Source organism: Balaenoptera musculus, chromosome 9 (assembly GCF_009873245.2).
Source record: "Balaenoptera musculus isolate JJ_BM4_2016_0621 chromosome 9, mBalMus1.pri.v3, whole genome shotgun sequence".
NCBI classification, from domain to species: Eukaryota; Metazoa; Chordata; class Mammalia; order Artiodactyla; family Balaenopteridae; genus Balaenoptera; species Balaenoptera musculus.
In genome coordinates this window covers 97,845,613-97,906,560 of record NC_045793.1, presented here as the reverse complement: position 1 = coordinate 97,906,560, position 60,948 = coordinate 97,845,613, and the positions used below count along the sequence as shown (strand labels likewise).

General features: G+C 43.6%; 1 protein-coding gene and 1 pseudogene across 1 annotated transcript; both read left to right on the top strand.

Moving 5' to 3' along the window:
• The first annotated feature begins 237 nt into the window (after positions 1 to 237).
• POLM (DNA polymerase mu) lies at positions 238 to 22,910 on the top strand. Its single transcript, XM_036862960.1, is given in 16 exon segments — positions 238 to 331; positions 8,866 to 9,058; positions 10,366 to 10,399; positions 10,401 to 10,550; positions 11,281 to 11,382; positions 11,506 to 11,673; positions 12,304 to 12,377; positions 14,153 to 14,271; positions 15,609 to 15,740; positions 15,884 to 15,919; positions 15,922 to 15,986; positions 16,087 to 16,259; positions 16,261 to 16,321; positions 16,390 to 16,473; positions 16,704 to 19,847; positions 22,779 to 22,910. Coding segments are annotated over 15 exon segments (1,581 nt in total). The 3' UTR covers positions 16,800 to 19,847; positions 22,779 to 22,910.
• Positions 19,871 to 23,399, top strand: LOC118900647 (annotated as a pseudogene).
• Positions 23,400 to 60,948: the final 37,549 nt, after the last annotated feature.

Below are 60,948 nucleotides of genomic sequence, written 5' to 3'. Positions count from 1 at the left end.
AGAGTGAGTGGGATGCGCTAGGTGAGTCCCTGCAGGGAGGGGACGGTAACCCAGGACCCTGCTGTAGGGGAACAGCCGGGGGGAGCTCAGGATGGGCACAGTGTGGGCAGGGGGCTGAGGGCAGCGTGAGGCCCGGGTAGGTCAGCAGACCCCTGGAAGCCAACTTGCACTTGGGTTCTGTGCTGTGGGCAGTGGGACTTCGTGCAGCCGAGTGGAGATGGGGAGGGCAGAGGGGCCATGAGGGGCAGGGATGCCAAGCGGGAGAAGATTGTGGGGCAGGACCCGCAAGACCTGGGCCCAGTGGATGACGGAGGAGCCAGCGAGACTGCTGGTTGGGAACTGGTGGGTGGGAATCCAGGAAGGCCCACAGGAAAGTAGGTACAGGGAGAGGAGGGGTAGACCAGCATGGGGCCTGCCCTTCGGACAGCTGGTCACCCAGTCCTGGAACCGGGACCGTGAACCTGGCTGTGTGGATGTGGGAGTGACGGAGGGGTGAAGGGGAAGGGCAGATGCACCCAGGGAGTGCGTGGGGAGTGGGACAGCGACCCCACCCTTTCCAGGTTTGATGAAAGGATCAGATGTTATGTGATGGTGGCCACTTTGCCCTGACCCCTGCCCCTTGAGATGCCACATCCCAAAATGAGTCTGTGCTCCTCACGGGGCTTGCAGGGCTTGCAGGTGGGCCCCGAGTGCCTGTGCCGGGGTGGACACACGGCGGTCCTGCCGACCTTGCTGCTGGGTCTGAAACCCTGCCAGCTGTGAGCCACTGGAAACAGAGGTGGGGCCTGGGAAGTCTCAGGGTGACTCCCACCCCACCCCTGCACCCCTGGGGTCAGGAGCCCTGGGCTAAGCACCCCTACCGGGCCTCATTGCTGCTGGTTCTAGGTCTATCGAAAACTCTTCTTGGGACTTCTCTGGTGGTCCAGTGGTTAGGACTCCGAGCTTCCACTGCAGGGGGCACGGGTTCTGTCCCTGGCTGGGGAACTAAGATCCCATAAGCCACGTGGCACGGTCAAAAGAAAACTCTTCTTATTACAAATCTCTTTATTATGCAGTCGGTGTGTGCTCATTGCAGGAAAATTAGAAAACACAAGTAGGCAAAATAACAAACTGATTATGATAAGTTTTGTTGAATTTCAAACTGTCTGATCCCCCAGAGAGAACAAGTAACAGTTTGTGACATAATCATCCGGGAGTTTTGGAAGCACATAGATCAGGAGTTCTGTGATGGAGCTAGGCTCTTTGGGTCACATCTGTGAAATGATAGAAAAAATATATATTAGTCTCTGCCCTTGGTTCCTGGCACAGAGCTCCTAAATCCCTTGGAATTTCCTAAGTGATAAGAACACTAGGGGCATCTTTTGTTCTAATATTTGGTCTTTGAACCCACTTCCTGGCACAGAGCTCCTAAATCCCTTGGAATTTACTGGGTGGAAGGAGGATCTTTTGTTCTAATTCTGTGACTCTAAGTGGGTTCCTGGATGGCTTCAGGATCAGGGCTGGTCACCAGAAAGATCAAGCCATGATAAGGAGCTTGGAACTTTCAGCCCAGCTGGAGATGGAGTTAATGATCGATCATGCCTGTGTGATGAAGCTGGCTATATAAAAATCCCTAAAGACGGGGTTCAGAGAGCTTCTGGCTGGTGAATACATCCATATGATGGGGGCTCACCCCAACTCCACGGGGACAGAAGGTCCTGTGCTCAGGACCCTTCTGGACCTTGCCCTGTCTATTTCTTCATCTAGCGGTTCACTCATATCCTTCAGTATCCTTTGTAATAAGCTGGTAATCTAGTAGGTAAACTGTTTTCCTGAGTCCCGTGAGCTGTTCTAACAAATTATCAAATTGGAGAAAGGGGTTCATGGGAACCCCAGCTTATGGCCAGTTGGTCAGAAGCACAGGTGACAACCTGGACTCAATGTTGGCATCTGAAGTGGAGGTGGGGCCAGGGGGGTCTGCACTAACTCTGGTCAGTGTCAGAATTGGGTTGAACTTAGGACACCCAGCTGGTGCTGGAGAATTGCTGGGTGTGGAAAACCCACACATCTAGTGTCAGAAGTGTCATGTGAGAATAAAGAAGAACACAGGGGTGTTTTTCCAAGACAGCACCCCAAGGCTGCTGTTCACCAGCTGTGCAAACTCCAGCAAGTCACTTGACCTCTCTGTGCCTCTCTCTCCTTCCCAGCAAGATGGGAACATGTATGTCATCCAGTGACAGGAATGTCCTGGGCCTCAATGAGCTGACACGTGTAAAGTGCTTAGAACTGCTCCTGGCAGAGAGCGCTGATCTCATGTTAAGTGCACATGCTTAAAAAAAACATTTTATTATTGAAATTTCAAACATATCCAGAAGTGGAGAGGTGATATGCCGAACTTTCCACCTCTGTCATCAAAGTTCTCAACTCAAGGCCCATCTTGTTTCATCTGTGTCCCACCCTTTCCTCTGCCTCGACATGATTTTGAAGCAAATCCCAGACATCATATGATTTCACCGGGAAATATTTTACTGTGTACTTTTAAAAGAAAGGACTCCCTCTGCTTGCCTCTCAATCCCTCTCTCTCGCTCCAACATAACCTATGTTATGAATGATAACTCTCAACCATGTTTCTTTTTTCTTTTTAAATTAATTAATTAATTAATTAATTTTTTGCTGCGTTGGCTCTTCGTTGCTGCGTGCGTGCTTTCTCTAGTTGCGGAGAGCTGGGGCTACTCTTCGTTGTGGTGCATGGGCTTCTCACTGCAGTGGCTTCTCTTGTTGTGGAGCATGGGCTCTAGGCGCACGGGCTTCAGTAGTTGTGGCACGTGGGCTCAGTAGTTGTGGCTCGCGGGCTCCAGAGCGCAGGCTCAGTAGTTGTGGTGCACGGGCTTAGTTGCTCCGCGGCATGTGGGATCTTCCCGGACCAGGGCTCGAAGCCACGTCCCCTGCATTGGCAGGTGGATTCTTAACCACGGCGCCACCAGGGAAGTCCCCCCCGCCCTGACTTTAGTTCTCTCCATGGCACTTTGCCCTTCTCCCGTCCTCTCAGTTATCTGTGGCTGTGTGAAAAAATGCCCCAAAGCTGATTTGTCTTAAAGCAGCGGTGCTACATCATTCCTTACCATTCTGTGAGCCATTGCATGGGGGAGGAGTCGGCTGATGTCACGTGCAGGAGTCTGCTCACAGAATCGTGAGGAATGATCTAGCACCGCTGCTTTAAGACGTCAGCGGAAGCTGGTGTCCCGAGGGCTCCTGGTTCTCTATTCACGTGGTTCTCAGCACCCACAGTGCAGCCTGAGCTTCTTTCCGTGGCAGTTGCCTTCCAAGAGGGCAGAAATGGAAGCTGCAAGCCCTCGTCAGGTTGAGCCCACGCATCCCACAATGTTGCTTCTGCTGCCTTCTGTTGGTCCAAGAAAGTCCCAGGGCCGGCCCCCTATTAAGAGGAGGGGATAGACCCCACCTCTTGCCGGGGAGAGCATCAGAGGCACGATTGGAGAAGGGTGTGCACGCCTAAGGGATTGGTTCAGCCATGCCCTCTGTGCCCCATGGCACCACCCGGCACCATGTGCATTCTCCTTATTTGTCTGTCTGTCTTGCCTCTACAAAAATGGAATGAAGGCAGGTCCTTCTGTGCGTCTTATATGCTGTACCCCCTGCACTTAGGGCAGAGCTTGGTGCGCAACACAATTTTGTTGAATCAATGGTTGAGAGGCTGGCTCAGAAGTCAAACAACCACTGTTTAAATCATAATTGTGCCTCTGTGTGCACTGTAAACTTGGAAAGAGTACTTTGGCTCTAGGCCTCAGTTCTTCTATCTGTAAAATGGGGGAAATAATAGCAGTACCAATTCCATACAACTGGGAAGAGAATAAAAATGAAATAGAACAAATAATTAACACAATACGTGGCCTATACCAAGCCCTCCATAAATGTCAGTAGTTGTACTGACTAGGATCCCCCCTGCCCCACTATACCCAGATTCCATCCTTTTCCATCTGCATGTGGCCCTGACCACGGACACCCTCCTGAGCTGCTCCCCCCACCTTTCCTCCAGTGAAGGACAGACTCTGACCTTGACCTGCCCCATATGCTGGGGCAGGCTGCTGCCTCCCTATCTGGCCTCTCAATACCCTCCACCCCGTGGGCCACCATCCATGACAACCTTGGGCGTTCAGCCAAACTTTCCAGCCCAGGGCTCTCCTTGAAGCCGATAAGCTGGAACTCCCCACGGTCATATCTGTGTTTTATTTCAATAACAGTAGTAAATTGGAAAATACCTAAATGACATTGGGTCTGTTCACTCAAGAATGTAATAATGTCATATTCTGCCTTAATATCAATGGAATTACCTGTGGTGGAAAGAGTAGATAATTGTGTCAATTTGTGATGGAGTTTAGTTCAGCAAACATCCCTCTTCTCGTAATTCTTCCAGACCACTTAGCCCTTCCCCCAGGGATTACCAACCATGCTGAGTCAGGGCTGGTTGGAAAAATGAACGCTAAGAGCCTTCATTTTAAGGACACATCTATCTCTTTTCCATCATTCTTAGGCCAAGTCCCCATGGTGGGAGGGAGTCAGGGATTCTTCTCTACTCCTTGGCCCAGTCTTCCCGCTCCAGATCCTGCCCCAGGCCTCCAATGCCCCCACCTCCTTCTTATACAGAGCCCATCTGTTTGTGTCCCCCCTCCCCCAAATCCACATGTTGGAATCCTGATGCCCAAGGTGCTAGTGTTAGGAGGTGGGGCCTTCGGGAGGTGATTAGGTCATGAGGACAGGGCCCTCGTAGGTGGGATTTGTGCCCTTATAAAAGAGGCACCATGTCTCACCCCCTCTGACATATGAGGATACAGTGAAAAGTCTGCAGCTTGGTAGCGGGCCCTCACCAACACTGAATCTGCCAGCACCCTGATTCCACATGTCCAGCCTCCAGAACTGTGAGAAATTAATGTCTGTTTTTTAAAAGTCACCCAGTCTGTGGTATTCATTATAGCTGCCCGACCGGACTTAGACACCATCCAAAAAGCATAGGGACCCACGTCTTCCTTAAAAGACAGTATAGTTTCTCAAAAATAAAGCATCTCCTTTGGTCACATAACCTGGCAGGCCCATGGCAAGCCACAGTCCCTGGCACGAGCACATCTATTCCTATCAGAAACTAAATCCTGCAGCTCTAATGGATTTTTGCAGAGATCCATGATGGGCCATGGAACCTGTCAGCAGAGTCCAGAGCTGAGCCTGGGTCGGAGTTGTGGACTCAGGGTAGTGGATTGAATGGTGCCCCCCCCCACCAAATTCATGTCCATGAGGAACCTCAGACTGTGACCATATTTGGAATAAGGGTCTTTGCAGATGTAATTAAGAATTTCATGATGAGGTCATCCTGAATTAAGGGTGGGCCTTAAATTCAATGACTGGTGCCTTTATTAGAAAAGGTGTTGGGGGGGACATCCCTGGTGGTCCAGTGGTTAAGACTCTGTGCTTCCACTGCAGGTGGCACGGGTTCGAACCTGGCTGGGGAACCAAGATCCCACATGCCATGCAGCGCGGCCAGAAAGTAAAAATAAATTTAAAATTAAAAAATAAAAAATATATATATATAAGAAAAGGGGAAGGGACAGAGGGAAGGCAGCCATTGGGGATGGGGCAGAGATTGGAGGGATGCAGCCGCAAGCCCAGGAATGCCAGGAGCCACTAGGAGCTAGAGGAGGTGGGAAGGATCTTCCCCTAGAGCTTTCAGAGGTAACACGGCCCTGCTAACATCTTAGAATTCCAGGCTTCAGAACTACAAGAATAAATTTCTGTTGTTTTAAGCCCCCAGTTTGTGGTAATTTGTTACAGCAGCACAGGACCAAATACACCAGGTGCTATGAACTGAATTGTGTTCCCTCAGATTCATATGTTGCAGCCCTAACCCCCAATGTGACTGTATTTGGAGAAAGGGCTTTTAGGAGTAATAAGGTTAAATGACGTCACAGGGGTGCGGTCCTAATTTGATACAACTGGTGGCCTTATAAGAAGAGGAAGAGATCTCTTTCTCTCCCTCTCCACGAGCACACAAAGAGATCGTGTGGGCACACAGAGAGACGGTGGCCGCCTACAAGCCAAGAGAGAAGGCCTCAGAATGAAAGCTGCCTGCCAGCACCTTGATCCTGGATTTCCGGCCTCTAGAACAATAAGAAATGTTTCTTTTGTTTAGGCTGCCCTGTCTGTGGTATTTTGTGCTGTCAGCCTGAGCAGACTGAGGCACCAGATAGCCCAAACCCACAGTGATGCAGTGGGTAGCTCAGGAAGGTCCAGGGAGCAGCACTAGAGGCCAGAACTTTGGGCCAGTGGCCCTCAGGAGCTCCAGTCCGACAGCATCAGCAGGCTGACCGCACACCCTCCGGAATGCAGCTGGCAAGTAACCCGCAGGAGACGGGAATCGGTGGGGGGTTGGGCCTCAGAGCCAGGCAGAGTCCCGGCCCCACAGGCCAAGGACAGGCGCCAACAGCACTGAAGCGGACTTCAAAGACGGTGCTCCATGGGGAGGTTTTATGAAGGTCACGAGGACTGAAAAATCACCCCCAGGGGCCTTTTCTGAACTGGAAGTGGGAACAGGAAATAGCTAGATGAGATTCATCTTGGAAAAATGCAAGCTCATACATCTGGGTAAAACTAATCCAAAACACAGCATGAGAAAGCACAGTGCAGAACACAGGGGAGAACTGCCACCCCCAGGGCAGCTGAGAGGGCCCAGCCAGGAGATCATCTGTGCAGACTCTGACTTTTTTTGGGGGGTGGTCTCAGCGTGGGCAGCAGGGGGCTGGGGACCTAGACATCTGGGAACCCCAAGCCAGGTTTATTGGAGATAGAGGGCTGAGGTCTCCGCTTCCCAGCTGGCTGGACAGTGACCTGGTGGTCCAGGGAGGGGAGGAGAGGAGCACGCCAACCATCGATGTTGTGGTTTTGCCCACCTGTGCCCAGGCCTCCACTCAGTGGGCACTGAGGATCACCCCTCACAAAACCTCCCTGGGCCTGTGGAAATCCTCATTTTTGCAAGTTGCCCAGTGTTTTAAGTATTCAGGCACGATGGGTCATTAAAAGCTGCCTCTGCCTCCCCAAGAGAGAACCCAGGTGCCCGGGATGGAGACAGAGACCATCAAGAAGAATGGAGATGCTTTCAGGGGATAGGCTGCTGCTCTCTGAGGAAAGGCAGAACCCACAGATGGGGAACTCCGACTCCTTACAGAGAGCCTGGGAGCTGCCCCTTCCCAGATGGCGGGAGGAGAAACGAGCACAGGAAATGAGAGAGGGGACGCATCCCAGGCCTACCAGCCGGAGTGTGTGTCCTGGGCCCGGGAGGGCAGGTGGGGAGCTGGTGTGGAGGCTGAGAGGAGGCCTGGGCCGAGGCACCAGCCTGCTTCAGCCCTGTGCCGCAGCCAGGGAAGACTGAGGAGATCACATAGCATAACAAAGAGATTCCAAAGCGTAGTGCCTGAAGATATGAGAGACATACAGGAACACTCCATGTTGTCAAGATGTCAGCTTTCCCAACCTGGTCTTGGGATTCAACACAATACCAATCTTGGAAAAGGAATTGCTGGGTGAGATTTTTGTTTTCATTTTGTTGGCTATGGTTGCTAAATTGGCTTCCAAAAAGTCCCTCCTACAATCTGCCAGTTCCCTCATGTGTGATTAATTTTGTAAACGTGTCGGATAATGCGATAAGTGAAGATACTCTCATTTAAGTTTGCCCTTCCCTGATTGGACGAGTCAGGCAATCTGGTATGTTTTTGAGTAGCATTTCTTCTGTAAATTGCCTACTGGTGTTCTTGCTTGTCGTCTTTTCCTTATTAATCTGTGGACAATTTCATAATTACAGGAATTAGATTTAAATTCCAAATGTGTCACACTCTTCCCCTGGTTTGCCTTTTAATGTTTAAATACATTTTAAATTTGTATGTCTTCAAGTTTATCATTCTTTTCCTTTAGTGTCTCCAGCTTTATTGTGATACTTTAGACTATAAAAACATTCATCGACTCCCCATTACATTTTTTTTTTCTTTTTTAGATTTGAATATTTGATCCATCTGGATTTTATTTCGGTGTTAAGCAGTAAGGGAGGGAGCCAACTTCCATTTTTCCAAATGGCCGGCCAGTCGTCCTAACGCCATTCGATTGAGAAAGACTGAAAACCCTTTCCAGGGGTTTGAAGCGGTCGCTCCACCAGCACGCTCAATCGCGCATCTGCCCGGGCCCGCGATCCAGGGGCCCCGCGCCGCCAGGTTTCCGGGGCCCATCGGTCCAGCCCGACCCAGTCGGAGGGAGCGAATAGCAGGGGCGAAGAGCAGGGGCTGGGGCGGATACTCCTCTCCTGCTGAGAACGGATCCCTCTCCTACCCGCCAAGGACCCACCACTAACATCCCCCTCCCCCCCCACGCGCCGAGGACGGATCCCCTGATAGCCCCACCTCGATCTCCCCTCTTAGCCTCCGAGGACGAAGCCCCCAAGCCCGCGCCGAGGTTTCCCTAACCTCCCGCCTCCCCCCTCCCAGCTCCTGCCGCACCCCTTTTACCCCACCCCCCTACCCCCCACCCCAGTCTCTCCTCCCGGGTGGTCCCAAGGATGGGACGGGACTTTCCGCGAGGGTAATTTAAATAAAAGGTGTGTGCTCTGGTTCTATTTGCATAGAGGCGGGGACTCTGGCGCTGAGAGGCCGGAACACCCACTCAGGTGAAACCCCGGGACCTCTACCTCGCTCCAAACGACCCTGGGGGCGAAATCCGCCCAGAGACTTAATTTGCATGGGGCGGGGCCTGCCTCTTTGAGTGGGGCCGGACGCCACTTCCCCTTCCAATCGGCTTCCGCCCGCTGGCTTCCGCCCGCTAGCTTCCGGCTTCCGTGAGGCTTCCGCCCGCCTTCCGCCCGCCTTCCTTCCGGCTTCTGTCCAGTTTCCGTCTGCCTTCGTCGGGCGCCGCCTGCGGCACGCTTCCCTGGGGTCACTGTCTACCTGGCTGAGCCACGCATGGGCCGCAGCCGCCGGGCCTTCCTCACACGCCTGGCTCTCTCCAAGGGCTTCTGCGTCCTGGACGCCTACAGGTGCGCGGTCATGGCGAAGCTCGCCGCCAGGCGAGGCCACCTTCCTAGGGCCGACCTTTCCGAGGGGCGCGGGGCGGGTCCGGCGCCCACGGCCTCGCCTCACCGGGGAACGTGGCACGCCCGTATAGGTATCACCATGCCGTCGCGCCCGGTGGGCCGGGGGACGCTGCTGAGTGGCGTGATGGCCTGAGCACAGATGCCCGTGCTCGGAACTTTGCAGCTGACCAGCCACTTTCACATACGGTGTTTACTTACTGCTGAAGATATTGAGATCTGAAACGACTCCCACGCAGCTGACCCCGGGGCGGAGGGGCACCTGAGGTGTTTGGATTCCAAGTTAGCCCTGGCACTTCATGGTCATATAGCTTTCCTGTCAATTTCCTCTTTTGTAAAAGGGTGCTAGCAGTTAGGGCCAGGAGCGTTTCTGTAGGACAAGGAGAGAATGTATGGCGGAGGCTTTATAAAGGGCCATGTGAGTGTAGCGGTGGTTAACAGTCCTTCCTTAGGTGAATTCGTCTTGCCCTGTTAGCTAAACTGATTTCTCTCCTCAGGGCTGAGAAAGTGACTTTTCTTCTACTTCAAAGAGTAGAAGAAAACCAAACAAAAACAAAGCCACTACAGAAGCAATGCTGTAAGTAAGGGAGGAGGGTTCCCATGGTTTTGAAGTCGAAAGAGCAAGTGAATCAGAAGCCAGTCCCCCTGAAGCTTAGTTAACCATTCCCAGGGGTGCAGCAGACCCACTCAGGAGAGGATGATGACCACGGCCTCGAGTGTACTGGGCACTATCTAAGCCGTTTTGCTTATTAGCTCATTTAATCTTTACAGCAACCCTGCAAAGTAGATATGTTATTATCTCTGCTTTGTGGATGAGGCAATCAAAGTACAGAGATAAGTGATGTGCCCAAGGGCGCACAGCAAGTGTGTGGCAGAGCTGAGGTTCAAACCCAAGTAGTCTGTCTCCAGCACTTCGATGAAGACCCCCCCACCCCGGTCCTGGCCCCTGTGCCCCTGGGCCTCTCCTTCCTCTGGGGTTGAGGGGAGAGGGAGACAGACAAGTTAACACAAAAAAGGGTTGGTCTTATCATAGCTAGAGCCAAGAACCACACACAGCTCTGCAGATGCTGGTGTGGTGGAGATGTTTGTCTGCCAGGAGGAGGGGCTGGGAGGTCTTTCTGCAGAATGAATAGGTGGTCACCAGGCAGAGGGGATAGTAACAGCAAAGGCCTGGAGGCATGGAGTGAAGCAGGAAGAATGGCAGGTCTGGGAAAGGGCTCCGGGCCCCACTTCCTCTTCTTCCCTGCGCCCAGCTCGGAGGTGACACACGTCATGATGGAGGGGACCATCAGCAGAGGAGGCCGTCTGCCGGCAGGAGCGCAGGACGGCGGCTCTTCACCCAGGATGCACCCGCCCAGTGCTCTTAGATGTAAGCTGGTTCACGGAGAGCACGGCGGCCGGGCAGCCTGTCCCTGTGGAATGCCGGCACCGCCTGGAGGTGAGCCGGGTGAAGGATGAGGGTGGGGCCCCAGAGAAGGCCCCAGCGCAGGCCGGAGCTCAGCTGGGACAGGTGACACGGCAGCAGTGCCTCAGTGTCCTTCACGTGAGGTGGGCGGTGAGGGCTCAGCCCAGACCACCAAGGGGCCCTGGGAAGCCAGGCCGTTCCCGCTTCTCCTCTCACCATTGGTGCAGACTCTCTTGAGATCCAGTTATTTTTAGCATCTTTAGGCCTTTCTTGCTTACCAAGTGGATGAGACTGTGACCCCAAGTGAAGCCAGCAGGAGGCCGTCCTCGGGGTGCTGTGAGGTTCATGGCCTCCGCCCACCTAAGTGCTTCCTGGGTGAGCACAGCTGGGGGCTTCAGCTGTGGGCTCAGAGCAGGGCTGCCCGCATTCAAATCCTGACTCTGCCTGTGAGCCACGAGGCCTCGGTGTCCCGGTCTGTGAAGTGGGGATGACAGGCACCCCAGCCCACTTGCTTGAGAGGGTTCCGGGAGGTGGCGCACATACAACACGTGCGGTGGCAGGTGGTGCCACTCCTGCTGCTCTGGCCTCTGCAGGGCGACACCGCCTCTGCCCCGTGCCTCTGGCAGTTCTGCCCTCTGAGAGTCGGCCCCTTCTGTCCCGAGAGCCCTAGGTGACCACCCAGGAGAGGCAGGGCTCCGGGGGGCTTCCTTGGCTCCTGCCCGCCCTGCAGCCTCGAAGCAGCCTGTATATTGCTCCTCCCCAGGTGGCTGTGTGCAGGAAGGGGCTGCCACGCCCAGCATGGGGGCTGCCCTGTGCCTGCCAGCGTCCCACACCCGTCACGCACCACAACGCTGGCCTCTCGTGAGCCCTGGGGCCCCTGCCTCCCTGGGATGGGGCCAGGCGCTCCCCTGTCCCAGCCTTGGAGGGGGGCGTGGGGTGAGGTACCCCGCCATCCCTGCCCCTCACCAAGGGCCCCTCCCTGCAGGAGGCTCTGGAGACGCTGGCAGAGGCCGCGGGCTTCGCCGGCGGTGAGGGCCGCCAACTCTCCTTGTGCAGAGCGGCCTCAGTGCTCAAGGCCCTTCCCAGCCCGGTCACGGCCCTGAGCCAGCTGCGTGGCCTGGCCTGCTTTGGAGAACACTCGCGCAGGGTCGTCCAGGTCGGTGCTCCCCGCACTTAGCAGGGCGGGGTGGGGGGAGGCGAGGGGGCCGCAGGGCCTGGCCAGGGCAGGTGGCCTGGTGGCTCAGAGCCCAGCGGCGGCCAGCCACCCTCTTCACTCAGATTCCTCACGTGTAAACTGGGGCCACAGCACCTGCCCTAGGGGGACTGAGGGGACTCAGCCAAGGGAGCTGCCGGGAGCCTGGCGGGCTGGTAGCTGGCACCACTGGCATCAGCTCAGACTGTCCCGGATGGTGGAAGAGGACCCCTGGGCATGAGCACCTCTTTTTACAATGCGAAGTATTTGAGGACCCAAAATGTGAAGCTGTCCTTTTGTACACTTAACACTGACCGAATACATCGTGATGGAAAAGAGACTTTTGAATTCGCTTATGCTTTTAAATGAAGTCTTGTTGAATTCACCTATGTTTTAAAAGCAGTTGTTTACATATCCCGGGGCTTGTTATTTATCCGGGAGGTGGCCCATGTTCCCCGCCCTAGGGGCTTGGAGGCTCCCTGGGCACAGTCTTCATTTCCAAGTCCCCCGGGATCCTGCTTCCACAAAGCCCCCCTGCTGGGCCTTGGGCCCCCAGCTCTCCTCTTTCCAGTCAGGCTTTGTCTTCTCCCACAGGAGCTGCTGCAACACGGAGTGTGTGAGGAGGTGGAGAGAGTCCGGCTCTCGGAGAGGTACCAGGCCATGAAGGTACGCAGGGCAGCCCCTGGCAGGGGCACGCAGCTCCACGGTCCTCCCCCAGAGCCACAGCTCAGTTCCCGCCATGTCAGGCGGCAAGGGGGGCGGTGGGTCCCCCCCGGCCCGGGGTCAGAGAAGGTCTCACTGAGGAACTGGCAGCTCAGCCGACACCCGATATACACGAGGCAGCCAAACGGAGGTGGACGAGAAGCTTGTTTTGAGCACAGGGAATTTTCTAGATCACTCGGCACCATCTGTTCTTATTTGACTATTGATGGCATGTTCTCAAGTATATCACATGCTCTGGCCTTTTACACAGAGCATACTGAACAAAACAAAACCTTTTTCCGGGTGCCACGGGGACCATTAAATCTGTGGGGCTGCTCACCCTCGCAGTGTCTCCACCTTTGATCTCACGTACTCATTTTCTTGGTGGCGTCCTGCCTGTGTCCACGGTGCACCTTCCTGCTGGTCCCGCCCATTTCCGGTCTGATAACGGAGCCGCCAGAGCTCTTGTGGATGCCTCGGTCGGGCTCCTTAGACACCCCGGTTTTGTGGCTGGAGGTTGTCAGATCAGCGACTGGTCGGGGGTGGGGGGTGGCTTCAAAAAGGGAGAGGAGCCCTGTGTGAAGGATGGGGGGCAGGGGGCTTAGGGGTATGGAGGCAACAAAGGAATTAGTGGCTGGAGAAGCGCTGGGAGAGGGCAGAGCCATCTGCTACCTCCCCCGGGGTAGCCCTGAGTCCCAGAAGGCATCCAGGCCAGGAGAGAAGTACGTGAACAATTAGAAGTTTACTGTTATAAACAACGTGATTAGGTTATTCTCAGCATCTTTCCCATCCAGTTCATGCTCTTGGTTCAGGGGATCTAGGGAAGGATGGCCAGCACAGTCCCAAAAGGGCAGGCTACAGCCGGTCTGCAGGAAGCGGGGCTCAGGGACACGAGTGCCACCCAGCTGTTCTTCCTCCCCTGGGCCTGCTCTTCTGTTTCAGAAGTCCCGGGGGAGGGGCTCTGAGTGGCTGGCCTAGGGCAAGTGCCCACCCCTGTCCAACGAGCTATAGTCAGGGAAGAAACAGGTGAGTTGCTAGCGCCCACCCTGTGTGTGGGGTGCCCGTGTGAGGGCAGCTGGCCACCCCACGAGAGGTCAGCTCCAGCAGCGTAGTTAGTTTCCACTGGCCTGGATGTCTCTGCTGACCCGTGGCCAGGCAGTGGCAATGGTCGTGTTTGAACCTGGAACAGAGCCCCAGCCAGTCCTAACCCGTTCCTTCCAGATCCTGCTAAAACAACCCCCTGGCTGTTAACTGCCCGTTTTTGCTGCCTGTTAAGAGGCAGAGCCACAGTAATAAGTCCCAGCTGCCGTGGGGTGGGAGTGGTACGGTGTTCCCGGTGAATGCACGGACTGTCAGGATGCCTGCTTTGGTGGTGTTGGAATCATAGGCTAGAACTGTACAAGTTCTGGGGAGAGACCCTGCCGAGGAGGGGACCGAGGCCTGGGGAGGGAGCACGTGGGCTCTTTCCCTGCCGTCCCCTGTGAGGGTGGCCTGTGTAGGTCAGGCTCGGGGATGGAGTCCTGCCTGTGCACTCGCTGTGTGGCCTTGAGCAGGTTGCTTAAACTTGAAGGATGAGAGTGGGGATGCCACTTGCCCGGCCAGACGACGACTTAATGAGGCCACTTGTGTGACGCTGCAGTGGTGCTGTCCTGGGGCACGCCTTGCACGGCTCAGTGTCGTCATCCGCATCTCGCTGTGAGAGCTGGCTCCTGACCACGCTGTGCTCATCCTCTGAACGGCACCTCACTCAGATCTTTGGGGTCGGGGTAAGGACCGCTGACCGGCGGTACCGGGAGGGGCTGCGGACGCTGGACGACCTCCGAGAGCAGCCCCAGAGACTGACCCAGCAGCAGAGAGCAGGTGAGCCCTCTGAGAGCGCTGGGCCCTGGGCTTCCCCAAAGCACCTGTGCCTGAAAGCCTCCCACACCATGGAGCCCTTAGCTCTGACGCACGGCATGTGCTCGTGGCTGCCTGTGTGGCAGGGAGCGGGGTGAGTGTGAAGACGGGCATCTTTATTTGGCGGGCTTCCTGACCCGGTGGAGTCAGGACCCAGTGCAGGCCCTTCTCAGTGAACGATAACGGTCAGAGTAGCTGCTGTGACATTCAGGATCTCCCGGTTAGACTTGTACCTGGACCAGCATGCACCCCTTACTCCTGATTCCACAGAGGGGAGGGCCTGTCAGAGCAGCCCGGGCCCCGGGCACGCTTGCTCGTGTGCTGCCTGGCACCTTGGCCCACTGGCTGATGGCGTGGGGACCTGTGCTCAGCGGGGAGAGGCTCAGTGAGGAACCTGCTAGGGGGAGGTGGCGCCGTGCAGTGGGGAGAACGTGAACTTGAGAGTTTGTCAGGCCTGGGTTTGAGTCCCATCTCTGCCGCTTACTAGGTAGGAGACCGTGGCCCTGAGTCTTGACTTCTCTGAGCCTGAATTACGTTCTCTGTAAAGCACGGGATCCCGTGAGCTCCTTGGCGTGAAGCCAGCAGGTCGCAGGTGTTGAGCAGACTTTTCTCCGTGTGGCCTGACTGGGAACCCTGCTGAAGGAGCCCCACAGCCTGGCACTCACTGCCTCATTGAACATCTTCCCAGGGGCTGGGGGAGGGGAGGCCAGCTGGGGGTCCTGGGAGAGTCGCCTGGTCGGTCGGCAGGAAGTGAGACCACAGAGCCTTGTGTCCAGTGGAGCGTTATGGTGACACCCATCGGTTCCGCTCAGTCTTCTCTCCCCGGAGGAGAGGCCTGCAGCGCTGACTGAGCGCGCATCCTGCCCGGGGCCGTTTATTCCCACACGTAAACCTCTCCTAACTGTGTGTGTGCAAGGCCCAGCGATCCCTCTGACAGGGGAGGAGGTGGACGTGGGCTAGAGCAAGGTGTTGTTAAGCGGCAGAGCCCTCTTCTTCGCATCTCTTTATCACCTCCCGGCCCCATTTTATGGATGGGAAAACTGAGGCATTGAAAGGGATAGTCTGTATCTTGATTGTGTCAACATCAGAATTCTGGTGTGACCTACAGTAGTTCTGCAGGATGTTACCGCTGGGGGGAACTGGGCAGAGGGCACAGGGGACCTCTGTTATTTCCTTCAACTGTACGTGAACCTACAATTATTTCAAAATAAGCGTTTGATATTTAAGGGAGAGGAGGGGGTAGTGGGAGACAGCTAGAGAGGGCCGGGCTGGGCAGGTCAGGAGAGCTGTGCTGCCCACAGGACTCCAGCACCACCAGGACCTGAGCACCCCGATCCTGCCGTCAGACGTGGAGACCCTGCAGCAGGCGGTGGAGGCAGCCGTGGGGCAGGCCCTTCCTGGGGCCGCCGTCGCGCTGACCGGCGGCTTCCGGATGTAACCGGGCTCCACGTGCCCTCCGGCTCAGCTCTATGCCCTTCCCAGTGAAGGCGTCTGAGGCGGGACCACCGAGGTGGGCCTTCCCTCACTGAAGGGATTCGGGAGAACACGGAGGCTGAGAGTCAGACTGGCCCCCTCTGGGGGAAGTTGCAGAGCCACGACTTGGACTTCCTCATCACCACCCCCAGGAGGGCCGGGAGGCAGGGCTGCTGCCCAGAGTGCTGTGCTGCCTGAAGAAGCAGGCGAGGGGCTTCCTGCTCCCCCCGCTGACGGTCCTGCCAGGATCCTGGCTCCTGTCCCAGCCCCACACGGCGGTGCCCGGCCATGTCTGCTCTCCCCCAGGGCCTTGTCCTGTACCGCCAGCACCAGCGCAGCCGGCAGGCAGACGACCCCACCCACCTGCCCCGGCAGAGCCACACCATGGATGCCTTCGAGGAGGCTTTCTGCATTCTCCACCTGCCACAACCCCCAGGGGATGCTGTAGGGGCGCCCAGAGGCCCTGCCTCACCCTGACCACCTGGTGGTCACCCCCATCAGCCAGTTCCCCTTTGCGCTACTCGGCTGGACTGGCTCCAAGGTAGGGAGTGTAGGCCACCCTGGGGTCTGGGGTTGGTGGCCCTGCTGATGCAGTCGCTCTTCCCCCAGCGTTTCGAGCGGGAGCTGCGCCGCTTCAGCCGGAAGGAGAGGGGGCTCTGGCTGAATAGCCGTGGTCTGTTTGATCCGGGGCAGGTGTGTTGCTGGGACGGGAGACCTGGGCGGGGAAAACGGCTCTCTGCCCAGCCCACAGTCTGCATCGGCCCCGGGGCCCTCCAGCCTGGGACCCACAGGGCCCTCAAGAGGCACCTCACCGCGGGGCTGGGCCCTGCCTGCCCTTCCAGCCTCCTCGCCACACCTGTCTCCGGGAAGCTGCCGCGGTGGTGGAGTGGCTCCCAGGCGCTCATGCTTGCACTCTGTTGCAGAAGACGTTTTTCCACGTGGCTTCAGAGGAAGACATCTTCAGACTCTTGGGCCTTGAGTACCTTCCCCCCCAGCAGAGAAATGCCTGGTCCTATTAGCTGGCCCCCACTTCCACTCTCTGGAAATGGAGGGTGCCATTTGAGCCAGACGCTATGGGTGTTGTGGTCCCTGAATGTTTCCAGGTGGAACATGCACTGCTGCCCCAAGTCCTCACACCTCCCAAGTGGGAGCCCTGTCTGTGTGGACCAGCAGTCCCCCACAGACACCCAGTTCAAGGTGTCATGAAATGAGCACGTGGAACAAACTAAGCTGTATTTTCTGAATGTGTTGCTGGTGTGGGTGACCAGGGAGCATAGGTATTGGTTCTGCCCAGAGGTCAGCTACAGGGTGCTGGTGAGGGCGGGGGATGTGGACCTAAGACAGATAGACTTCCAGTTATTTCTCCGACAAAAACGGGTTTATTCAGGATCAGCAGAGAATGGGTCTGCAACCATGGCAAGCCATGTGCAAGTCCCCAGCAAAGAAAGGAAAACGCTTTTACAGAGGGGAAAAGGAATTTGGGAGGGCTATAGTAAACAAGAGTCCATGGCTTTTCATTGGCTGAGTCCTCATCAGGAACGAAGAGGAGATCCTTCTTTCTGTTGGGCTCTGCTATCATCACAGGGCATGAGCGCTCCCCCTTCTGGTCTCCCAACTCTTGAGGTTTCTGTTTATTAATCTTTTTACACTTCCCCTTTCGAACAAGATGTTTCTCTGAAAGCATCACTAATCTGAGTCAGGCTTTCCAGTTTCAGGGTCTTTTTGTCCCTCAATACAAGGAAGGACATTTCCTGGGTGTAGTGTCCCACATCAGAGGGAAAGTGCACAGACTGGAGATCTATTGAGGTCATATTTAAGTAACAAGGAGGAGTAGGAGGGACAACTCTTAGGCACTTTTTATCTAAAGTCCCTGTGTTACCAAGATCCTAAACGGTAGAGATTATCTGAAGCCTTATGTAATCAAAGGTTTGGTGACAAAATTCCAACAGGCCTAGTCTGAATATCTTTGGAAAGCTGGCTCATCGGATGTCGTCTGCTTCAGTTCAGGGAAATCTTTACTTTCAGGTCACCAGATGATTTGCAGGTCCAGACAGGGTTTGGTGCTTTCTTTAGGTGTGTCATGTGAATCCAAGAGTTGTATTCCTTGGAGTTTTGCAGCACAAGGGTTGGTTAGCAGTACCTGATAGCAGCCTTTCCAGCAAGGTTGAAGAGAGTCCTTCTGGAGGTGTCTTTTCCAATAGATGAAATCTCCAGGTTGCAAGGTGTGATGTTTAAGGTCTTCATCTCCCAAGAGTGCACTCTGAAAAGGTTGCCTACCAAAACATGGTTATTTTTAATAGAGGCAATTAGGCCTTTGCAGTATTGGAGTATCTCTCTTTTTATTAGTTGTGGGTCAAAAGAGGCAGGAGCCAAGTGCACTGGGCATCCTGTGACTACCTCAAAGGGTGTAAAAGTTCCAAAAGAGGTGGATCTACGATTTAGAATGACCAACAGCAATGCTTTTGACCAAGGTATTTGGAGGGCCTCTACAAGTTTTGCCAGTTGAGTCTTAATAATGCTGTTAGTTTGTTTGACCAAACCAGAGGATTGAGGGTGGTAAGTGCAGTGAAAGTGTTGTAAAACTGGCCAAACAGCACAGACTTTTTGAAGCACCTGGCCAGTGAAATGGGTTCCTCTATCATTATGAAGTTGAAGAGGAGTTCTCCAGGTAGGGATAATCTTTTCCAAGGCACTTCAGTCACAGAAGAGGTAGTAACCTATCTGTAAGGGAAAGCTCCAGTCCAGTGTGAAAACATACATACCATGACTAAAACATACTTATATCCATGAAATGGAGGAAGTTGTATGAAATCCATTTGCCAGATCTCAAAGGATCCATCAGGCAATTTAAAATGTCCAAGAGCAGTACAAACAGACTTCCCTGGGTTGTACTTCAGACAAGGGGAACAATGAGTAGGTACTTTCTGTGGCCTTGTTAGTGTTTCCCCACCAATACTGACTCATGAAGTATATCATTTTGTCAGACCAGTGGTTTAATGCATGTACAGTGGTGAGGAGTGGGAATTTTACAGTCTGTGGTAGGACTGGGTTGTTACTTGGTCTGAACCAGAGCTTTCTCTTTTTTATCAAACCAACAGTCGTTGAATTTCCAATCTTGTTTTTCTTTTCCTGAGGCCAGTTTTTGGGCTTCTCAAGCCAGTTTTTAAAGGAATCACTTGAGGAAATATCCCTTTGGACCATGACAGAAGTTTAGCTGCTGTGGTTCCTTTAAAGGCGGAATTCCTTGCAGAAATTTCGGCAAGGTGATTTACCTTAGCTTCCAGAGAGTCCAGTTTAGAATGCCCTGGAATCTTACTAATAACTCAAGGGTGGATAAAAGTGTTGCATCCGATAATTCCTGAACACGGGGGCCATTTTTAATTTTGTTTCTGCTGGAAATAAGGAAGCCACATTGCTTCCACAACATTCCAAAATCACGAGCTACTCCGAGAACGTATCTACTATCGATATAAATATTGGCAGTTCTGTCCTTGGCTAAAGTACAAGCCTGTGTGAGAGCATATCATTCAGCCTGTTGGGCCAAAGTAGCCGTAGGTAAAGATGCTGCCTCAACAACATCAAAAGAAGTTGCAGTAACATCCCCAGCACAATATCTGCCATTGTCCCCTTTTAAATAAGAACCGTCAGTGAACATGAGAAGTCAGTGTTACCGACTGAAATTTCCTGTAGGTCATTATGAGGAGTCAGGAGGTGGTCTGTCAGGGTTAAGCAGTTGTGAGGGACTTCCTCAGTGACAGAGGAGAGAAGAGTAGCAGGGTTAAGGTTATTACAATGTAGAAGAGTTATGTGAAGACCAGCTGATGATAGGACTCCAAAGGAGGTGAGACGGCTGACTGAGAAATGTTGAGTGTGATGAGAATTCAGGAGGGCTATTGCATGAGGTCCAGAAATGATTAAAGGAGATCCCACAATGATTTTCTCAGCGGCTTAACACAAGGGCGGTGGCCGTGATGGCTCTAGGCGAGAGGGGAATTTATTTCCGTGTTACAGGGTCCAGTTGCTGGCCATAATACGCTGTGGGTCGACGGTGGTCTCCATGTTTTGGGGTGAGTATCCCAAGGGCATTCCCTTCTTTTTCGTATACAAGAAGGGAATCTGATCATTGGGATGCCTAAGGGCAGGTGGGTTCTTCAAACTCTCCTTTAAGTCCTTAAAATCTGTGTCATCTGGTTCTTCCCATAAAATTGGATTGGAGTTGTGCTTCAGTAAAACATACAGAGGTTTGGCCATGAGAGAGAAATTTGGAACTCAATTTTGGCAATAACCAACTAGCCCAAGAAAACCTCACAGTTGGTGCTTAGTTTTGGGTTTAGAGAAACTTAGGACACCAGGAAGTCTGTCTGGAACTAAGTGTAGCCCTTGTTCTGATATCAGATGCCGTAAACAATGAACCTGGGTTTGGGACGAACTGCAATTTATCCTCACTGCCGTATGTGCCTTTAAGGCTGAAAGCGTTAGCAGGTGGATGATGACTTCCTGTGAGGAGGTTTGAGAAAGAGCAAAGAAGCAAATCATCCACATGTTGCAGCAAAGTAGAACCTCTAGGGAACTTGTATCATCCAAATCAGCTTCAGGAATTATGAGAAATAAGGACTTTCAGTAAAACCATGAGGTATTACTGTCCAGGTGAATAGTTTTTCTTCTCAAGTGAAGGCAAAAAGGTATTCGCTAGGTTCAACCGGAATGTTACAGCATGCACTGCATAAATCAAGTTACAGTAAAGAATTTACCTCCTGTGGGAATGACTGTTAGGAATGTATGAAAGGAGCAACAGGGTGTCAAGGGATAGCTATGTTGTTTATTACTTGGAGGTCCTGGACAAACCTACACTCTTGGCTTTTAGGTTTCCTCATCTGTAAAATGGGAGTATTACAGGGGCTAGTACAAGGACTAATGAGGCCCTGAACCTTGTAATCTTCAATTACGGGCTTTATGCCTGGGATGGCTTCTTTACTTACACATTGTCAATTCTGGGAGAGATTTTGAGAGATCTGTTTTTGAATCTCGATGGGAGATGTGTGCTGTGAATTTTGCTACTGTCAGTGGAGATTTTGCCCATAAAAAGGATGGTAGCTGATTCAATAGGGACAAATGATCTGTGTTTCCAGAATCAGCTCTAGTATCATCAGAGATGGAGCAAATAAAAGATATCAAAGAGTCGTTTAATTCACGTTGTTGTTTACTCTGATGACTACTGTCAAATTCTGGAATTATTTCCCCCTTTTGGGAGAAAGAAATTCTGGCCTGATGCTTCTCTAAGAAGTCTCGGCATAATAAATGGATAGAGGTAGAGGAACTAAGAAGAAAAGTGTGTGTATCTCTCAGAGGGCCTAAACAAAGTGGAATAGGTTCAGAGACAGGAGCCTGTTGAGGTTCATTGGAGATCCCCACTATTTGAACTGTTTACTCTGAGGCAGGGGCTGCTTTATAGTAGTGGGGCTGAGCCTTGAGAGTGTGGCTCCAAGTGTCAATTAGGACTGGAAGAGATTCGCCACCCAATCTGGAGAAATGTTTCTCTAAGCCAGTTAAGAGGGAGGATTGAGAAGAGCCCCGTTGTTGAGAATTGGGAGGATGGTGGAAAAGCTGGTTAGAAGACTGAAGGTGCCTGAAGCACTTAAATTTGTAAAATCTCTTTTCCGAAGTCTTGGCTCTTTGCAATAATAGCAGAAACTAGGAGGGTTTTGGTTTCATTTAGGAGCCTTCATTTGCTGGAGTTGAAGATAAAGGATTTCAGCTGTCTCCCTTTTAGGTGACTCCTCTAAGAAAGTGAGAGAACTGGTTTGCAAGATTAACTAAATCTGGAGTGGACACAGTTTTTCATTCCATCCTGTTCCTTTTTGCTAGAAGGGAAAGGTCCTGCTTCAGCCCACTAGTAAACATAGAGTTAAAAGCTGCCTGGGTAGAATTAACATCTGAAGGAAGATCAGAATTTTCTTTAAAAGCAATCTGAAGTCAATTGTTAATAGTCATGAACAGATTCATTAGATTATTGTGTGCAAGCCTGCATTTTGTTCCAATCACCAGGCTTTGGAAAAGCCGCAGGACTTGCCCCGTGAAGTCGCCTAGCAATTGCCTGAGGCTGATCATATGAATTAGCAGGGTGGTCTCCCGGTTGTAACTCTAAAGGCCTTTTAGGGTTTTCCCAAGTAGCAGTTCTCATCCCATGCTGGGCCTGGCCTTCACCGACAAGCGTATGAACTAGCTGACGTAAGTCAGAGAAACCGGGTTGCTGAGTTTGAATGACTGTATTAAATTCCTCAGCAAGTCTGTGAGGATTTTCAGTTACTTTGGAAAAATCTTTGACTGTGGCTCACAGTTCACCTTTAGTCCAGGGCGTATATATATACGAAATTAAGGGTGTAAATCTCTGGATTCTTAGGAGGCTTAATTTTAAAGGGACAGGTTCTGATAAGTTCAGAGGAAAAGCGAGTGGGGAGAGTTTTAGAGGAAAAGCGAGTGGGGAGAGTTTTAGAGAAAAAGGGAAGCTCAGTGAGAGAATTAGTATGGGGAACTGAGGGGCTAGAGCAGGTGTAGGTGGCCCAGAAGAGCAGGAAGATGGCACTGGAGGCATGGCCTGAGCACAAGTGGCTGAGGGAGGGAGACAGGATGTTGCTGGAGGTGGAGCCTGGGACAAAGCAGCCGAGGAAGAAGAGCCTGAGGCTTTGGAGCAATTCCATCTTTTTTAATCATTCGTTTGCCTCAAAGTCTTATTTTGCAGAAAGAAAGTCAATTTAGGCTGCTGATAACGTTTGGAAGCCTCAAAATAACCAATCAAAATAAGCATTCCATTCAGTTTTGGAAATTTTAGGGCCCTGACAGTCCAATTCCGTTTTAAGAAAAGTAAGCTCCCCATAATGGCCATCGATATTCTAGATTGCCTTTGGTGAGGTGGGTCCATTTAGTTAGAAATTCTCATGAGGGGCGGCAATGGCGGAGAGGCCCGAGGACCTAAACCTGCCCAATGCTGTCATCACCAGGATCATCAAGGAGGCGCTCCCGGACGGTGTCAGCACCTCCAAGGAGGCCCGGAGCGCCATCTCCCGCGCTGCCAGCGTCTTCGTGCTGTGTGCCACATCCTGTGCCAACAGCTTCGCGATGAAAGGGAAATGCAAGACACTGAATGCCAGCGATGTGCTCTCCGCCATGCAGGAGGTGGAGTTGCAGTGGTTCATGACCCCTTTAAAAGAAGCTCTGGAAGCTTACAGGAGGGAGCAAAAAAGGCAAGAAGGAAGCTTCAGAGCAAAAGAAGAAAGACAAAGACAAAAAAAACAGATTCGGAAGAGCAAGACAAGAGCAGGGATGAGGATGACGATGAAGATGAGGAAAGGCTGGAGGAAGAAGAACAGAACGAAGAGGAGGAAGTGGACAACTGAAGAGGATGGGGAGACGCAGCTCGGAAGGTTCCACTCGGAAATGCCGTACACGTTTGTGTGAAGCTTTTTCATGCTGGGCAGAGTAGTCTTAGGCAGAAGATCGAAATAAAAACTGAATTATCATCAGGATTATCATCAAACCAGCGCTTCCCAGACTCGGAGCATCTGAGTAGCGGAATCCTGTTTTGCTTAATCAGTCTCAAGGTTGTGACTTTTTTGGCAAGAGGGATTCTGAAACAGCCACTTTAATTGGTCAATTTGATCTCTCTTGTTTACTTACACGTATAGTTAGGCAGTTGTTGATCCCCAGTTTCCCTCCCCACCCCCCCAAAAAGTAATCATAACTTCCATGCTGCCGACTGTGTTCCAGATCACAGAGGGAGTCAAAGCTCAGGAAAAATTGGGGTTTGATCATGGTCAGCCTATTTGATTATACAGTATTTGGCAATACTAGCTTATTTCAGGTGATCAGAATGGCTTAGCTTTAGGAAATTACTATAAGGGTTCGAGAGAACAATGAAATCTGTTCTATTGCCTCCTCACTTGACAGTACATAATTGAATTTTGGTTTCTACAGCCCACTTGGCTTGGACCCCTTCTATATTGCCTATAGGCATGTTACCTGCTTGGGTGGCAATGTTCTCGGCACATAACACTTTTAAATCAACAGAGTAGAGTTAGTCAAGCAAGGTTGCCAGTGTCTTACTCTTGTAAAACAGATGGTTTAGTCTTAAATGCACCTCTCTGCCTGTGACTGTACAGCTTCAGGGTTTGTTGTCACCTCCTGGAAGTTATAAAATTCCAGGCTTTCTCTTCTTGTAGTCCATCTCCTAGACTTGTGGCTTGGCTTTTCATTATTCCAATTCATGACAAGTTCCAGACTTTATTTCTTCTAGGCACAACTTTCTCCCTCTGTGCTTCTCACCTCCTGTCTCTGTTCTGCCTCTCCTCTGCTCCCCATTCCCACTTTCTCTGTCCCTCTTTTTCTCACTTCTGCCAATCCAGGAACTTGGATGACCTGCTTAATATCCCAAAGCGTGGTTTCCTCTGATTCCCTAGTTCTAATCTCATGTCTTTTAAAAATGATTTTGTAAACCTCTCTGAACCATAAGGGAAATCTGATGATGCTCAGGAATCTAATCCTCCCCTAATCCATCCCCCTTTAACTGCTTCTGAAGTATCTCTGTTGACCTTTCCAGTTTTCTTCTCTTTCCATTTGGTGCTTCAAGCACTTTTTTGTTGTCTCTAAGTTGAGTGCTTGGAGGTTGAAAGGTAGTGAAATGTAGTGTGACACTGTTAATTTGTTAGATGAATACAGTGGAAAGTTTGTTGATAAATGAGTGAAGAATATTGAGAAAATTATAATGCTTTGTATAAACAAAAATTCCTGTTAAAAGTGAAAAAAAAATTCTCATGAGGAAGGGCTACAGTTTTTAAACATAAGATCAGCCAGAGGGACATCCTGGTGGGTCCAGTGGTTAAGACACTGCACTTCCACTGCAGGGGGCATGCGTTCGATCCCTGGTTGGGGAACTAAGATCCCACAGGCTGCACTGCATGGCCAAAAAATAAATTAACGACACCAAAAAAAATCAGCCAGAGTCCCTGTAAGGGGGGGGGGCTGCCCTCAAAATATTTAGATAATTGGGATCCCATTTTTCAGCAGTTTTTCTCTAGAGTAAGAGAATAATTTTTAAAAAGTCTAAACAGCTCAAGCAGCTTACAGCTTAAACAGCTTGCAGCCCGGACAGTTCAAATATCTCTTAACAGCCTGCAGGCCTAATACCAGCCAGTTGTAAAGGAATAGGTTGGTCCTAGAGGAGCCAGGCCAAAGGCTTCTCAGCAGAGTTCCAACAGAACAACCGCTATTCCAAAGGAATGGCCCGAAGGCTGCACTGGCACAGTTCCGATGAAATAGCCTCTGTTCCCAAAGGAATGGGCTGAAGCCTAGCCAGTTCCAGTTGGAAGAGTCTGATTTCAAAATCAGATGAGTACTTGAGTACAGAACAAGGCCTTATCCAGAAAGGACAAGACCTTAAAATAGATCCCAGGTAAAGCCTGGAGAGCTTCAAAGAGGGAGGAGGCTCAGATCCAGGAGAAGTACCTTCAAACTCCAGGGTCAGTGAGAAAATCAGTGAGCAGCAATGGGCTCATATGGGTACTGCACCTGTTTACTTACCAGCCCATCGGGGGTCTTCTCTGGATCCCTGTACAAGTCACCAAAATGTTGACCTAAAACAAATAGACTGCCAGTTATTTCTCCAGCAAAAATGGGTTTATTTGGGATCAGCAGAGAATTGCAGTTCAGGGTCTGCAACCACGGTGAGCCACATGCAAGTCCCCACGTGGCAAGGGAAGGAGGGGGAAAAGGAAGTTGGGAGGCTGTAATAAACAAAGAGTCCCTGTGTTTTAATTGACTGAGCAGTTGCCAGGATTGAGAAGACTCTTCTTCCTGCTGGGTTTGGCTATTGTTGCAGGGTGTGGGAGCTCCCTTTCTGATCTCCCAGCTCCATTTAATTGAGGTTTCTGTTTATTAATTTTTTACAGGGGCATCATAGCTCTGTGACCCTTGGCCAGAGGCCTCAGGCTCCTCCCCTGTAGAGCATGGACCTGAATGGGGCTTTGTTTCTGGGGTTGTTGTTATAGAGCCTGAGGTAGTGGATGGCAAATGCTTTGCACAGTGCCTGATTCAGCTTCTAGCCTCAGGGCCTCTGAGCTGAGAGGTGGAGGCGGGTCTCTTGCCTGCTCGGAATCTACCGCTGGCTAAAGGGTGTGCTGGGGCATCTGGAGAAAGGGCCCAAGGGTAAGGAGGTGGGAGGAAGAGAACTTTCAATGCTGACCCACCACCTCCTGCCTGGGTTAGGCCTGCATCTCTCAACCAGGCTTTCTGTCTCAACCTTTGCTCCTTTAAGGTCTGTCCTCAAAAGTCTTAAAAACAGGTCACATGGTATCTTTTACTCCTTGCTCAAAGCCCTCCAGTGGATCCCCACCTCTCAGTAAAGCCAAAGTCCTCACAGAGGCCCCTGGGGGCCTCCACCTGCCTTATCTCCTGCACTACCCCTCTCTCAAGCCCCACTGCCCTGTGACAAGCAGGTGCGCTCTTGCCTCACTGCTTTCCTACTTGAATGGTCCTAGACATCCATGAGGCCAGTGGGTGTTTCATCCTCTCACTGAGGGGGGCCGGCCACGTGGTGGTCTCTCATCCTCAAATCCCCAGGCATGCTCCTTGCCATAAGGCCTTTGCCCTTGCTGTACTATCCACCTGGAAGTGATCTTCCAACTCAAAATTCTCTTTATCAGGTGAGAACTTCCCTGGCCAATCACCACATAAAAATTATATTTTTTAAATTAACATGCCGTAAAATTGACTCTTTTGGTGTAAAGATTTATGAGTTTTAACACACGTTTAGACCCATTCACCTCCACCAAAATCATGACAGCCCCTCATTCTATCCTCCTGTGGTCATATGCTCTCCCACTCCAAGCCCACCCATTTGGTTTTTCTGTGTCTCTACAGTTTTGCCTTCTCCAGAATGTCATGTAAGTGGAACCTGACTATATGTAACCTTTTGAGACTGGCCTCTCTTACTCAACATGCCTTTGAGATTCATCTAAGTTGTTGCAATTCCTCTTTCTTGTTGCATAATATTCCATGCCATGCATAGTCCACAGGTTACCCATTCACCTGTTGAACATTTGAGTTGTTTCCAGGTTTTGGTGATTATGAATAGACCACCTGTAGACATGCATATGAAGGTTTTTGTGTGAGCAGAGCTTTTCATTTCTCTTGGGTAAATAATAAGACATAGGATCACCAGGTTCTATGATAAGTGTATGTTTAACTTTATAAGAAAGTGCCAAATTGTTTTCCATAATGGCTGTATCATTTTGCAGTCCACTAGTGAGGAGAGCCACACATGTAAGTTAAACATGTACCAGTCGCCAGGTGCTCTGTATCCTGCCAGCACTTTGTATTTTCAGTATTTAACTGCTCTAGTAGGTATGTAGCAGTAGCTCATTGTGGTTTTAATTTGCATTCCCCCACTGTCTACAATGTCAGCCATCTTTTCACTGGCTTATTTACTGTCTGTATATTCTCTCTGGTGCAGTGTCTGTTCAAATTTTTGCCCATTAAAAAAAAAAATTGAATTGTTGGCTTTCTTACTGTTGAATTTTGAAAGTTCTTTCTGTATTCTGTACATAAGTCCTTTGTTAGTTATGTGATTCATAAATATTTTCTCCCAGTGTGTAGATTATCTTTTCATTCTCTTACCAGTGTATTTTTCAAAGCAGATATTTTAATTTTTGCTACGTCTGCTTTACCAGTTTACCAGCTTTTTTTCTCAGCCATTCAAAATAGCTGTTATGAAGAAATTCAACAAGCTACAAGAAAACTCAGAAGACAGTTCAATGAACTCAAGAATAAAATTAATGAATAAAATTAATGAAATTACTATAGAGATTGAAATTATAAAAAAGGACCAAACAGAAATTCTGAGGCTGAAGAATTCAATGAATGAGATATAAAAATCAGAGCTGAAATAAATGATATAGAGACCAGAAAAACAATAGAAAGGATTAACAAAACTGAGAGCTGTTTTTAAAAAAAATAAAATAAAATTGACAAACTTTTAGCTAAACTAACTATGAAAGAAAGACTCAAATAAAAAAATTATAAGAGAAAGAGTAGACATTATAATTGATACTGCAGAAAAAAATTAGATAAGAGATTACCATGAACAATAATTGACAACAAATTAGATAACCCGGAAGAAATTAATAAATTTCCTGAAACATGATTTACCAAACTGAATCAGGAAGAAATAGAAAATCAGTCCAATAATGACAAAAGGAATTGAATCAGGAGTCAACCTCTCAATATAGGAGGAGCAGACTCCCCAGGAGCTGACAGCTTCCCTGACAAATTCTATTTACTAAACACTTAAAGAATTGATGCCAGGGACTTCCCTGATGGTGCAGTGCTTAAGAATCCGCCTGCCAATGCAGGGGACACAGGTTTGAGCCCTGTCCAGGAAGATCCCACATGCCATGAAGCAACTAAGCATGTGCTGTGCGCCACAACTACTGAGCCTGCGCTGTAGAGCCTATGCTCCACAACAGAGAGAAGCCACCCCAATGAGAAGCCCGTGCACTGCAATGAAGAGTAGCCCCTGCTCACTGCGACTAGAGAAAGCCCACGTGCAGCAATGAAGACCCAATGCAGCCAAAAATAAAAATAAATAAAATTTATTTAAAAAAAGAAAAAAGAATTGATGCCAATCTTCAAACTCTTCCAAGAGATTGTGAGGAAGGAAGACTTCCAAACTCATTCTGTGAGGCCAGCATTACCCTTATACCAAAGCCATTTAGCACAACAGATGAAAAGGAAACTATAGACCAAGAGATTAAAAGTGTTGGCGAGGATGTGGAGAAAAGGAAGCACTTGTACATGTGGTGGGAATATACATTGGTTCAGACACTATGAAAAACAATATGAAAGTTCCTGAAAAAATTAAAAAATAGATTTATCATATGATCCAGCTGTACCACTTCTGGGTATATACCCCCTCAAAATGAAAACAGGATATTGAAGAGATATATACAATCCTATGTATATTTATCACAATAGTAAAGCTATGGAAGCAATCTAAGTGCCTATAAATTGCTGAATGGATAAAGAAATTGAGATATGCATTTATTTATTATTATTTTACATTGGGCCATTTGCAACAGCATGGATAAGCCTTGTTGCAAGTGAGATAAGTCAGAAAGACAAATACTGCATGATATCACTTGTATGTGAATTCTAAAAAAACCAAACTCATAGAAAGAATAAAATTGTGGTTGCAAGGGGGATGGGATGGGATAGGCCATATATTTAAGGGTACAAATTTGCGACAAGTAACAAAAAAGTCCTAGAGATCTAGAGCAAGGTAAAATGAATCTAGACAATAGAGAATAATCATCAACACTTTTACAGCATCTTTTCTGAACACCAGTTTTTTATTTTAAAAGTCTTTTTATTGGGGTATAATTGGCATATAGCATTATATTAGTTTCAAGTGGACAGCATAGTTATTCAATATTTGTATACATTGCAAAATGACCACCATGTTAAGCCTTAGTTACCACACGTCACCATACATAGTTACAACTTTTAAATATGTTTTATATATTTTGGACATTAACCCCATATCAGATATGATTTGCAAATATTTTCTTCAGTAGGTCACCTTTTCATTTTTTGATGATTTCCTTTGCTGTGTAGAAAATTTTAGTCTGAAGTAGTCCCACTTGTATATTTTTGCTTTTGTTGCCTTTGCTTTTGGAGTCAGATCCAAAATTTCATGGCCAAGACTGATGTCAGGAAGCTTACCACCTATGTTTTCTTCAAAAATTTTTATGGTTTCAGGTCTTGCATTCAACTCTTTAATCCATTTTGAGTTGATTTTTGTGTACGGTGTAAATTAGTGGTCTGGTTTCATTCTTTACATGTAGCTATTCAGTTTTCCCAGCACCATTTATTGAAGACGCTTTCCTTTCCCCATTGTATATTCCTGGCTTCTTTGTCATAAATTAATTGACCATATATGTATGGGTTTATTTCTGGGCTCTCTATTCTGTTCAGTTGATCTATGTTTCTGTTTTTAATGTGAGTACCATACTGTTTTGATTACTATAGCTTTGTAATATAGTTTGAAATCAGGGAGCATGAGGCCTCCAGTTTTGTTCTTCTTTCTCAAAGTTGCTTTGGCTCTTCTGGATATTTTCATATATGGCCTTTATTATGTTGAGGTATGTTCCATCTATACTTACTTCATTGAGAGTTTATATTATAAATGGATGTTGAATTTTGTCAAATGCTTTTTCTGCATCTATTGAGATGATGTTTTTTAAATCTTTCATTTTGTTAATTTGGTTAATACATTGATTGATTTGTGGATGTTGAAATATCCTTGCATGCCTGGAATAAATCCACTTGATCATGGTGTGTGATCCTTTTAATTGTTGAATTTGCCTTGCTAATATTTTGTTGAGGAATTCTGCGTATATGTTTATCAGGGATATTGGCCTGTAAGTTTCTTTTCTTGTGATGTCCTTGTTTGGTTTTGGTATCTGGGTACTGCTGGTTTCATAAACTGAGTTTGGAAGCATTCCCTCCTCTTCAGTTTTTTGAAAGCATTTGAGAAAGCATTTGACATTAATTCTTCTTTGAATGTTTGTTAGAATTCACCAGTGAAGCCATCTGGTCCTGGACTTTTGTTTGTTGGGAAGTTTTTTGTTTCTGATTCAATTCCCTTACTACTAATTGGTATATTCCGATTTTCTGTTTATTCATGATTCAGTCCTAGAAGGTTGTATGTTTCTAGAAATTTCTCCATTTTCTTCTAGGTTGTCCAATTTGTGGCATATAATTGTTCGTAGTAATCTCTTATAATCCCTTGTATTTCTGTCATATCAATTATAATGTCTCCTCTTTAATTTCTGATTTTATTTATTTGAGCCCCTCCCCGTCTCTTTCTTGGTGAATCTAGCTAAAGGTTTGTCAATTTTGTTAATCTTTTCAAAGAACCAGCTCTTAGTTAAAGGACCAGCTCTTAGTTACATCTTTTCAAAGAACCAGCTCTTAGTTACATCTTACCAGCTCTTAGATTTTTTTCTATCATCTTATTAGTCTTCATTTCATTTATCTCCGCTATGATCTTTGTTATTTCCTTTCTTCTAATAACTTTGGGCTTTGTTTGTTCTTCTTTTTCTAGTTCCTTGTGGTGTATAAAGTTAGATTGTTGAGATTTTTCTTGTTTCTTGAGTTAGGCATGTATTGCTATGAACTTTCCTTGTAGAACTGCTTTTGCTGCATCCCATAAATGTTGGTATGTTTTATTTCCATTTTTATTTGTCTCAAAGTATTCTTTGAATTCTCTTTTGGTTTCTTTGTTGACCCATTGGTTATTTGGTAACATGGTTGTTTAACCTCGTATAGTTGTGAATTAGTTTTCTTCTGTAATCAATTTCTAGTTTCATACCACTGTGGTCAAAAACAAATCTTGATATTGATTTCAGTCTTCCTAAATTTATTAAAACTTGTTTCTGTGGCCTAATATATGCTCTATCCTGGAGAATATTACATGTGCACCTGAGAAGAACATGCATTCTGCTGCTTTGGATGGATTTTTTTCTATATATTTTTATATATTTATTAAGTCCATCTGACCTTATGTGTTTTTAAGCCTGGTGTTTTCATACTGATTTTCTGTCTGGATGATCTATCCATTGATGTAAGTGAGGTATTAAAGTCCCCTAGTATTAGTGTATTGGCTATCTATTTCTCCCTTTATGTCTGGTAATATTTGCAAATGTTATATCCTCTTACTGTTATTGCTCTTTTGTTATTATGTAATGACCTTCTTGTTTCTTATTATAGTCTTTGTTTTAAAGTCTATTTTGTCTGATATAAGAATAGATGCCCCAGTTTTCTTTTGGTTTCCATTTGCATGAAACAGCTTTTTCAGTTCCTTCACTTTCAGTCTGTGTGTGTCTGTACATCTGAAGTGAGTCTCTTGTAGGCAGCCTATAGGTAGTTTTTTTTTTTTTTAATCTATTCAGCCACTCTCTGTCTTTTGATTGGAGGATTTAGTCCACTCACATTTAAAGTGATTATTGATAGATATGTACTTATTGTTATTTTGTTACTTGTTTTTAGGCTGCTTTATAGTTTCTCTGTTTCTTTCACTTTCTCTTGCTCTCTTCCTTTGTAGTTTAATGACTTTCTATAGTGGGTATACTTAGATTCCTTTCTCATTATATTTTTGTTGTATCTACTATTGTTTTGCATTGTGGTTACCATTAAGGTTACATATAATAACTTATATTATAACAATGTATTTTAGGTTGATAACAAACTTAAGTTCCAAACAGATTCTAAAACTTAACATTTTTACTACCCCCACATTTTATATTTTTGATGTCACATTTTACATCTTTTTATCTTGTGAATCCCTTAACTAATTATTGTAGCTACAGTATTTTTAGTGCTTTTTTGCTTTAAACCTTAATACTAGCTCTTTATATGTGATTAAGCCACCCACCTTTACTCTATATCAGTTGAGATTTATACTTTCATATGTTTTCTTGTTACTAATTATCTCCCCTTCTTTCAGCTTAAAGAAGTTCTTTAACATTCCTTGTAAGGACAGTTTAGTGGTGATGAACTCTTTTTGCTTTTGTGTATCTGAAGATCCTTTATCTCTTCTTCAATTTTGAATGAAACTTTGCCTGGGTAGAGTTTCTTGGTTGGAAGTTTTTATCTTTCAGCACTTTGACTATATCATGCCACTCCCCTTCTGGCCTGCATATTTCTGCTGAAAATCTGCTGATAGCCTTATGGTGGTTCCCTTGTATATATCAGGTTATTTTTCTCTTGCTGCTTCTTAAGATTCTCTCTTTAACTTTTGACATTTTAATTATAATAGGTGTTGGTGTGGATCTTTTGGAGTTTATCTGTTTTGATGTCTCTGGGCTTGCTGGATCTGGAGGTCTGTTTCCTTCTCCAGGTTACAGAAGTTTTCAGCCATTATTTCTTTAAATAAGTTTTCTGCCGCATTTCTCTCTTCTTTTCTTCTGGGACCCCTATACACATAAATGTTAGTCCATTTGATGTTGTCCATGTACATCCCTTAGGCTATCTTCACTTTTTTATATTCTTTTTTGCTCCTCTGATTAAATGAGTTCCACTGCCATGTCTTCGAGATCACTAGTCATTTCTTGGCTAGACAAACTAGATGATTTTGCTGTGTAACCCCTCTGAAATATTTTTTTTTAGTTCAGTTATTATATCCTTAGCTCTGTGACTTCTGTTGTACTTTTCTTATATTATTGCTCTGGTTGTTGAAGTTCTCACCTGTTTCATCCTTTCAACTCCCAAGTTCAGTGAGCATCTTTATGACCATTACTTTGAACTCTTTATCAGGTAAATTGCTTATCTTCATTTCATTAAGGTTTTTTCCCCTGAGGTTTTGTTTTGTTCTTTCATTTGGAATGTGTGCTTCTGTTCCCTCATTTTGCTTGACCCTCTTTGTTTGTTGCTATGTATTAGATGAAACAGCTACCTCTTCTAATCTTAAAGGAGTGTTCTTGTATAGGAGATAAACTTTATTGTTCAAACTTGCCCTAGCTCTTCATTGTCTCACAAATCTTTGTGATTGTCCAAGCAGGCTATTTTATTTTTAAGAGCTTCCAGTAGTTGAGGGTGTGCCAAGACCTGTCAGTGCCCCAGAGGGAGAGATCTCAGTCTGCACCTAGTTTTAGGCTGATTGGAATCCAGACCCTCAGGCAGCAACTTCTAAAGTATGCAAATAAATACAGTCTTGTGAGACTGTAATAGTAAACTCTGGCCTTGGACCAAGTGATCTAAATGTGCCCCCTGGGTGACAGTTGCAAAATCTGGGGCTCCAGACAAATGTATAACCTCTTTTCTGGGAGATACCAGAAAGCTATAGCAAAGCAGAGGGTGAGTACAAAGATAGCATCCCCTGGCTTATGTTCCCTGAGAGCACCTTCGTAGCCTCTAGATGTGTGGTAAACCCAAAGCCTGTCCTGCAGGCTGAAGCTCCAGGACAAGTAAATAGGCCGCTCAGGAGTGTGTTTTAGTCTGCTGTCTGTGTAGACCCTGGGGGTGGTAGTCTGCTAAGAATTATGTCTCCTTTTGTTACAGTTCTGTGGGACCCAGGAACAGAAGTCCCCCTGGCCTCCAAAGCCAAACACACAAGAGCTGTCCCCTGGGCTGCAGCTACAAAAACTGGGGCACAAGACATAAAAAAAAAAAAAACCAAATAAACTGGGACACCAGAATGTCTAAAATATCCCCTCTGGGAGATACTGGCACCATGGAGTATTGCAAAGGGAGATTGTGGAGATGGCATTCACCAAGGAAAAAAGAAAGAAAAAACAAAGATGAGATCCACTGGTTTTAGCAAGACAGAGAGAGAGCACAAAGATGGCACCCTCAGGTTGGGGGGTAAGATGGCACCCACTGAGAAAAAAAGTGGTGCCCACCACCTGCAGGCTTTAGCAAGGTAGAGGGAGAGCAGGAAAATGGCACTCACCAGTGCCTCCACTCCAAGAGAGTCTCCCAACAGGCCCCTGCCCCTCCAGTGGACACTTTAAGATTAACAAATGAAAAAACAAATAAATGGAAAGGTATCTTATGTTCATGGATTGGAATAATTAATATTATTAAAATGTCAATACTACTACAAGCCACCTGTAGAGTCAATGCAATTCCTATCAAGATTCCAATGACATTTTTTTTTATAGAAATAGATAAACTGTCCTAGGGAATTCCCTGGCAGTCCAGTGGTTAGGACTTGGTATCTTCCCTGCTGTGGCCTGGGTTCAATCCCTTGTCAGGCAACTAAGATCCCACAAGCTGTGTGGCACAGCCAAAAAAAAAAAGAAAAAGAAAAACTGTCCTAAAATTTATATGGAACCAAAAAGACCCAAATAGCCAAATAAATCCTGAGAAAGAAGAACAAAACAGGAGGCATCATACTTCCTGATATCAAGCTATACTATAAAGCTATAGGCATCAAAACAATATGGTACTGGCATAAAAAACAGACAAATAGACCAATAGAACATAACTGAGAGCCCAGAAATAAACCCAAGCATATACAGTGAACTAATAATTGACAAGGGGGCCAAGAATACTCAATGGAGAAAAGACAGTCTTTTCAATAAATGGTGTTGGGAATATTGAATATTCACATGTAAAAGAGTGAAACGACTCTTAACACCATTCACAAAAAATTAACTTGAAATGATTAAAGACTTAAATGTGAATCCTGAAGCCATGAAACTCCTAGAAGAAAACAGGAAAAAAGCTCCTTGACATGGCTTTTGGTAATGATATTTTGGAAATCACATCTCAATCATAAGCAACAAAATAAAAAATAAACAAGTGAGACTACATCAAACCAAAAAGCTTCTGTTCAGGAAAAGAAACCATAAACAAAACTGGGGACAACTTACTGAATGGGGGAAATTATTTGCAAAAGATATATCTGATAAGGGATTAATAACCAAAATATATAAAGAGCTCATAGAACTCAATAGCAAAAATTAAAATTCAAAAAGTAATAATCCAATTTATTTATGTATTTTATTTAGCATCTTTATTGGAGTATAATTGCTTTACAATGCTGTGTTAGTTTCTGCTGCATAACAAAGTGATTCAGCTATGTGCATACATATATCCCCATATCCCCTCCCTCTTGCATCTCCCTCCCACCCTCCCTATCCCACCCCTCTAGGTGGTCACAAAGCACTGGGCTGATCTCCCTGTGCTGTGTAGCTGCTTCCCACTAGCTATCTATATTACATTTGGTAGTGTATATATGTCCATGCCACTCTCTCACTTTGTCACAGCTTACCCTCCCCCATCCCCGTGTCCTCAAGTCCATTTTCTACGTCTGCGTCTTTATTCCTGTCCTGCCCCTAGGTTCATTAGAACCAATTTTTTTTTTTTAGAGTCCATATATATGTGTTAGCATATGGTATTTGTTTTTCTTTTTCTGACTTACTTCACTTTGTATGACAGACTCTAGGTCCATCCACCTCACTATGAATAACTCAATTTCATTTCTTTTTATGGCTGAGTAATATTCCATTGTATGTATGTGCCACATCTTCTTTATCCATTCACCTGTCGATGGACACTTAGGTTGCTTCCATGTCCTGGCTATTGTAAATAGTGCTGCAATGAACATTGTGGTACATGTCTCTTTTCAAATTATGGTTTTCTCAGGGTATATGCCCAGTAGTGGGATTGCTGGGTCATATGGTAGTTCTATTTTTAATTCTTTTTATTTTAATTTTTTTTTTATTTTTAGTTTTTTAAGGAACCTCCATACTGTTCTCCATAGTGGCTGTATCCATTTACATTCCCACCAACAGTGCAAGAGGGTTCCCTTTTCTCCACACCCTTTCCAGCATTTATTGTTTGTAGATTTTTGGATGATGGCCATTGTGACCAGTGTGAGGTCTCATTGTAGTTTTGATTTGCATTTTTCTAATGTTTAGTGATGTTGAGCATCCTTTCATGTGTTTGTTGGCAGTCTGTATATCTTCTCTGGAGAAATGTCTATTTAGGTCTTCTGCCCATTTTTGGATTGAGTTGTTTGTTTATTTGATATTGAGCTGCATGAGCTGCTTGTATATTTTGGAGACTAACCCTTTGTCAGTTGCTTCGTTTGCAAATATTTTCTCCCATTCTGAGGGTTGTCTTTTTAGTAATCCAATTTAAAATTGGGCAAAGGACCAGAATAGACATTTATGATTTATGTCTATCATTCCCTTTCACAGAATCATAGAATTTCAGGGTTAGAAGGAGACCTGATTAGTAGGTAATTTCTACTCAAGCTTCACTTCCCCACTCTAACCCTCTCTCACGTGAATTCATTGTCTTCTCTTTTCTACTATATGCACCCAGGTGGTAAGCAACAAATAACAATGGTTGCAGTTTTCTTTAATTTGGCTGATCTTTCATCAATTTACATGGAAAAATAAGTCTTTTAGTAGGCCCCAAGTCATACTTTTGTTAAATGGTTGCCTATATTATAAATTAATGTAATACAGTTTTTCTTTAAAAACAGCTAACTCTTAGAGCATAGCTTGTAAACCCAGGCTTGCCTGGGGTGTTGAGAGCCCGCCAAAGGGATAATTGCAAACAGATGTCAGATGTAGGGAACCAGATTTTTAAGTTCTTAACCATTGACTCTCCAAAATTTGAATAGTTCTTTTTTTTTTCAGTGCACATATATTTCGTGCAGGAAAAAAACTTAATTTTTTTAGCTTAATGAATTAAAGAAGTAGTATTAATGTATATTATTCCTCAAATTCATAGTGAGTAAAATTATTTTGTTCAAGTGTTCTCCGTAGTAACTTTGCTTTTTCTTTAGACATAACTATTCCAGGCAATTGGTTAGTTTTCAAAATGATATAAGATAAAGAAGATTGGGGGATAAAAGTTTTGAATAAAATGTCTAAAGTGAAAATGGAAATCTCTTTCTTATGAGTGTTCTTAAAAACTTCTCTACAGGCATTGCAGAATAGGTATAACTTCCATTCACTGGTATGAGACTGTTCTCCACACAGCAAGCAAGTAGTGTTCTTAGAAATATCGTTATTACTAGGGTTCTTAAACACTTCTGTATATTTATTACAGAATAGGTATAATGTCTAATCACAGATATAACACTATTCTCAATGAAACAAGTAAGTACTGTTCTTGGAAAAATCTTTATAACTAGTGTGCTAAACACTTCTCTACATGCATTACAAAATGGGTATAAAAAAGAAGGAAATCTTTACCATTTGTTGTCAATATTGATGGGCCTTGAAGACATTATGTTAAGTGAAATAAGTCAGACAAAGAAAGACAAATACCTTATCTCACTTATATGTGGGATTTAACAAACAAACAAATAAACAAACAAACCCAGGTTCATAGGTACAAGGAGCAGATTGGTGGTTGCCAAAGGCAGGGGGTGGGAGGAGAAATTGGTGATGGGGGTCGAAAGGTACAAACTTCCAGTTGTAAAATAAACAAATACTGGGGATGTAATGTACAGCATGGTGATTATAGTTAACAATACTGTATTGTATATTTGAAAGTTGCTAAGAGTAGATCTTAAGAGTTCTCATAAGAAAAAAATTGAAACTATGTGTGGCAATGGATGTTAACTAGAGTTGTGATCATTTCACAATATATATACAAATATCAAATAATTATGTTGTACAACTGGAACTAATATAATGTTATCTGTCAATTAAAAATGATTTTAAAATGGGTATAACTTTCATTCAGTGATAACAACACTGTTTGCAATGCAAGCTGCAAGTACTTTTTAAAGAAACATCTTTATTAAAAGTGTACTTAAACACTTCTGTACATGTTTAGAGTGGGTAAAACTGGTATAACACTGTACTCATGTGGCAAACAAGGTGCATTCTTAGAAAATCTTTATTACAAGTTTTCCTAAACATATGAGTACATGCATTACAAAATAGGTATAACTTCCATTCACTGATATGAAACTGTTCTCAACACAGCAAGTACAAAGAGTTCTAGAAAAATCTTTGTAATTAGGATTTAAAAAAAATATTTTTATTGAACTATAGTTGATTTACAATATTGTGATAGTTTCAGGTGTACAGCAAAGTGATTCAGATATTCATATTCTTCTATATATATATATATATTATTTTTCACACTTTACCTCTTTTTATCTTGTGAATTCCTTAACTAATTATTGCAGTTATGGTTATTTTTACTGCTTTTTGGTTTTAACCTTAATACTAGCTTTATATGTGATTTAACCACCACCTTTACTTTTTTTTTATTAAACTACAGTTGATTTACAATATTGTGTAGTTTCAGGTATACAGCAAAGTGATTCAGATATACATATTCTTTTTCACACTTTATATCTTTTTATCTTGTGAATTCCTTAACTAATTATTGTAGTTATGGTTATTTTTACCGCTTTTTTGTTTTAATCTTAATACTAGATTTATATGTGATTAAATCACCACCTTTACTGTATATTTACCTTTACCAGTGAGATTTATACTTTCATATAAAAAACTTTTATCTGAAAATTCTTTTTCAGATTCTTTTCCAATGTAGGTTATTACAAGATACTGAATATAGTTTCCTGTGCTATACGGTAGGTCCTTGTTGGTTATCTATTTTATTTTATTTTATTAAAAAAATTTTTTTGGCCGTGCCACGTGGCATGCGAGATCTTGGTTCCCTGACCAGGCGTCAAACCCATGCCCCCTGCATTGGAAGCATGGAGTCTTAACCACTGGACTGCCAGGGAAGTCCCCTATTTTATATATAGTAGTGTGTATCTGTTAATCCCATATTCCTAATTTATCCCTCCCCACCTTCTCCTTTGATAACCATAGTTTGTTTTCTATGTCTGTGAGTCTGTTTCTGTTTTGTAAGTTCATTTGTACTATTTTTTAGATTCCACATATGAGATATCCTATAATGTTTGTATTTCTTTGACTTCAGTTAGTATGATAATCTCTAGGCCCATCCATGTTGCTGCAAATGGCATTATTTCATTCTTTTTTATGGCTAATATTCCATTGTATACATACCACATTTTCTTTCTTTTCTTTCTTCTTTTTTTAATAGGATTGTTGTGAAGTTTAATGAGTTAATATAGGTAAAGCTCTTAAAACTCCCTGGCACACAAATGCTCAATCTGTTGATGAACATTTAGGTTGCTTCCATGTCTTGGCTATTGTAAATAGTGCTGCAATGAACATGGGGTGCATGTATCTTTTTGAATTATGGTTTTCATCTTTTCTGGATGTATGCCCAGGAGTGGTATTGCTGGATCATATTTTTAGTTTTTTAAGGAACCTCCATACTGTTCTCCATAGTGGCTGCACCAGTTTACATTCCCCATCAACAGTGTAGGAAGGTTCCCTTTCTGCACACCCTCGCCAGCATTATAACTAATGATCTTAAATATTTGTCTCCATTCAGTGGCAGAACGAGTGCCACTTCCATACACAGAGATAACACTGTTCTTAGCACAGCAAGCAAGTAGAAGTTTTAGAAACATCTTTATTACATGTCCTTAAACACTTCTCTACATGCATTGCACTGTTGCGACCACTTTTATTCACTGATATAACCCTGTTCTCAATGCAGCAAGCAAATAGAAACAAGTTTATTACAAGTGTTCTTAAGCACTTCTGTACATGCCATGCAGAATAGTGTAAAGAAAAGAATGTCGCCGTCCATTCTAGTCCTACAAGGATCAAGCCATTAGCCAATGCAGTCACCCACTGACAGTGCACCTTGAGGGGAATTCAGGATGAGGAAAAACAGCAAACATTCTGTGCTTTGGATATACTGGCCCCTAGATAGTTAAGATGGCTATCTAAGGAAAAATTTCAGTGACCACAGAGTCTTGCATCTTCCCATGCATAGAAAAGCACTAAAATTAACTCTAGATGTCTGTTCTTTTGATTAGCAGTAATCTTTTGATTTTCAACTACATGTTTTTTCTAGCAAAAAAATTCGTATGTATCTGTTATCAAACTAGATTTGTTTTGCCCAATGCACAGCAAGCCAAAATGCTGAGATGCAGAGATTTGCAGCAAAGAGAGGGTTTATTTGCAAGGCAGCCCCATGAGGAGGTGGGAGAACAAGTCTCAGATCCATCTCCCTGAAGGCGAGGGACTTGGATTATTTATGGGATAAAGAATAAAGCAACAGGGTAGTCTGAGGCAGGGGGAGTGTGGGGAAAGGTGATTGGAAAAGGTGTGGTAATCGTCATTCTGTGCAGGTGTAACCAAACTACAGGTCTCTGCATGTTCAAAACGGAGGCACTTAGCACAATCTGAGGGCGGAGTTTTCAGCCCTCTGATTGCAAAAGGTCACTGAATGGACATGCGTGCTGCCCTATCCGGTCTTAACCAGCTCCGCGTGAAGTAGACAGAGCCGACGCCAAGTTTCTGGAAAACAACTCAGGCAAACATTGTATTGTTTAGGCTACATGGAAGACGTTGAAGTCTTGAACGACCTTGGTTAGTGAAGGCAGGTGAAATGGATTTGACTCCATACCCATGGTTTCATATCCTAGCTTCTCCCTTGCCTCTTTGGAGCAGTTCCGCAGAGCTATCTGAGAGGCTGTCTCCTGGGCTATAAGGTCCCTGAATAAAACTTAATTCACAACTTCTATGTCGTGCGTTTTTCTTTCAGTCGACAATGGGCATATCCTCCATTCAATGATATAACAATGCTCTAAACACAGCAAGCTACTAGCATTCTTAGAAGTATCTTTATTACAAATGTTTTTTTTTAAAAAAACACTTCCTTGTATGCATTGCAGAGTGCGTATGACACTCATTTACTGGTATAACATGGTTCTCAATGCAAAGAACAAGTAACGTTCTAAGGAACATCTTTATTACAAATGTTCTTAAACACGTCTACACATCCTTTGCAGAAATGGTAAATCTTCCATTAAATAATATAACTGTTTTGTGCTGGTCTCTGCCTATCAATAACCAATGTTGAAGTTGGATCAGTCCTGTGGTTATTATGACTACAAGATGCCATTCAGCAATAACCATCAGGAAACTTTGAAAAAAGGTAAAGGTTTATTACTTATATGACCTGGAAATTACATGGCATGCCTGGAACCACACAGCGAGGTCACAGGTAGAGAGATAGCACACAGTCCTGGGGTACTGCTTTTATTGGGGTTGAGGGTGGAGGCCTAGGGTTTGGTGGGCTCACTATTGGTGAATTTAACATGTAAGAGTGGAAATTTAAAGCACAGGAGGAGAAAAAAGCAAGTGGCCCAAATGGTCAGTTATTGAAGTCAACCAAGATCTCTAAAACAAAGGAGCCTCAGTGTGGGGAGGAGGCCTGGCTCTGTATCTAGTGTGTGGCTGGCAACGTTTTTATTCAAGATGGCTATCTTGGAAGTGGATGCAACGTGTTTATTCAAGATGGCTCTCTTGGAAGTGGATGCCTCATCAATTTAAGCTTAAGTCAGGCACTTGCATTACAAAAAAGGGGGAAAAATGGTCAGGGTTTACACTACAATAACACAGATCAAGGCAGCAAGCAAGTAAAGTGTTTACAAATACCTTTCATACAAGTGTTTCTTAACACTTCTATATATGCACTGTATATTGGCTAAAACTTACAAGCACTGATATAGCACTGTTCTCAAAGCAGCAAGCAGGTACTGTTCTTACAAACATTTTTACTACATGATCTTACACACTTTACATGCATTGAAGAAAGGGTGCCACTTCCATTCACTTATATAGCACTGTTCTCAATGACGTACGTAAGTATTATTCTTAAAAAACATTTTTATTACAAAGGTCCTTTTTTTTAAATATTGGTTTTTATTATTAAATATCAAGCATATCAAAAATGTATGGAGAATGACCACCACTCAGCTTTAATAAACACAAACCTTCTCACATTTGATAATTTTTAATGAGGTAACAAATTACAGGTACAATTGAAGCTTCACCTGTATACACCTCAGTCCACTTTCCTCTTACCTCTTCGGAGGTAAACAAACCAGACTTTGGTGTTTATCATTCTCGTGCACGCTTTTATACTTTTAATATTTGTATATACATCAAACTTTGTTTTGCATGTTCTAAAACTACTAAATCGTCTCACACAACACGTATCAGTTGGCCATTTTTTAAATTCATTGTTTTTGATATGTAAAGTTAATATACATACCTTGTGTTAATTCATTTTAACAGCCAAATGCTACCAACCACAATTTATTCATTCATTCTTCTAATGGATATTGGTTCCAGGCTTTTACAATTAAAAATGTTACTGCAGTGAACTTTCTGTACATGTCTCCTTGAGTACACATGTCAAGAATTCTTATAGAATATAACACCCAAAGACCGGGTATAAGCATCTTCCAATAAACTAGATGTTGCCAAACCGTTCTCTAAAGTAATAACATAAATTTCACTGCCACCAGCAAAGATGAGAGCCCACGTGAACCTCAGCAACACGTTTAAGTGTCGAGGTTGTTTTGTTTTGCTTTGTTTTCATATTTGCCCATCTGATGGCAGTGAAATGGTATCTCAGTGTTGTTTTAATGGGGAATTCTTTTTTTTTTTTTTTTTTTTTAAATTAATTTATTTATTTATTTACTTATGGCTGTGTTGGGTCTTCGTTTCTGTGCGAGGGCTTTCTCTAGTTGTGGCAAGCGGGGGCCACTCTTCATCGCGGTGCGCGGGCCTCTCACTATCGCGGCCTCTCTTGTTGCGGAGCACAGGCTCCAGACGCGCAGGCTCAGTAATTGTGGCTCACGGGCCCAGCTGCTCTGCGGCATGTGGGATCTTCCCAGACCAGGGCTCGAACCATGTCCCCTGCATTAGCAGGCAGATTCTCAACCACTGCGCCACCGGGGAAGCCCGGGAATTCTTTTATTACTAGTTAGATAAAGCATCTTGTCCTGTGAATGACTACTCAGGGATCCTCATCTATGAATTGTCCATTCATATCCTTTGATTATTTTCCTGATTTAATTGGAGACCTTGTCAGTTACATGATATGCAAACATAAGTTTGAATTTTAGTGTACACAAATTATCCATCTTTCCTTTTTGTGCTTTATGTCTTCTCCAGTGTCATAGTCTTTGCTTTTCTACAGGTTTAAAAAGGTCTGCGAAGTATAATTTAGCCAAAACAATTGAGAATATTTCAACATTAAATATAAAGCAAAAAAAAACCCCACAACTTTAATCATACCTGAGTGGTATGTGCAATTTAAATCAATGAAAAATATCCAATAAAATGTACATAATAAAAGATTTCCTATTAAATATTAGTAAGCTTTTATATATCTATTCCTCATATACACAGATTGTTTTGGCAGCCATTCTTCATTGCCTCTTAAAGGATCAAGCATCATAATCAGATATTAAGTAGTCTCATTGGTATCCAGATAGTTTATATATCAGAGTCAAAATTTAAGTCCCAGTTATTCCATGTAAATGTCTTGCTGAAATGCCATTAAAATGGTTGTTATTTTCCAGGGATTCAAAGAAAAATTCTATGGAGATTTTAATTTCAAATATTTTTTGAGTATCTATTCTGGGCCAGGCATTATAGATAAGCAAGTTATCCTGCTTTCATGGAGTTTACAATCTAGCAAAGAATCAAAGAATAATAGAAGAAAATATTTTACTCTTTTTTGTTGTTGTTGTTGCATCTTACATTTTTGCAAGTTGATTCTATAAACCATTTCTGGTGAGAAAAGTCAGTGTCCATCTTTAATTTGGAGAATCATCTACCTTCATGCATAAAACAAAAATGCTGTTATCTATTGTATATCCAAGACTTACACCTCCCAAGAGTTCCAGGCTGGGAAAGAAGTGAGACTCCAATCTAGTCTCCTGAAGTTTCATTTCTCTGGTATCAAATGAAACCAGCTTCTATCTATGAATCAAGTTGAACTATAGGATTTATTAACTATCTGGCATCATCTCTTTATGATCTCATCAGCCTTTAACCATTCCTACTGAGAATGTCCAAATCCAAGCCCCCTTGATTTTTAGGGTTCTGCAGCGGATGTCGTAGAGGCTTTCACAGTGCTTCTTCTGGACTGGCACACATGGTGCTGAAGACCTAGGCCTTCCTTCCTCAGTGGATTCCATCTTCAACCAGCCCACCACCAAAACAGAAAGAGGGTATTACAAGGGTTCTTGAACAACACTCTGTACATGCTTGGCAGAACGGCTACAACTTCCATCAGTGATGTAACTCTGCTCTCAATGTAACAAGTAGGTAGCGTTATTAGAACTCTATTTCAAGTGTTCTTAAAAATTCTGTACATGCCTTACAGAATGAGTGCTACCCTTTCTCTGATAAAACCATGTTCTCAATGCAGCGTGCAAGTAGTGTTCTTTGAAACACCTTTTGTTTTTAAATATTTATTTATTTAGCTGTGCTGGGTCTTAGTTGCGGCACGTGGGCTCTTAGTTGCGGGATGTGGGATCTAGTTCACTGACCAGGGATCAAACCCAGGCCCCCTGCATTGGGAATGCAGAATCTTAACCACTGGACCACCAGGGAAATCCCTATTTTTATATTTTAAAAGTTTTATTGAATTATAATTGATTTACAATATTGTGTTAGTTTCTGGTATACAGCAAAGTGATTCAGATATATATATTTATATATATATATATATTCTTTTTCATATTCTTTTCCATTATGGTTTGCCACAGGATATCGAATATAGTTCCCTGTGCTATACAGGAGGACCTTGATGTTTATCCATCCTGTATACAATAGTTTGCATCTGCTAATCCCAAACTCCCAATCCATCCCTCCCCCCGACCTTGGCAACTACAAGTCTGTTCTCTATGTCTGTGAGCCTGTTTCTGTGAAACACCTTTATTACAAGTGTTCATAAACACTAATCTACAATGCATTGCAGAATATGTCTCTTTCATTCACTGATAAAACTCTCTTGTCAAGGCAATGAGCAAGTAGTGTTCTTTGAAACATCTCTTGTACAAGTGTTTTAAAACGTTTTTACATGCTTTCCAAACAAGTATAACTTCCATTAAATGATATAATACTGTTCTCAACACAGCAAGCAAGTATATAGCATTCTTAGAAACATGTTTTTTTAATTAATTAATTAATTAATTTTTTTATTAGGCATCAATTTTATACACATCAGTGTATACATGTCAATCCCAATCGCCCAATCCAGCACACCACCATCCCCACCCCACCGCAGTTTTCCCCCCTTGGTGTCCATATGTCCATTCTCTACATCTGTGTCTCAACTTCTGCCCTGCAAACCGGCTCATCTGTACCATTTGTCTAGGTTCCACATACATGCATTAATATACGACATTTGTTTTTCTCTTTCTGACTTACTTCACTCTGTATGACAGTCTCTAGATCCATCCACGTCTCAACAAATGACTCAATTTCGTTCCTTTTTATGGCTGAGTAATATTCCATTGTATATATGTACCACATCTTCTTTATCCATTCATCTGTTGATGGGCATTTAGGTGGCTTCCATGACCTGGCTATTGTAAATAGTGCTGCAATGAACATTGGGGTGCATGTGTCTTTTTGAATTATAGTTTTCTCTGGGTAAATGCCCAGGAGTGGGATTGCTGTGTCATATGGTAATTCTATTTTTAGTTTTTTAAGGACCCTCCATACTGTTCTCCATAGTGGCTGTATCAATTTACATTCCCACCAACAGTGCAAGAAGGTTCACTTTTCTCCACACCCTCTCCAACATTTGTTGTTTCTAGATTTTCTGACGATGCCCATTCTAACTGGTGTGAGGTGATACCTCATTGTAGTTTTGATTTGCATTTCCCTAATAATTAGTGATGTTGAGCAGCTTTTCATATCCTTCTTGGCCATCTGTATGTCTTCTTTGGAGAAATGTCTGTTTAGATCTTCTGCCCATTTTTGGATTGGGTTGTTTGTGTTTTTAATATTGAGCTGCATGAGCTGTTTATATATTTTAGAGATTAATCCTTTGTCCGTTGATTCATTTGCAAATATTTTCTCCCATTCTGAGGGTTGTCTTTTCGTCTTGTTTATGGTTTCCTTTGCTGTGCAAAAGCTTTGAAGTTTCATTAGGTCCCACTTGTTTATTTTTGTTTTTATTTCCATTACTCTAGGAGGTGGATCAAAAAAGATCTTGCTGTGATTTATGTCAAAGAGTGTTCTTCCTATGTTTTCCTCTAAGAGTTTTATAGTGTCCAGTCTTATATTTAGGTCTCTAATCCATTTTGAGTTTATTTTTGTGTATGGTGTTAGGGAGTATTCTAATTTCATTCTTTTACATGATCTGTCCAGTTTTCCCAGCACCACTTATGAAGAGACTGTCTTTTCTCCATTGTATATCTTTGCCTCCTTTGTCATAGATTAGTTGACCATAGGTGCGTGGGTTCATCTCTGGGCTTTCTATCTTGTTCCATTGATCTATGTTTCTGTTTTTGTGCCAGTACATATTGTCTTGATTACTGTAGCTTTGTAGTATAGTCTGAAGTCAGGGAGTCTGATTCCTCCAGCTCCATTTTTTTCCCTCAAGACTGCTTTGGCTATTCGGGTCTTTTTGTCTCCATACAAATTTTAAGATGATTTGTTCTAGCTCCGTAAAAAATGCCATTGGTAATTTGATAGGGATTGCATTGAAAGTGTAGATTGCTTTGGGTAGTATACTCATTTTCCACAACATGATTCTTCCAATCCAAGAACATGGTATATCTCTCCATCTGTTGTATCATCTTAATTTCTTTCATCAGTGTCTTATAGTTTTTCTGCATACAGGTCTTTAGGTAGGTTTATTCCTAGGTATTTTATTCTTTTTGTTGCAATGGTAAAGGGAGTGTTTCCATAATTTCTCTTTCAGATTTTTCATCATTAGTGTATAGGAATGCAAGAGATTTCTGTGCATTAATTTTGTATCTGCAACTTTACCATATTCATTAATTAGCTCTAGCATTTTCTGGTGGCAGTTTTAGGATTCTCTATGTATAGTATCATGTCAACTGCAAACAGTGACAGTTTTACTTCTTCTTTCCCAATTTGTATTCCTTTTATTTCTTTTTTCTTCTCTGATTTACCGTGGCTAGGACTTCCAGAACTATGTTGAATAATAGTGGGTGAGAGTGGACATCCTTGTCTCGTTCCTGATCTTAGAGGAAATTGCTTTCAGTTTTTTCACCATTGAGAATGATGTTTGCTGTGGTGGGTTTGTCATATATGGCCTTATTATGTTGAGGTAGGTTCCCTCTATGCCCACTTTCTGGAGAGTTTTTATCAAATGGGTGTTGAATTTTGTCAAAAACTTTTTCTGCATCTGTTGAGATGATCATATGGTTTTTATTCTTCAATTTGTTAATATAGTGTATCACATTGATTGATTTGCGTATATTGAAGAATCCTTGCATCCCTGGGATAAATCCCACTTGATCATGGTGTATGATCCTTTTAATGTGTTGTTGGATTCTGTTGCTAGTATTTTGTTGAGGATTTTTGCATCTATATTCATCAGTGATATTGGTCTGTAATTTTCTTTTTTGTAGTGTCTTTGTCTGGTTTTGGTATCAGGGTGATGGTGGCCTCATAGAATGAGTTTGGGAGTGTTCCTTCCTCTGCAATTTTTTGGAAGAGTTTGAGAAGGATAGGTGTTAGCTCTTCTCTAAATGTTTGATAGAATTCACCTGTGAAGCCATCTGGTCTGGACTTTGTTTGTTGGAAGATTTTTAATCACAGTTTCAATTTCATTACTTGTGATTGGTCTGTTCATATTTTCTGTTTCTCCTGGTTCAGTCTGGAAGGTTATACCTTTCTAAAAATTTGTCCATTTCTTCCAGGTTGTCCATTTTATTGGCATAAAGTTGCTTGTAGTAGTCTCTTAGGATGCTTTTGTATTTCTGCGGTGTCTGTTGTAACTTCTCCTTTTTCATTTTCTGATTTTTATTGATTTGAGTCCTCTCCCTCTTTTTCTTGATGAGTCTGGCTAATGGCTTATCAATTTTGTTTATCTTCTCAAAGAACCAACTTTTAGTTTTATTGATCTTTGCTATTGTTTTCTTTGTTTCTATTTCATTAATTTCTGCTCTGATCTTTATGATTTCTTTCCTTCTGCTAACTTTGGGTTTTGTTTGTTCTTCTTTCTCTAGTTTCTTTAGGTGTAAGGTTAGATTGTTTACTTGAGATTTTTCTTGTTTCTTTAGGTAGGCTTGTATAGCTATAAACTTCCCTCTTAGAACTGCTTTTGCTGCATCCCATAGGTTTTGGGTCGTCGTGTTTTCATTGTCATTTGTCTCTAGGTATTTTTTGATTTCCTCTTTGATTTCTTCAGTGATCTCTTGGTTATTTAGTAACGTATTGTTTAGCCTCCATGTGTTGTCTTTTTTACGTTTTTTTTCCCCTGTAATTCATTTCTAATCTCATAGCGTTGTGGTCAGAAAAGATGCTTGATATGATTTCAATTTTCTTAAATTTACTGAGGCTTGATTTGTGACCCAAGATATGATCTATCCTGGAGAATGTTCCGTGCGCACTTGAGAAGAACGTGTAATCTGCTGTTTTTGGATGGAATGTCCTATATATATCAATTAAATCTATCTGGTCTATTGTGTCATTTAAAGCTTCTGTTTCCTTATTTATTTTTCATTTTGGACGACCTGTCCATTGGTGTAAGTGAGGTGTTAAAGTCCCCCACTATTATTGTGTTACTGTCGATTTTCTCTTTTATAGCTGTTAGCAGTTGCCTTATGTATTGAGGTGCTCCTATGTTGGGTGCATATATATTTATAGTTGTTAGATCTTCTTCTTGGATTGATCCCTTGATCATTATGTAGTGTCCTTCCTTGTCTCTTGTAACATTCTTTATTTTAAAGTCTATTTTATCTGATATGAGTATAGCTACTCCAGCTTTCTTTTGATTTCCATTTACATGGAATATCTTTTTCCATCCCCTCACTTTTAGTCTGTATGTGTCCCTAGGTCTAAAGTGGGTCTCTTGTAGACAGCATATATATGGGTCTTGTTTTTGTATCCATTCAGCCAGTCTATGTCTTTTGGTTGGGGCCTTTAATCCATTCACGTTTAAGGTAATTATCGATATGTATGTTCCTATGACCATTTTCTTAATTGTTTTGGGTTTGTTTTTGTAGGTCCTTTTCTTCTCTTGTGTTTCCCACATAGAGAAGTTCCTTTAGCATTTGTTGTAGAGCTGGTTTTGTGGTGCTGAATTCTCTTAGCTTTTGCTTGTCTGTAAAGCTTTTGATTTCTCCATCAAGTCTAAATGAGATCCTTGCCGGGTAGAGTAATCTTGGTTGTAGGTTCTTCCCTTTCATCACTTTAAGTATATCATGCCACTCCCTTCTGGCTTGCAGAGTTTCTGCTGAGAAATCAGCTGTTAACCTTATCGGAGTTCCCTTGTATGTTATTTGTCGTTTTTCCCTTGCTGCTTTCAATAATTTTTCTTTGTCTTTAATATTTGCCACTTTGATTACTATGTGTCTCGGCGTGTTTCTCCTTGGGTTTATCCTGTATGGGACTCTCTGCGCTTCCTGGACTTGGGTGGCTATTTCCTTTCCCATGTTAGGGAAGTTTTCGACTATAATCTCTTCAAATATTTTCTCTGGTCCTTTCTCTCTCTCTTCTCCTTCTGGGACCCCTATAATGTGAATGTTGTTGCGTTTAGTGTTGTCCCAGAGGTCTCTTAGGCTGTCTTCATTTCTTTTCATTCTTTTTTCTTTAGTCTGTTCCGCAGCAGTGAATTCCACCATTCTGTCTTCCAGGTCACTTATCCGTTCTTCTGCCTCAGTTATTCTGCTATTGATTCCTTCTAGTGTAGTTTTCATTTCAGTTATTGTATTGGTCATCTCTGTTTGTTTGTTCTTTAATTCTTCTAGGTCTTTGTTAATCATTTCTTGCATCTTCTCAATCTTTGCCTCCATTCTTATTCCGAGGTCCTGGATCATCTTCACTATCATTATTCTGAATTCTTTTTCTGGAAGGTTGCCTATCTCCACTTCATTTAGTTGTTTTTCTGGGGTTTTTTCTTGTTCCTTCATCTGGTACATAGCCCTCTGCCTTTTCATCTTGTCTATCTTTCTGTAACTGTGGTTTTTGGTCCACAGGCTGCAGGATTGTAGTTTTTCTTAGAAACATGTTTATTACAAGTGTTCTTAAACATGTCTATACATTCTTTGCAGAATGCGTATAACTTCCATTAAATGACTATCACTTTTCTCAATTCAATAGCATTCTTAGACATATCTATAAGTTTTCTTAAACACTTCTCTACATGAATTACAGATGCTTATAACTTCCAGTCAATGATATAACACTATTCTAAATGCAGCAAACAAGTAGCATTCTCTGAAACATCTTTGTAACAAGTGTCTTGAAACACTTCTCCAAACGCATTGCAGATGGGTGCCACTTCCATTCACTTGTAAACAAAGAACACACAGTGTTTTCACTCACCACCCAGTTCTACAAGGACTAATTATAACCCACTGCAGTTGCTGACCGACAGTGCACTCCGAGAGGAAAGTAAGACAATCACAGGATTCTCTGTGCTTTGGACAAGCAGACCCCTTAGATAGTTAGACCCCAGGAAGTATTTTAACGAACCCAGATTCTTTGCATCTTCCCAAACATAGAAAAGTACTAAGATCATTCACTTGAGATGTCTGTTCTTTGTTACTAGCAGTAATCTTTTACCAAGATGTATGCTAGGCTCTAAGCATTCCCTAGCCCAATAAACTAAACTTCCTTCCCTCCGTACCTCTTCAGAACAGTTCCCCCAAAGCTACTGAGAGGCTGTCTCCTGGGCTATTGTCCCCAATAAGCTCCCTGAATAAAACTTAAACTCACAACCTTTTTTTAAAAATTTATTTATTTATTTATTTTTGGTTGTGTTGTGTCTTCGTTGCTGTGCATGGGCTTTCTCTAGTTGCGGCGAGCTGGGTCTACTCTTCCTTGCGGTGCGCGGGCTTCTTATTGCGGTGGCTTCTCATTGCGGTGGTTTCTCTTGTTGCGGAGTACGGGCTCTAGGCGCGTGGGCTTCACTAGTTGCAGCATACGGGTTCAGTAGTTGTGGCTCACGGGCTCTAGAACACAGGCTCAGTAGTTGTGGTGCACAGGCTTAGTTGCTCTGCGGCATGTGGGACCTTCCCAGACCAGGGCTCGATCCCGTGTCCCCTGCATTGGCAGGCAGATTCTTAACCCCTGAGCCACCAGGGAAGTCCCTAAACTCACAACTCTTACGTTGTGCCTTTTTCTTTAAGTTGATGCACCGATAAAACAGTGTTGTAAGGCAGATGAAAGTAGGATTCTTAGAAACATCTTAATAGGTGTTCAGAAAGACTTCTGAACTACCTTTGAGAATGAGCATGATGTCTTTTCATTGGCAGTGCACTATTCTCAATACAGCATGCAGTGTGTTCTCAGAAACATCTTTGTAACAAGTGTTCCTATAAATTTCCATTCCTACCTTGTGGAATGTGTATAACATTCATTTCCTTTTTTTTTTCAGTTGAAATTAATTAATTAATTTTTATTGAAGTATAGTTGATTTACAGTGTTGTGCTAATTTCTGCTGTATAGCAAAGTGACTCAGTTATACACATATATACATTCTTTTTTTAATAACATTCATTTCCTGATATGACACTTGTCAATAAAGAAGGCAAGTAGTGTTCTTAGAACAATCTTTCTAAAATTGTTCTTAAACAATTCTGTCCATGCCTTAATGAATGGGCATAACTTCAAATCACTGATGTAACACTGCTCTGAAGTCACCTACTGAGCATTGTGTTTAGACATATCTTTTTAAAAAATTTTTTTTTATTGGAATATAATTGCTTTACAATGTTGTGTTAGTTTCTGCTGTACAATGAAGTGAATCAGCTGTATGTATACCTATATCCCCTCCCTCTTGGACCTCCCTCCACCCCCCATCCCACCCATCCCACCCATCCAAGTCATCACCAGAGCGCTGAGCTGAGCTCCCTGCACTATACAGCAAGTTCCTACTAGCTATCTATTTTACACATTGTAGTGTATTTATTGTCAAACCTAATCTCCCAATTCACCCCATCCTCCCCTTCCCCCCAACCGTGTCCACATGTCCATTCTCTTGTCTGCATCTCTATTCCTTCCCTGGAATAGGTTCATCTGCACCATTTTTCTAGATTTCACATGTATGCGTTAATATATGATATTTGTTTTTCTCTTTCTGGCTTACTTTCACTCCATATGACAGTCTCTAGGTCCATCCACATCTCTACAATGACCCAATTTCATTCCTTTTTATGGCCTGACTAATATTCCATTGTATATAGGTACCACATCTTCTTTATCCATTCATCTGTTGTTGGACATTTTAGGTTGTTTCTGTATCCTGGCTATTGTAAATAGTGCTGCAATGAACATTGGGATACATGTGTCCTTTTGAATTATCTTTATTACACGTATTTTTAAAACACTTTCTTGACATGCATTGTAGAAATGGTGCCACTTCCATTCACCAAGAAGCACTGTTCTCAATTTGGCAAGCAAGTAGCGTTCTTAGAAAACACCTTTATTACAAGGGTTCTTAAACACCTATCCACATGCATTGCAAAATGAGTGCCCCTTCCCTCCACTGATGTATCACTTTTTTCAATGCAGAGTGTAACTAGCCTTTCACAGACAACCTTATTACAGTGTTTTAAACACTTCTGTATGGCTTTATAGAATGGGTACAAACTTTGACCGACATAACACTGTTCTAAACACAGCAAACGAGCATTTCTAGGAATCCTTTTTGTTACAGTTGGTCTCAAACACTTCTCCACATGAATTGCAGAACGGGTGATGGCGCCTTTCTTTCACAGAACAATGGTCTTCTCAATGCAGCATCAAGTAGAGAAATATCTTGTAATCAGTGTTCTTTCACTTCTCAACATGTGCTGCAGAACGGGTGCCTCTTGCATTGACTGATATAATGCAGTTCTCTATGCAGCCAGCAAATAGCATTCACGATAACATCTGTTTACTTTATTATAGTATTAAACACTTGTTATATGATATTCAGAATAGGTATAAATTCCATTAAATGATTATAATACTGTTCTTAACATAGCAAATAAGCAGTGTTACTAGACACAGCTTATTACAAGTATGATTTTACATTTCTCTACACGCATTGCCAAAATGGTACCACTACCATTCACTTTTATAACACTCCTCAAGGCGGAATGCAAGTAGCTTTCTTTAAAAAACATCCATATTACAATGATCATAAACTATTTTCTAACGCACTGTAGAAGAGGTGCCATTTCCATTTACTTTTATAACACTATTCTCTTTCCAGCAAGCAAGTAGTGTTCTTAGAAACATCTGTATTACAAGTGGTTTTTTTGTTTGTTTGTTTTGTTTTGTTTTTGTATAGCTACCATTGCCTTACATGCTTTCACTTTCTAAAAAAATTGAAGTATAGTTGATTTACAATGTTGTGTTCGTTTCAGGTGTACAGCAAAGTGATTCAGTTATACATACACATATATCTATTTTTTTTCAGATTGCTTTCCCTTATAGGTTATCGCAAAATATGGAGTATAGTTCCCTGTACTATACACTAGGTCCTTGTTGTTTATCTATTTTATATATAGTAGTACATATATATTAATCCCAAACTTCTAAGTTATCCTTCCCCCTTTTCCCCTTTGGTAACCATAAGTTTGTTTTCTATGTCTATAGGTCTATTTCTGTTTTGTATATAAATTCATTTGTATCATTTTTTTTTTTAGATTCCACATGTAAGCGATATCATATGATATTTGTTTTTCCCTGTCTGACTTACTTCACTTAGTATGATACTCTCTAGGTCCATCCATGTTGCTGCAAATGACATTATTTCATTCTTTTTATGGCTGAGTAATATTCCATTGTATATATGTACCACATCTTCTTTATCCATTCATCTGTCAATGGACGTTTAGGTTGCTTCCATGTCTTGGCTATTGTAAAAAGTGCTGCAATGAACATTGGGGTGCATGTGTATTTTCGAATTATGGTTTTCTCCAGATATAGGCCCAGGAGTGGGATTGCTGGGTCATATGGTAGTTCTATTTTTAGTTTTTGAAGGAACCTCCATGCTGTTTTCCATAGTGGTACAAGTGCTCTTAAACACTCTCTACATACATTGCAGATGGTGCCACCCCCATTCACCAGTGTACACTGTCCTCCATTAAGAAAGAAAGTACCATTCTTAGAAACATCTTTTTTTTACAAATGGTGTCAAATACTTCTCTCAATGAGAAATGTGTTCCACTTCCATCAACTGATATAACTCTGTGGTCAAAGCAGCCAAAAAAAAAAGTGTACTTGGAAACATCTTTATTACAACTGTTCTTAGCACTTCACATGCATCGCAGAACATGTTGTACTTTCATTCACAGATAAACACTGTACTCAGCACAGCAGGCAAGTAGTTTCTTAGAAAAATCTTTATTACAAGCATTTTCAAACATTTCTGTACATACATTGCAGAATGGGCATTACATCCATTCACTGATATAACACTGTTCTCAATGCAGCAAGCGTTACTATTCTTAAAAATTTCTTTAATACAAGTGTACTTAAACACTTCTGGGGAATTCCCTGGCAGTCCAGTGGTTAGGACTCCATGCTTTCACTGTGGCCCGGGTTCAATCCCTGGTCAGGGAGCTAAGATCCCACAAGCCACATGGTGCAGCCAAAAACAAAAAAAACCCCAAACAACCCCCACTCCCAACTTCTGTATATGCACTGATGCCTGTACCTGCCACTCACTGATAGAAACTGTTCTCAACTTGGCAAGCAGATTGTGTTTTTAGAAACGCCTTTATTACAATTGTTCTTAAATACTCATCTCTCTATGCACTGCAGAAAAGGTTATAAGCTCCATTCACTGATGCAACACTGTTCCCAACACTGCCAGCAAGGAGTTCTTAGAGATGTCTTTATTACAAGTATTCTTAGATGTCAGCATCTAGGTGGTGCGAGTGGTTCCTATTTTCTCTCCCCTTTGATTAATAACTATTTGGGCACCCTTAACCAAACAAAAGTGCCTCTGCACGTTGCACCTGGACATCCAGGAGGTTTTCACCCACCTGTTCATCAGCATGTGACACATGGATCTCGGTCATGGCTATGGATCCAAAGGAGTCGGCAAGCCTCCCCCACCCCCATACCCTGTGATTGGGTAAAAGGGAATCTGATGAGTACAAAACTAGGTTGAGGGGACTTCCCTGGTGGCGCAGGGGTTAAGAATCCGCCTGCCAATGCAGGGGGACATGTGTTCAAATCCCTCGTCCGGGAAGATCCCACCATGCCGTGGAGCAACTAAAACCCCTGCGCCACAACTACTGAGCCTGCGCTCTAGAGCCCTTGAGCCACAACTATTGAGCCCGCATGCCACAACTACTGAAGCCCACGCACCTAGAGCCTGTCTCCACAACAAGAGAAGCCACCGCAGTGAGAAGGCCGCGCACCACAAGGAAGAGTAGCCCCTGCTCGCTGCAACGAGAGAAAGCCTGTGTGCAGCAACAAAGATCCAATGCAGCCAAAAGTAAAGAAAATTTTAAAAACAAACAAAAAAACGAGGTGGATACTCATGGGCAATAGAGAATTTGAGGAGGGCCAGTCTGCCTAAAGGGAGAATTGTCATGCCATCAGAGTGGGGTAGAGATGAGTTTGGATGCAGCGGAAAGGGTAGAACTTGCCAAGGGAGCCTCCTTCCCCAGGGCAAAGCTGTAATAGGCTGGCCTTCTGGCAGCGGCCGCAGCAACGTCTCTGGCAGAGTAGGTTGAAAGCGGCGACCTCTCGATGGAGGAGAGGGAAAGTGAAAACGGTGAGCGACTGCCTGACTCCCGCTGCTGTGCAGGTTGTAGCTGGAGAAGCTTGTTTCTCTCCAGCAGCGCTGGGATTTCCGAGGAGGGACCTCCATAATGGGGAAGGAGGGGGGAGGGAGGAGAAAGGAAAGGAAGCACGTGATAACTAACACCCATGGGCATTAAAGGAGCACGGGTCCTGCTGGCTGCTTCAGGACCTCAGCAGGACCACCCACAAGCCTTTGGGAGTATCCACTGGAGGATCTTCCCCTGGCCCCACTGGCACCGCGAAGCTCCAAGCGCTAAACCCACACGTCCCTCCCCCTCCCCGCCCCCACCCCCCCCCCCAACTCTGGAGCCAGCTCCTTGTGTGTGCTCCCAAGTGTGAGAGCAGGGTGGGTAATCTGAATACTCTCAGAAAGATGGACAGGGTCTGTTGGACAAGGGAGGTCTCAACAAACTGGGGCTACAGTGCCACCTTCTGGAAAACAAAAGAGAGGTGTCCTGCAGCCAGCTGGGTGATTTATGAGAACAAGAGGAAACACAAAGGTAAGAATTCTACCACAAGAGAGAACAAGAGTGGAGCAGGTCAATCCCCTATAAACCAGGGATTCCTCAGAGAAGTAACACCAAGGAACAGTACCTCATCAAAGATAACAAGTAAAGATACTTCAATGCAAAGCAGCAATGCAGAAATACAAAGAACTTTAAAAATCAAAGAAGTATGCCATCGCCAAAAGATATCAACAATTCTCCAACAGCTGAGCCCCAAAGTCCCAGCACACTGCAATCTATCTGAATAAAGAATTCAAAATAGCGGCTATTGAAGAACTTAATAAGCTACAAGAAGAATTAAAAAACAGCTCAGGATATTAGGAAAAGGATACATGAACAAAATGAGTTACTTGTAAAAGAGATGAAAAGACAAAAAAGGGCCCAACAGAAATTCTGGAGCTGAAGAATTCATGAATGGGATGAAGAATGCAACAGAGAGCATCTGTAGCGGAGTAGAGCAGAATGGAAGATAGAATAAGTGACTTAGAATAAAGGAATTTTGAAATAAAAGAGTTTATACCAGAACAAAGATAAAGAATAAAAATGAGGGGAGAAACCTACGTGTTCTATGGGACTCAACCGAAAGGGAATACATTTGACTAATCAAGAATCCAGAAGGAGAAAAGAGGGAAAAGGTGTAGAAACTTTTTTGAAGTATAGTTGATGCATAATATTATATAACTGCAAGTGTATCATACAGTGATTCACATTTTTAAAGTTATACTCAATTTATAGTTATTATAAATATTTGCCTATATTCCCCATGTTGTAAAATACATACTTATAGCTCATTTTATACCTAATAGGTTGTACCTCTTACTCCCCTACCCCCATATTGCCCCTCCCCCCCTTCCCTCTCCCCACTGGTAACCACTAGTTTGTTCTCTATATCTGTGAGTCCTGCCTTCTTTTCCGTTATATTCACTAGTGTGTTGTATTTTTTAGGTTCCACATATAAATGATATCATATATATAGTATTTGCCTTTCTCTGTCTGACCTTTCACATACCATAATGCCATCTGAGTCCATCCATGTTGCTGCAAATGGCAAAATTTCATTCTTTTTTATGGCTGAGTAGTATTCCATTGTATAAACATACCACATCTTCTTTATCCATTCATCTGTTGATGGACACTTAGGTCACTTCCAAATCTTGGCAATTGTAAATAATGTTGCTATGAACATTGGGGTGCATGTATCTTCTCAAATTAGTGCAGGAGTGGAATCGCTAGGTTATATGGTAGTTCTGTTTTCAGTTTTCTGAGAAACCTCCATACTGTTTTCCACAGTGGCTGTACCAATTTACATTCCCACCAACAGTGTTCTAGGGTTCCCTTTTCTCTACATCCTCACCAACATTTGATATTTGTGTTCTTTTTGATAATAGCCCTTCTGGCAGGTGTGAGGTGACATCTCATGGTTTTGACTTGCATTTCCCTGATGATTAGTGATGTTGAGCATCTTTTCATGTGCCTGTTGGCCATCTGCATTTCCTCTTTGGAAAAATGTCTATTCAGTTCTTCTGCCCGCTTTTTAATTGGGTTGTTTTCTTGATGTTGAGTTGCATGAACTGTTTATATATTTTGGATATTAACCCCTTATCAGTCATATCATCTGCAAATATCTTCTCCTATTCCGTAGGTCGTCTTTTCATTTCATTGATGGTTACCTTTGCTGTGCAAAAGCTTTTAAGTTTAACTAGGTCCCATTTGTTATTTTGCTTTTATTTCCTTTGTTTTAGGAGACAGATCCAAAAAATATTGCTATGATTTATGTCAGAGTGTTCTGCCTGTGTTTTCCTTTAGGAGTTTTATGGTATCTGGTCTTACATTTAGGTCTTTAACAGAAATTTTAATTAAAGAAACAATAGCTGAAAACTTCCCAAGCCTGGAGGAAGACTGAACATCCAAGTTCAAGAGGCTAATACATCACCCTATCATCTAATGACAAAAGATCTTCTCCAAGATACATTATAATGAGACTATAAAAAATCAAAGATAAAGTACTAAAAGCAGGCAGGGTAAAAACAGAATGTAACCTACAAAGGAATAGGCTATCAGTGGATTTCTCAGCAGAAACACTAAGGGCCTGGAGAGAGTAGAATGGCATATGCAAAAGGCTGAAGATAAAAACTGACAGCCAGGAACACTCTATCTGGCAAAGTTATCCTTCAGATAAGAAAGAAAAAGACTTTCCCAGGCAAAGAAAAGCTGATGGAGTTTATTATCATTACACCTGTGATGCAAGAAATGCTGAAAGGAGTTCTTCAGGCTGAAAAGAAAGATGCTAATCAGCAACATGAAAGCTACTAAAGTATATAGTACACTGGTAAAGGGTGAAAAATACATAGGCAGATTAGAAAACTCCACTCTATAATAGAATGGAGTGTTAAACACAACTATAGTGTAAAAGTTAAAGGAAAAGTATATTAAAATTAACTATAGCTATTATAATTCATTAACAAATACACAGTATAAAAAGAGGTAAAATGTGACATCAGAAATATAAGAGGGAAGGACTCGAGGAATTCTCTGGCGGTCCAGTGGTTAGGACTCTTCACTTTCAGTGCCGAGGGCCCGGGTTCAATGCCTGGTTGGGAAACTCAGATCCTGAAAGCTGTGTGGTGTGACCAAAAAAAAAAAAAAAAAAAAGAGAGAGAGAGAAAGAAAAAAATATAAGAAGGGAGGAATAAACGTGTGTACTTTATGACAAACAGAGATAAATTGCTATCAGCGTAAAATGGACTCTTTATGAAATGTTGTATGTAAGCTTCATGGTAACCACAAAGCAAAAATCTAGAGTAGATTCATTAAACATAAACAAAAGGGGGAAACTGAACATACCACCATGTAGAACCACCAATTTACAATGGTAGGCAGAAACAGAGGAAAAAAGAAAGAATGGAAATACAAAACAAGCAGAAAACAATAAGATGGCAGTAATAAGTTCTTATACATCAATAATCACTCTAAACGTAAATGGATTGAATTCACCAAAGACACAGAGTGGCCACATGGATTAAAAAACAGTAAGACCCAACTATATGCTGCCAACAAGAGATTCATTTAAAGCAAATATCAGATCAAAACGAAGGGCTGGAAGAAGATATTCCAAGCAGGTGGAAGCCAAAAGAAAGTGGGGGTACTTATAGCAGACAAAATACTCAAGACAAAAATGATGACCTGAGAAAAGGAAGGTCATTGTATAATGATAAAGGGGTCAATACATCTATAAGATATAACAATAATAAATATGTATACACCCAAACTATATTTAGGTTCTGAGGTGTTGGGTGCATACATATTTATTATTGGAACTGTTCATACCACCATGGAGAACCACCAAAACATGGGGACCCTTGTGCACTGTGGGTGGGATTGTAAGTTGGTACGACCACTATGGAAAACAGCATCGAATTTCCTCAAAAAATTAAAAGGAAATCTTGCCATTTGGGACAACATGGGGGGACCTCGAGGGCATCATGCTAAGTGAAATAGGCAGAGAGAGACAAATCCTGTATGATCTCACTTCAGTGTGGAATCTAAAAAATAAAACCAAACTCAGAAAAAGAGGTCAGATTTGTGGTTACCAGAGGCGGGGGGTGGGAGGTGGGAAACTGGATGAAGGTGGTCGAGGTAGAAACTCCTTATAAGATTAATAAGTACTGGGAATGTAATGTACAATAGTGACTATGGTTGATACTTCTGGATGGTATATTTGAAAGTTACTAAGATAGTAGATCCTAGAAATTCTCATCACAAGGAAAAAACATTGCTGTTTTTTTGTATCTATAAGAGGTGATGGGTATTAACTAAATTTATTGTGGTAATCATTTCACAATATATGTAAGTCAAATCATTATGCTGTATACCTTAAACTTATACGGTGCTGTATGTCAATTATATCTCACTAAAACTGAAAGATAAAAATAAAAATGATAAAAGGACATTATTAGACATTTTCCCAAAGAAGACGTACAGATGGCCAATAGGTATATGAGAAGGTGCTTAACATCACTTATGATCAGGAAAATGCATATCAAAACCACAATGAGATATCACCTCACACCTGTTAGGATGATTATCATCAAAAGGACAAGAGATAACCAGTATTGGTGAGGAAGTGGGAAAAAGGAAAGCCTTATACACTGTTGGTAGGAATGTAAATTGGTGCAGCCATTATAGAAAACAGTAAGGAAGTTCGTCAAAAAGTTAAAAGTAGAACTATTCATATGATCCAGCAATACCATTCTGAGTATATATCC